This window comes from Gadus chalcogrammus, chromosome 1, assembly GCF_026213295.1.
Source record: "Gadus chalcogrammus isolate NIFS_2021 chromosome 1, NIFS_Gcha_1.0, whole genome shotgun sequence".
Lineage (NCBI taxonomy): Eukaryota > Metazoa > Chordata > Actinopteri > Gadiformes > Gadidae > Gadus > Gadus chalcogrammus.
The window spans coordinates 23,921,829-23,993,084 of record NC_079412.1 but is presented as its reverse complement, the minus strand read 5'-3'; the positions used below and the strand labels follow the sequence as shown (position 1 = coordinate 23,993,084).

The 71,256-nt window shown below is 47.3% G+C and overlaps 4 protein-coding genes across 6 annotated transcripts in view; all 4 read right to left on the bottom strand.

Annotated features, from left to right (window-relative positions):
- celsr3 (cadherin, EGF LAG seven-pass G-type receptor 3) overlaps positions 1-4,200 on the bottom strand; it is a 66,611-nt gene extending 62,411 nt beyond the window's left edge. Inside the window, exon 1 of the mRNA XM_056594050.1 lies at positions 4,163-4,200. Within this exon, the coding sequence (XP_056450025.1) occupies positions 4,163-4,200 (38 nt within the window). The remainder of the gene's footprint in view (positions 1-4,162) is intronic.
- A 24,888-nt stretch (positions 4,201-29,088) lies between these two features.
- Positions 29,089-41,888, bottom strand: dalrd3 (DALR anticodon binding domain containing 3). The gene is made up of 13 exons (XM_056597193.1): positions 40,125-41,888; positions 38,407-38,714; positions 37,607-37,962; positions 35,655-35,713; positions 35,399-35,500; positions 35,229-35,293; positions 34,897-34,955; positions 32,965-33,047; positions 32,716-32,842; positions 32,370-32,428; positions 32,128-32,244; positions 31,838-31,906; positions 29,089-31,424 (listed from the first exon to the last, which is right to left on the bottom strand). Exons 1-13 carry the CDS (start codon positions 40,371-40,373, stop codon positions 31,305-31,307), a joined length of 1,773 nt encoding a protein of 590 aa, XP_056453168.1. The 5' UTR covers positions 40,374-41,888; the 3' UTR covers positions 29,089-31,304.
- Positions 41,889-47,287: 5,399 nt separating this feature from the next.
- Positions 47,288-64,362, bottom strand: impdh2 (IMP (inosine 5'-monophosphate) dehydrogenase 2). 2 transcript variants are annotated; one of them, XM_056597176.1, is made up of 14 exons: positions 63,886-64,362; positions 58,189-58,237; positions 57,376-57,477; positions 56,898-56,972; positions 55,373-55,579; positions 54,639-54,726; positions 53,912-54,111; positions 53,205-53,295; positions 51,953-52,048; positions 51,222-51,365; positions 50,599-50,743; positions 49,230-49,373; positions 48,134-48,217; positions 47,288-47,782 (listed from the first exon to the last, which is right to left on the bottom strand). In XM_056597176.1, exons 1-14 carry the CDS (start codon positions 63,981-63,983, stop codon positions 47,761-47,763), a joined length of 1,545 nt encoding a protein of 514 aa, XP_056453151.1. In that variant the 5' UTR covers positions 63,984-64,362; the 3' UTR covers positions 47,288-47,760. The 2 variants fall into 2 exon arrangements, with proteins under 2 accessions (XP_056453151.1, XP_056453158.1); XM_056597183.1 differs by lacking the exon at positions 63,886-64,362 and adding an exon at positions 62,506-63,209.
- Positions 64,363-65,284: 922 nt separating this feature from the next.
- arih2 (ariadne homolog 2 (Drosophila)) overlaps positions 65,285-71,256 on the bottom strand; it is a 14,567-nt gene continuing 8,595 nt past the window's right edge. Inside the window, exons 7-15 of one of the 2 annotated variants that reach the window (XM_056597171.1) lie at positions 71,212-71,256; positions 70,346-70,463; positions 70,135-70,185; positions 69,756-69,777; positions 68,877-69,028; positions 68,324-68,467; positions 67,779-67,847; positions 67,393-67,521; positions 65,285-66,525 (exon numbers count right to left, since the gene is read on the bottom strand). The exon at positions 71,212-71,256 is cut by the window's right edge and continues 65 nt beyond it. In XM_056597171.1, the coding sequence (XP_056453146.1) occupies positions 66,454-66,525; positions 67,393-67,521; positions 67,779-67,847; positions 68,324-68,467; positions 68,877-69,028; positions 69,756-69,777; positions 70,135-70,185; positions 70,346-70,463; positions 71,212-71,256 (802 nt within the window). In that variant the 3' untranslated portion in view covers positions 65,285-66,453. Of the gene's footprint in view, positions 66,526-67,392; positions 67,522-67,739; positions 67,848-68,323; positions 68,468-68,876; positions 69,029-69,755; positions 69,778-70,134; positions 70,186-70,345; positions 70,464-71,211 lie in introns of both variants that reach the window. The other variant, XM_056597163.1, reaches the window with a different exon arrangement.

Here is a 71,256-nt window from a genome sequence, read left to right as displayed (position 1 = left end):
CCTCCCACCCTCCCCCCCCCCCCCCCCCCCCCACACTCCTCCCCCTCCCTCCCTGCTTCCCTCTCTGGTCTCCAGCGAGCCTAAACCTATTACAAAGTAAAAGATTATTAGGCTCTATCTGCTGGCGAGCAGCCGGCCCGCTCCCAGGAGACCCAGGAGAAGACTATGTAAAACCACCGACCATACAGAAACACCAACGCCGCTCGTCACGTGCTCCCCGTGTGCTTCCCCACTTATTCTCACACCTAGTTACCCGCGACGCCACGCAGAGGTCATGAGAGCGACTAACCATCGCCGTGGTAACACCGGCTGAACTGTAGACACGCAGAAAACCAAGCAGCCATTTCCCACATGGACCCGGAACCATGAATTGCTGAGTTAGAAATGCCATTGTTCCCGCAAGCGACGGTAAAAAGTTGAATGCGCTCCATTTGCCATGGATGCTTTTTGTTAATCTCCCATTCTCTAGAGGGAACATCCCTGTTTTTTCCAGCCTCTTAGCTCGTTTTTTTATTTAATCGTTCAGTCGTTCGCTTTCGCGAAGGCCCATTACATCTGTTGCAGTGATTAAACGCTAGTATTAATAATGTTGAAAATATCAGTTGATTTGTACTACCTCTATGAGGAAGTCACATACTAGTCTGGTGTTTCCTTATGCCGAACAACGTGATGTGCGTTGCGCAAGGGAACTTCAGCAGGGGTAGACAGTTGGTGATCACATTAGATCCACGCTAGCCCCATATCCTCATTCTCTCGTCATCACTCAGCTAATTACATAAAATAGAGAAGAAATAGAGGAAATCTAGTAGCAAATCAGTGGATGTTTATTTCATGTGTAAATAATGACAGGGTTCACAGATGAGTGGACTAATGTTAAAAAAAAAGCCTCAGGGTCCAAACTTAATCCCCTGTCCAAAGACTTCCCATTAATCCAGCGTATCATGGATAATCTGGGTGTTTTAAACCCGATGAAGTCCTTCTAAAACGAGAGTGGGGGCTCTAATAAGAGGATAAATATGTCAGGCAGAGTCCTGCTGTATCCATCCCAGGCTGTCCGCTTCACCGACTGACCTCTGCTGCAGAGTTGGCTCACATTTAAGAAATGTGACCACATTCTGAAATGTTGGGTAAAGGTTTAGTCTTTACGCAGGGAAAATGGACCGTGAAGAGGAACTGGAGCAAGAAGCCCCCCCCCCCCCCTCCCCCCTCCCCCCCTCCCCACCACTGTTGGTTTCCAGCAGAGCTGGGAGGGCAAGAGGTTCAAATACCAAATAACAACAGTCGAAATAATCCAAAACAGTGGGAACGAAAAGGCTGCACAGTTCTTTAAACCTTAACCCAAAAAAGCAAAAGGCAAAAGAAAGAGACGACGGAAGAGACCAACCTACGCATCTCAAGAGACACACAAACCCACGTAACCATTTCCCCAACCCTCTAATTACACCAATCATTTTTTCAATCGTTCACTCGAGTTCGTAATGCATTGCTCAGGACAACGTCTGAGGGAAAGAGGGCAGTGGATTACCGCAAAACACGAAGGAGTCATCCAAGAAAATGTTCCCTCCCGAAGCCGCATCCTGCTTTCGCCTCATTACCCGTCGTACAAACTCAAACCCTGCGGCTATCTATGGACATATATAGAGTAGGGGGAGATGGAGAGCCTATGCACAGTGCTACCGTACGTGTATTCGATTACCTTAAGGCCCGAGGGAGCGGCCTCGGAGAAGTGACCTGTGTATTAATACACATTAGCTCACAACTATGGCCTGGCTATGTCCGATGTGTCCACGCTACAGTAGGCTTGTATGCGGCTCCTGTGTAATGGCCCACATGCGACAAACAGTAGAAGTTCAGTGGTTTCACCGTGCATCTGCAGTACCGCTGCAGTGGGTCGGGTTCCGCAGATGTTCCGCACATTGTATCTTCAACTGGAACATGCGCAACTGAATGTGATTGTTATGTTCAAGACAATGATGCTTTAAGACAGCACATGTAGCTTAAACCTACACCCCATGCTTTGATCTCCAAAATAGCTACACAGAATTATTAACCGTTACATCATTAATTTTCCGAACTGCATTGGCAAACGTACAAATGCACTTGTATTCATGTTTGGTATACATGATCCACATTCGAAGATGCAGGATGGATATAAATATTCATATTTATAAACGTATCCATCATGGGCATTCCAACTACCAACCATGGCTATGACTCCAAAGTACATATTCTCATTACCGCTTGCTATTATTCCAGCCCGGTTATCATTTCCGACCGTGCTTCGGTTGTGTCTTAACAGCTGTGTCCTACTCTGCATGTGTGCTTCAACAAATTATGCAGCCATGATCTACACGTGCACCCACACACACAAATATACCCATCGCGCACATGTACACACACCCATGCAGGCACACACACATACGCACACACGCAATCACACACACACACACACACACACACACACACACACACACACACACACACAAAGACACACACACACACTCTCTCTCTCCAGGGAGCTGACCAGTCCACCCACTCCCGCTATGTTCCGCGTCTCTGCTAGCGGAGAGACGCCAGGCACACACACAGCTTGGGGTTAACCACGAGCTCAAGGGCACCTTGACTGGAACTGATACAGTATGAATGCCACTGCTAACTAGCAGGCTAATCCGCTTTTTTTGTTTTCACATTTTCTTTGTTTCTGTTTGTTTTGCTTTTCGTTTACTGTTAGTATGCGAGAGCGATGCCCGGAGCACGCACGCGCACGCGCACGTGTGTGTGTGTGTGTGTGTGTGTGTGTGTGTGTGTGTGTGTGTGTGGGAGTGTCCTTGTGTGTGTATTCACTTTGATCACAATTTAAACATGAGAATTTCCCTGAAAAACACACGCCTAAACAGGAGGAATAAGTACAGAGAGAGAGAGAGGGAGAGAGAGATAGAGGGAGAGAGGGACAGAGAGAAAAGAGAGACAGAGGGAGTGAGACAGAGAGAGAGAGAGACAGACAGAGATAGACAGAGAGAATGCTGTGAATGATTTAATGAGCTCACAAACTCCCACAAACATATGCCCACAAATATCCCAGTTAGGAATAGCATACAATACCACAATTAAATAATTCAACAAACAGAAGCACATATGGAGAGCACTCTGATAGACATGCGTGCAATCACATGGTATTCTTGCAAAGTCAAGGCACTGGAGAATATTACAACTAAAGAAGTTTCTCTCTCTGTGTGTGTGTGTGTGTGTGTGTGTGTGTGTGTGTGTGTGTGTGTGTGTGTGTGTGTGTGTGTGTGTGTGTGTGTGTGTGTGTGTGTGTGTGTGTGTGTGTGTGTGTGTGTGTGTGTGTGTGTGTACGCAAAATACACTTTGTACTCAAGTCAGAATCAGAGAGTTGAGAGAAAGAGAGAGAGACCCCCGAGACAACACATATAAATAGAAACACCAAAGATAAACAGAATAACAGGAGATGAGAGAACAAGAGAAGGAGAAGAGAGAAGAACAGAACAGAGGAGCAGAGAAGAGACGACGCAGTGAAGATCTCAGACAAGAAAACCACCCTCTCGACGCTAAACACCGCAACTTGAAAGACACGCCATTCATATGTATGGACGTAGGCTCGTAGAGCGTAGCCTAGCTTAGCGTGGCGTCTCGTCTTTGAAGGGTGGGCGGAGACCGGAGTCAAGGGAGGTAAACGCAGGAAAAAAAACACACAAACGCCATGTAGAAGACAGGACCTGAGATGGTATTGTAGTTGGTGTAGGAAAAACCTCCCAAAAACTGGTGGATCAACAGTTTGACATCAGACTGCAGCTCATGTCTGACACACTAACACACCTTTCCAGCCACAGAGGACGGCCGGGAAGCTAAGCTTAAAGATTATCTTGTGGGGGGTGCGTCTGCATCAAAGTGTTCAGAGCACAGCGCTCAACAAGACCGTATAGCGCTAAGGCTAAGCTAAGCCCAACACAAGCCAAGCTGCCTTCTCATCAAGGCTGCACCCCCCTCATTGCACTCACTAGGGGCGGTACGGCGGGGGGGAAATGACAAGACTCACGTTTCATCAAAGGGTCCCTTAAAGCAGTACTACTACTACTCATATTTAGGACGGCACATTCCATTTTTAACATGACTAAACAACAGCTCTCCGGACCGCCATTACTTGAGGTCATCAACCGAATCACCCCCAGCCCCTGACATTTCGCTATGACGTGCCTTTTTTGCTGTCTTCTTGGTATTTCAAATGGCGGTTTTACCATTTAAATGGGCCCCGCAGTGCTGGTTAATAAGCAGACGTTGCGAGGCCCCTTGTAGCAGGATTCTTCTAAAGTTCAAGTTAAGCAAATGGCACGAAACAGAATTACACATGAGGCAGAGTTTTCTCATTAATATCAATTCACTACCTGACGTGCTATATATACGCTCTCTGCCTCTGCGCGCACATACACACACACACACACACACACACACACACACACACACACACACACACACACACACACACACACACACACACACACACACACACACACACACACACACACACACACCTGAAAGGCCACACATTGACTCTCATTAAAACACCCACACAAAAACAAACAAACCCACACACACTCCTGAAATGTCAGACATTGTCTCTAATAAACACACACACACACACACACACACCGCACACTGATACACACTCATCCTCCCATGCCTAGCAATGCCCTATGGGTAGATAGCAGATGTCCACCAAGTGGGTTACAAGGGCTGGTCTCTAACTTTCTTTTACTGATCTCCTTTCCTGCTCATGGACACATGGTCTCTCTTTCGCTTCATCACTCACTCATGGAAACGTATGCTCGCTCTCTCATTCAATCGCTCTCTTTGTCCCACACACACACACACACACACACACACACACACACACACACACACACACACACACACACACACACACACACACACACACACACACACACACACACACACACACACACACACACACACACACAGGCTAACTGTGCTCACAGCATTACTCACAAACTCAATAATTCACAAAGATTGGTTTCTTTGGTATAATTTCAGACACATTAAGTTAAATAGGCCGATCGAAGTCATAACACTTTGAAAAGAAAAAAAAAATGCAGAAGAGCCTGGCTGAATAATCTGTTTACGGCAAAACAGTGGGACACACTCACAAACAACAGCCTTCTACTCTGCTGTCTCGAAATTGCCAGTGTCTGCCTGTCTCGTTGTTTACTTGAAATTCAACAAAACCTAACTGAGTCTCAGGGTTGAATCAGACGCAATGTCACGCCTTCACACACAAAAAGAGAGGAATGTATAAACAGAACGAGGGAAATAATGCAGGGTGGAAAAGTTTGGCAAGTGCAATCTTTGCCCAACAACACATAAAGTCAAACTCATAACACACAGAGACAGAGACAGAGACAGAGACAGAGACAGAGACAGAGACAGAGACAGAGACAGAGACAGAGACACACACACACACACACACACACACACACACACACACACACACACACACACACACACACACACACACACACACACACACACACAGGGACCAACAAACATGGACCAACAAACATGGACCAACAAACATGGACCTCCACACCGTTCACGTTGTTGCGGCGGTCCCCTACCTGTGACTGTGACCAGCATGGGCGCCACCAGCGGCCGGTTGTTGTCCAGCTTCCGGCTCAGGCGGATCTCCCCGCTGGTGTGGTTGAGCAGCAGCAGGTTGAGCTCGTTGCCCCGGTCGATGGTGTAGTACAGGCGGTCCGACACGTCCGGGTCGTGGGCCGGGACCCGCCCGATGACGCCACTGGGGAAGCTGTTGGAGCGGTTGGACACAAAGTTGTTGAAGATGATCTGGAAGTCCTTCATGGTGGGCCGGTTGTCGTTCTGGTCCACCAGGCGGATGCGCACGGTGGCGCGCGAGACCAGCGGCGCCGACGTGGCCTGCACCACGATGACGTACTCGCTGCGGGCCTCGTAGTCCAGGTCGATGAGCGAGGTGAGCTCGCCCGAGAAGATGTCCATCTGGAAGATCTCGGGGATGTTCCCCTCCACGATCTGGTACATGATCTGGGCGTGGGCGCCCTCGTCGGGGTCGGTGGCGGTGATCTGCGCCACCACCGAGCCCACGGCGCTGTTCTCCTTCACCAGCACCTCGAAGTCGTCGGCGGGGAACACGGGCGCGTTGTCGTTGACGTCCAGCACCGTCACCTGGATGTGGACCGGCGTGCGCTGCGGGGGCACGCCGCGGTCCACGGCGAAGGCGGTGAGCTCGTAGAAGGGCACGCTCTCGCGGTCCAGCCGGCGCACCGTGCGCACGATGCCCGAGGTGGGCTCGATGGTGAAGTCGCCGTCGCCGTCCTCGCCGTTCTGGAAGGTGTACTGCACGCGGCCGTTGGCGTGCGCGTCCCGGTCCGTGGCGGAGATCTGCAGCACGCTGGTGAAGGGCGGCGCGTCCTCCGTCACCGAGCCCTGGTAGCGCGGGCTCATGAACTGCGGCGCGTTGTCGTTGACGTCGTTCACGTTCACCTCCACGTACGTGGTGTCCGACTTCTGCGGGATGCCGTTGTCCTTGGCCGTGATGGCCAGCGTGTAGGTCATCTGGTCCTCGTAGTCCAGCTCCGCCTGCAGCGTGATGGCGCCCGTGCCCGGGTCGATGCGGAACTGCGGGATGTTGTCCTCCAGGAGGTAGGTGATGCGGGCGTTCTCGCCCACGTCGTCGTCCGTGGCGCTGATCACCACCACCGTGCTGCCGGGCGGCCGGTCCTCGTTGACGCTGATGGAGTAGTGGGCGCTCTGGAACACGGGCCGGTGCGTGTTGGCGTCCGTGATGTTGACGTGCACCTGGCAGGTGTCGTGGAGCGTGCGGTCGGAGGCGGTGACCGTCAGCACGTAGCGCCGCTCCTGCTTGTAGTCCAGCGGCAGGGCCAGGGACAGAAGCCCCGCCCCGCCCGCCGTGCTGATGGCGAAGCGGTTGCGGGTGTTGCCCCCGGTGATCTGGTAGGTGACGGCGCTGTTGACGTCGCGGTCCACCGCCGTGACGCTCGCCACGCTGGTGCCCACCACCGCGTCCTCGTTCAGACGCGAGAAGTACTCCTTCTGGACGAACTCGGGCCGGTTGTCGTTGACGTCCATCACCGTGATGGTCACGCTCGCCGTGGCGGACAGAGGGGGCATGCCGTAGTCCCGGGCCTCCACGCCGAAGAAGTAGTGCTCCACCGCCTCCCGGTCGAGGGCCGAGCGCACCGTGACCCACCCCGTGGCGCCGTTGATGACGAACGGCGTGTCCGTGCCCGTGCCCGTCAGCCGGTACTCGAGCCGCGCGTTGTCCGCGGAGTCCGTGTCGATGGCCTGGATGTGGAGGATGGAGCTGCCGATCGGGGCGCTCTCCAGGGCCGACGCCTGGAACGGCGTGGACACGAAGATGGGCGGGTTGTCGTTGACGTCGGTCACCTGCACGCTGACGATGCCCGTGTTGTTGGACAGGGGCGGGCGCCCGTTGTCCTGGGCGCGCACCCTCAGGGTGTACTCCCGCTCCGCCTCGTAGTCCAGCGGCGCCACCACCTGGATCTCCCCGGTCACGCTGTCGATGTTGAACTGCCCGCGGCTGTTGCCGCTGATGATGTTGTAGTGCACGGCGGCGTTGCCGTCCTTGTCGTGGTCCGTGGCGCTCACCCGCAGGATCTCCGAGTGCGGCCGCACGTCCTCCCGCACCGCCACCACGTAGCGCTTCTCGCTGAACTGCGGCACGTTGTCGTTCTCGTCCAGCACGGTGATGAAGACGCGCACGGTGGCCGACCGCGGGCCGGGCTCCTTGCCCTGGTCGCTGGCCTCCACCTGCAGCGTGTAGTGCTCGTTGGTCTCGCGGTCCACCGAGCCCCGCGTGGTGATGAGCCCCGAGCGGGGGTCCACCTCGAAGGCGGCCCGCGCCTGCCCCACCGTGTCCCCGATGAAGCGGTAGCGGATGTTGGCGTTGGACGGCGAGTCCAGGTCGGTGGCCCGCAGCTGCAGGATGGGGTAGCCTTCCTCCACGTTCTCCCGGATGGTCTCCCGGTACTCCGTCTGCTCGAAGATGGGCGAGTGGTCGTTGCGGTCGGCCACCGTGATGGCCACCATGGTGGTGCCCGAGAGGCGCGGCGACCCCGAGTCCGTGGCCGTGACCCGGAAGTAGTGCAGGTCCATGTGCTCGCGGTCCAGCACCTGGGTGCTGCTGATGAGCCCCGACTCGGGGCTGATGTGGAAGAAGTCGGAGGAGCGGCTGTTCATCAGCGGGGCCATGGAGTAGACCACCCGGCCCCCGTCCCCGCCGTCGGGGTCCGTGGCGGACATGGCCATGACCGAGGTGCCAGGCGGCTGGTTCTCAGGGATCTGGACCTGGTAGTTGTACAGGGAGAAGTTGGGCTGCCGGTTTGCCGCCCGACGGGGGCGTGGCAAGCCCTCCCCCTTCCCTGGCTCCTCCTCCTCCTCCTCCCTCAGCTCCTCCGGGGCCCCGGCCTCGGCCTCTATAATCAGCCAGTCCAGCTTCCTCTCTCCCCATGAACTCTGACCCTTCTCCTCCCCCTGTCCCTCCCCCTCCGCTCTGCCCATGCTGGGCTCCTCTCCCCCGCTGGCCCTCTCCTGACCTCTCCCTGTCTCCGCCCCTCCTCCCACTTCCTCCACTCCCCAAGCAGGCCCGTTTTCCTGCCTCGTCTTTGTCAGGATCGCGGTGCTCACCCAATCTCCCACCTCCCCGACCGCCGCTGCCTCCCCCTGCCGAGCGACGCGGGTCCCGCCCTCCCCCTCCCCCACCTGTAATTCCCCTCCAGCCCGTCGCTCGGCTTCCGCCTCCCTCTCCCCGGCACTCTCCCCTTCTCCCTCGTCCTCAGTCACCATCTGCCAGCTCTCCAAATGACTGACACCTTCGGGCTCCAACGGCACTCGCTTACCGGATTTTAATTGCGTGCGCGTGCCCTCCCGGTCGGCGGCTAAGCTGTCGGCGCGCAAGATGTGAGGGAACTGTCTCAGGGAGCCGCCCCCCCGCCGCTGCCGGGACGGGGAGATCTGGGGGCGCGGTGCTGCGCTCTGATCATCGTGGGACACCTGTCCGACGGTTGAATCGGATCGGTGTCCCGCCGTTTGAGGAGACGGCCACTGGACGCTCGCAGATTCTTCGTGGTTGTTACCATTGGGGGTTTTGTCAACACTTTTGACGTTATTGTTGTTGTTATTATTGCCATTATTGTTATTAACGTTGTATCCACTCCACACATATACCGTGAACTCCTGCTTGAACTGACGTGTAGGTGAGTCAGTGTCCTCGTTCGGAGCGATACGCGAGGAGTTTGAAAGCCCTTCCCCCGGAGCTGTCCTCGGTGCTGAAGCGAGCTTCACTCCGAGGTGCGCGCCTGAGTCACCGCGGCGAGCGGTCAGGTGGGCTTCCGAGAAATGACGCGTGAGCTGGGCCGGGACGCGAGGAGTCTGCGCAAGAACGCGGGGCTTAAACTGACTGTGTTGTTCGGATGATGCGTGACCCTGGAAGTTGACGGGAAACGTAATGAGCGTGGCGGATCCTGAGTCACTGAAACACGCCAGGGCTGCGGTTTTCTTTCCGTTTGAATGAGCCAGCGGTTTCGGGGTTTTAATACTTCCTCGGAGTTCTTCTGCTCGTTTTTTATCGGGTTTAGCCATACAACTGACAGATAAGCCTTTTCTGTTGGACTGATGAAAAGGGCAGGGCATAATTGAGATTTGTCCGGGTTTAAATTGGATGTCGAGATTACGCCCTGCTACGTCTCTCAGGGGGGCCGTAAACTCGCCTAAACACCCACCCCCCATTCTTACTTCGTCCCTACTGCCTAAATAACTCCCCCGTACCACACTCTCCCCTCCCCGGGTTGGAGAGCTCTGCCTTTGCCTTGCCGGTGATGATTTCCCTCGCCATGTCTCATTATCAGGCCCGTGATCAAACGTCAGAGACGGAAAAGCCAAACCATTATGAGGATAATTAGTTGAATTAGCATGTTCACTGCCTTGCCTCATTCCTACTCCTCCTCCTCCTCCTCCTCTTCTATCGCTTTCCCTCTCCTTCCTGCCCAACCTCCCAACAGTAATCCTGGCTTGCTTACGCACAGACCTGGCGCGTGTCCTCCCACAACATCCTGCGAGTACCACGGTACCGGTGACCAACCCCGGTGACGATGATGAGGATGATGATGATGATGACACAGAACATCTGGACGCTTCTCCTCCCCCTGACACGTGTTGGCAGCAGACGCGAATCTTTTCTCTCGTCCCTCGTTTTTCCTCCGTGGTCCTAACATGGCCGGTGCAGCGACCCCCGTAACCGCCCCCCGCCGCCATGCCTGGGCTGGGATCGATAACATGGTGGCCATCCCGATGGGAGACGTTCCCTGGTGAAGCACCGCCCGCCCCGGCCACCCCGTGCTCGCTGTACGCACGATGAGAGAGGACGTTATCCGCGTCGCATCTCCGGGATGAATGGCCGTTTGAAATGCGATCACCGCCCCGCGTGCTCCCAGAACCTGACGACTGTGCGCCTTTGGGGAAGTTGAAATTAATGTCGAGGGTACAATGGGAATGATAAGACGAAATGTGATACGAAACGTGTCCGAAGTGAGTGCATTCACCAAAGCCTGTTGGTACGGGGCCAGGTGGGAGGTACGGGGCGGACCTTAAACCCCGTTTGGTGAACCTTGACCCGTGAAAACGAGGCAGATTTGGGGCTAAGGGGTCGGGAAAATCTCTCGCTTCCGGCACCTTTTCCCCTTCCATCTGTCCATTTCCGGGTCCCCCGTGAGAGTCTTGCACAAAGACTCTCGTGGCGAGGTGTGGTCTCAACCCAGCGGCTCGCGCCGGGCAGACCCTAGTCCTTTGTACCGGCCGTTTCTTTCCGTTTTGCCCTTGCAGCGAGAAATAAACAGGTAAACCGGGAGGTAAACCAACGCCCTTCCTCACCCACCCCCCACTCTCCGTCCCCCCCTCCACTCTTCCTCCTCCTCCTCCTCCTCCTCCACCGGTGGAGCTCAGCCCGCTGCTCCCACCTGGGGAAGGAAGTGATGGAGAGACCGCTCCCTTCCGCAAACACGCTCCTCTGGAGCACCGCACCGGTCCCTCCCTCGCTCCATCCCATCGAAACCCTCTCCGCGTCCCGTAGAGGCAGCAGCAGTCCCCGGCCGACAGTCCCACGAGCGACCCCGTGCATTCTCCACGCTGTATCCGCTCTGTAATCCACCTGCTCGGGCGCACATCCCAACCGCTCCTGGTCAACTCCCGGTGCTGCTGCTGCTGCTGCTGGCTCTGTTTACCGGCGTGTCGGTCGCAGCGGCCCGGGGTCCACCGGCTGGAATCCCCCCCTGACGGACCCGTCCCCTGGATGACGGTGAACAAAGGGCCGAGGAGGAGCAGGTGAAGAAGCAGAGGCGAGAGCAGCAGGAACGGGGTGAAGCCCGGTAGCGGTGCAGCCATTTAGTCTGTTCCTTTCTCTCTCTCACTCCCCCCTCCTCTCTCTCCTTTTCTCCCTCGTCCACCCTCTTCCTCTTCTCTCGTCTTCTCCTTCTCGCTTTCCTCGAAGCTTTCCTTCCTTCTTTTCGCCGGCTAGGCAGCCAGATCGAGGACCGCCGGCGGCACCGCCCGACACCTTTCCCCGAACTCCCCCGTGTCTCCCCGGTCCTGGGGAGTTGGCATCTACCCGCTGTGGTCTCCGGACCTGGAGGTGTCGGCGTTATGAGTGGCGCGGCAGCATTTTCTTCTTTTCCGGATCATCCCATCCAACATGGCTCAAGCATGCACTCACTCACTGACTGGGCTGGGCTCCCTCACACACACACACACTAACCCTTCCCGTGTCTCGCCCCTCTCTCTCTCCCTCCCTCTCTCTCTTTCTCCCTGCCTCTCTCGAGCAACGACACAGCTCGTTGGTACTATCCATCCACACACTCACACACACGCACCACAGATCTCTCTCTCTCTCTCTCTCTCTCTCTCTCTCTCTCTCTCTCTCTCTCTCTCTCTCTCTCTCCACCCCTCCCCCTAGCTTGCTCGCTTCTCCAGCTCAGCGTCTCCTCCGCCCCTCCATCTCCCCCACCCCTTCCACGCCTCTTCTCTCTCCGTCCCTCCTTCTCTCTTCTCCTCTCCCCCCCCCCCCCCCCCCCCCACACACCGCCCCTCGGTCTCTCTCTCGAAAAGAATGGTTTGCTCCGGTGCGCAGGGATGTTACACATAACCCGCGGCGGCCATATCCACAGCTGGAATAAGAGGGCGAATGGGCCAGACACACACACACACACACACACACACACACACACACACACACACACACACACACACACACACACACACACACACACACACACACACACACACACACACACACACACACACACACAGGGATTCGACCCATAGCAGCAGCAGACGAAAATACGGCCTTAATATCATACGCTCATTTTTTATTTTAAATATGTATTAATATCAAATTATGAATATTTCAAAATATTTATGAATATTTAATCATGATTCTTTATCGATATGCAACATGAAGATAGATTATTTATTTGGTCAATTTATACGATCAAATAAATATTAATTTATTGATAACATGTCGTTAACGTCCCTTATGGACCGTCTACATCAGCAGTATGTACAGTGGACGACGGGGCGCCTTTTATTGTCCGCGCGCCTAGAGGTGAGCCGGAATACAACTGACGTCATTCCTATCTCGACATCCATGAGTAGAGCGCGGAGCCGCTCGAACCTCGTGTGCGCGTGCACGCACGCCCACATGAACGCGTATGGCAATTTAATACCAATTTCTGCATAACTAAATGGGGAGATCCATTTTCTGATACCTGTTGAATAAATCGCATTATGCAAATGTATATTATATATAGAGATATAGTCCATCCTCTATTCCGCCTCAGAACCAATTTCTTATACTATCTGGGTGGCGCACGCGGGACGTTCGAATGACACGGCGAAAATGGAATGGGATTTTTTTCGCGCGTGTGTGCGTGTGCGTGCGCGTGCGTGTGTGTAGGGGGGCTCAGCGGGATGCAGCCATGAGTGTCAGGCGGGGACACTGCTCGTTACGTCTCTCCAGCGCTTCTCAGTTGTGCGCGTCTCTCTACGGGCCTGCCTCGGAGCGTGCATGGGTGGAATGAGGGGGGCGAGCTGGCGCCGTCGTTAACGCGATTTGCATGGATGTGCGTGTCCGGGCGCACGAGGCGGTCTAGACGAGAGAGGAGCTCGGGCAGAGTGTGGAAAATCCCTCTCTATGTAAGGCACATGTACACAATCCGACGCGGGCCACACCCCTTATAGCCATGAGTGTGAATGTGGAACATCACTGGCCTTGACCGACCAACACAGTGAATGACACCCCCTACTGTTAGGCCATTTACAATCCTTTTGGAAGCTTTGTGGTGAAACTGAGTTGATAAAATTGCACGTGCGACTCCTTGTCTTATAGAAGCCTGTTAAGGGGGAATGTACATGTAAACTATAGTAAGACATACAAACAAAGCCGCGGCTGCAAGCTAAAGGAATTTAGTCACAGTGTATTTGACTATATAGTCCTGAAATATTGAAATGCAATGACGGTGTTATTTATTCACACTTGACACATGCACTCGAAATAGGGGGGTTGCAATTTCATGCCACAAATAACCTTTAGGGCAGTGATGCTGTCTAATTGGTTGTTAACTGGTGGCCTTGATGGCACGACCTCTTATGAGTTGTATTGTCATGTCGTGATCGTGGTTTTTAGGGACGCGGGGGGGGGGGATGATGAAGTAGGTTAAAACCGACAGGCTCTTGATGGCGGGACCGCTGAATGACGGGAGACTTGAAAACTCGGAGGGAGGGAGCTATTTATAACGGACCACCAGAGGAAGTGTTCCGTTTAAAAATGCCTAAACGAAGCGGACTGTCAGAAATTAATATCCGCACCCTCTGGGTCTCTCCTCTCATCAGGAGAGAGAGACAGAGAGACAGAGAGACAGAGAGACAGAGAGAGAGAGAGAGAGAGAGAGAGAGAGAGAGAGAGAGAGAGATGGCTGTCCCGTCATCCATCGTAAAGTTATGACCTTCTTTAATCCTGCCATGGGGCATGACAGGATTAGGTAAAGATGGACTAAACAAAAGTCATAACGAGGCTCTACCAGTGCGTCACTCTGCGTTGTGATGTAGGACCGCGACGGACTAATGCACTCTGGAAGCCTGGACCGGAATCGGTCATCTCTCTGCCTCTTTAGAACCATCCACGAAAATCTGTTGCAGAGCTTGACAATGGCTCTAAGGTCTTAATTGGTTCAAAATCCCCACAAAATAAGGATCATGACATTGCTCATATAGCGAAAACAACCGGGATCTAAACTAGCGGGCGAAATGTGGGTCAAATATGAGCGGACGTTGACCTCCCCGCTGCGCATGAGCGGATCAGCACCGAGGACAGAGACTAGCGCTACCGCTCCTGCACAGCTCCGTTTAACGATGCCAAGAACGAAATGCTACTACTACTACTACTAACTACTACTAATAATAATAATAATAATTATATTAATAATAATTATAAAAGAAATACGTTTGAGCTCTTAAAATAGGTTTCCCAAAGCAATGTTTGACAAACTGCTTTAATGAACAACAAGAGTTGTTTAATCCCCGCAAAATCTCAGATATCCAGCTTCACATTGAATGTGCAGGGGCTCTACATTCTTTACACAGCCTATAGACAGGCCGTCGCCAGCCGGAAGGGGCGGGAGGTATGAAGGCATTCAAACCACGCGCCACGAGGCGCACGAGGCGGGCTGGTATGTCACGGACAGACGGTCAGCGCGTGAGTGTGCGAGGAAATGGGGAAGCACCGTCCAACATGTTTCCGTCCAAGAAAAAACATAATGAAGGCTTCGTTGCAGATGGGGACTGGTAGGCTATATAGTCCGGCTGGCTGGTATCCGCACGCTGCGGTATCAATAACCGACCGTCTCCTCGCGGGAAACCTTCCCACTGGTGCCTGGATCCGCCAGGCATGGGCCTTTTTCGTTGGTGTGGGTTTCCATGGGAACAACCGGTAGTCCTGTGTGTGTGTGTGTGTGTGTGTGTGTGTGTGTGTGTGTGTGTGTGTGTGTGTGTGTGTGTGTGTGTGTGTGTGTGTGTGTGTGTGTGTGTGTGTGTTTGCGCGCGCGCGTGTGCGTTCTTGCGTGCATGCGCATGTATACGCAGAGGGAGGGGGGGGGTACAAGAGAACCGGAACCATTAAAACTAAACATGATAAATGTTAAATATGACAAACAGCCCAGCGACATGGAAAGACTCAGAGGCAAAGCGTGTATTATCCGACACCGTCACTTCCCCCCCAGCCCCTCGTTCCCCTCTCTCCCTCTCTCCCCAACTGCATTACATTCCCTCTAATTGCCTGCTGCTCTCGGCCTTTTACCCCTCTGTTGATACGTCCTCCCTTCCCTCGGGGGCCGGGCCACAGGCTGCCTCCAGCCCAGGCTCCCCTCCCCCCTGCCCGGGGAAACCACAACCTACAGGGCCAGCAGGTGGCCGTCAGCCCCGGCGCTGATACAGCAACAGCAGTAATGCATATTCATCAAGGACAGGCGCAGGTGTTTTCTTTAATTTGAATGTCGTAGGCTATGCGGGGGTTGTGTAGGTGACGGTAGGACTATAGGTCTAATTGAGGAGGATTTGTGTTGCAGAGGCTCTTTGCCAATTTATGTCCCATCGCCGCGATTTATGAGGGGAGGAGGGGTGGAAAAAAGGAGACGAAGGGGGTTGGAGGGGTGCACCTTCTGCCACTCAGACCGCCAGTCGATGGTGACGAGTGCCATTTGCCGGAAAGCCCCCTATACGACACTCACGCACACACAAACACACACGCGCGCCCACACGCACGCGCACTATACTTCCACCACGCGTGCGAACACTGCAGTGTAGCAGCGGACGAATGTGGTAGGCCTGTATCACAGGAGGCAGCTGCCGGCGCGTGTCGTGAATGTGCGAATTAGAAAAGCAACGTGGTTTCGCGTATGCATAATGAGCATGGACTCCGCGGGGACGCGCGTCGCAGTGACAGCAGATGAAAGAATAGGAAATGCCCCCTGTAGCGCCGCTTCTTCTGTGGCCTCTCCGTTAATTTAAGGGCTGGTTCTTTGGTTTGTGGACCGGACCCCCCCCCCCCAATATCTACCATTTACCAACCCCCGTCCGTCTCTGCTGAGCTTTGACTCTGTGGTTAAATTTAGATTAATCCTAATCCATTCCATTTCAATTCGAGTGCTTTGCCAAGGATGAAACATGACCAAATTCTCTCTCTCACCCTCTCCTATTTTTTCTCTCTCTCTCTCTCTCTCTCTCTCTCCCTTTCAACCTCTCTTCATATATACTCTTTGCTCTATGCATAGTTTTCATAAATTCCCCTCTCTCTCTCTGTCTCTCCGACTCCCTCCTCCTTACTTCCTCCCTCCTTTTTATTAGCCGGTGGCCACCGATTGGCTACCACTGTGGTAGACCCCCAAAATATCATGTCATTAATTATTAGGAAGGAGATTAAGTGATATGAGAGCGAGAGAGCGAGAGAGAGAGAGAGAGGTGGATGGACAAATCAGAAGAATGATAGAGAGAAGAACATAAGATTCTGGGTGCTTCTCATGGGTTTGAGCTATTTTTTAATTCTTTAATTTGAGGAAAAACATATAAGAATCATCCAGCCAAATATATACATCTGAAGATATACAAGACCAGACCATCATTTTGGATTATAATTTTTTTTTGTATTTGCATATAATATTTATATATTTCCCTTACAAAGTTGGACTTTCTAGCTCATCTGGAAGCATTAACACCACCAAAGGTCAGTGGTTTGGTTCCGTTGGCTTCAGAACACTAAGAAACATCCACCAAACTCATATGTCACCTTAATGCTAAGGTAGGTTTAAAAGTAACCCTTTTTAATTCAAAAGGTACAGATTACCTTTTGAATGCCCTTTTACTAACTTTTCGCTTATATTTTTTGATAAAAATAGCACCATGTTTTTTCTGCTTATTTTTGCCGAGTCATCCCCTCTAGCTCAACTGGTACCATTCCAAGTAAAAATGCTTATTTGGCATCGTATTCTTCGATTAAATGACGGTGAGAATTGAACCTTTTACCATAGCAGTGTTAAGCATGAGCTGGACGTGAAAGAACATCATAAAGGGAAAACACACTTATTCATTATGTTCTTTACTCTTCACACCTTTACACTAAAAAGGGTGGGTTTTAAGCCAACTTTTGTATTAATGTTACAGATTGGTGAATTTGGCGGAGGCTTTTTTAGTGTCATGAAGGGGGAATCAAACCACCGAACATGGCAGCGTTAATGTCAGGTTTTTATTATTAATAAAAAAATCATCCAAAAAAGTCATCCCAGAAAATAATAAAACAAAGTCAATTTAAAATCCCCAAAAGTATAATCTGTAGCTTTCAAACTAAAAAGCCGTTTTACAAGTGTTTGGTTTGAAACCAACTTTGGTATTAATGTAGAACATGCACTGAACCCCTGACCTTGGCAGTGTTCGTGCAATGCACTACAAGTTGAGCTAGAGGGGACCACTTAGTGAATGTAGGGAAAACACAGCCTCCCTATAACTCCCTACTATAATAAAAGAGAGAAAGAGAAAGAGAGAAAACTACAAGACAAGGCAGAGTCTCTCTCTCTCTCTCTCTCTCTCTCTCTCTCTCTCTCTCTCTCTCTCTCTCTCTCTCTCTCTCTCTCTCTCTCTCTCTCTCTCTCTCTCTCTCTCTCTCTCTCTCTCTCTCTCTCTCTCTCTCTCTCTCTCTCTCTCTCTCTCTCTCTCTCTCTCTCTCTCTCTCTCTCTCTCTCTCTCTCTCTCTCTCTCTCTCTCTCTCTCTGTGTGTGTGTGTGTGTGTGTGTGTGTGTGTGTGTGTGGGGTAGGTTTTATAGGCCAGCTGTGTGTAGTCTTTTAGTCAGCCAGTGACCCAAATCACTGAATAGAGAGTGGGACACACACACACACTTGAGCGAGAGCGATGCTGAGTAACCGAGGTAAAGTTCACATCAATGAGTGAGAGAGAGACCAAGAGCGAGAGAGAGAGACCAAGAGCGAGAGGCAGGGCTAGGATTAGAGTTATGATAATGATCGAGACAGATATCAAATCAGATAAAACCCGAGCCGGAGAATGAGACATGGGGAGAGAACGAGTATTGAGGAAATTAATTGAGTGTGAACGAGGGAGAGACATAGAAACAAAGAGAGAGAGAAATACTAATAACAATATGGAACTGAGATATGATGGAGAGAAGGGAGGATTATGAACAGCATGAATATCATCAGGGATGGATGTAACATTGAACTATAGAGAAAGAGAGAGAAGGAAAGTGATAGTGAGAGAGAGAGAGACTGAGAAGGGGGAAGACACTGTAGGGATAGACACAGCCAGAGATTACATTTATATACACTAAATTATGCACCGCAGCTATAAATAACATGTATAAATATCTATGCATCTTTCTCAGGACACTTGGATTCCCACAACAAACACTGTTTCTATCATCTCTCCTCACACACACAACACACAACGCACACTAACAGCATCAATCTGTCACACATCATGTCAACACAACAGCACGCATACTGGCAGAATAACAAATATTACCATTGTGCCAAACTGTAAATAACCAAAAAAAAGAAGAAAAAAAAGAAGAATAAACTAGAATAACTGAAAATAGTAAATAAAATGAATGCAAAAATAAACTGAAAAAATGATTTTATATTTTCAGGTTTATTTTACCGTTATTTACAGTTTTGTTTACTTGTTGGCTCTCTAAAGCTGGCTAGCTAGCTTGCTAGCTAACTCAAGACTGTTTAGCTTCACCCGACACATGGCTCCACATTAAGTATTCATCACGATGCTGTGATTAAAGAGCAAATGATTCGCCTTTAATAATTCACATGCCGGGGACACAGTGGTGTAGTGTAGCGCCTATTAACAGATTTGTACTGAACGGGGAGAGAGACACACAGTGGGAGAGAGAGAGTACTATTTAGCTAGTTATGATGATATTCTAGGGGGAGTAAAGATGACCAGAATGTTAATACAGTTAAGAGCCTGACAGAAGGGGGAGGGGCTAGGGAGAAGGGGGGAGATCACTACCAATAAAAACGTACAAAGGGCAGCCATCGAATGTCCTCAGAATGACTTTCACGCATGCACACGCACACACCCACACTTCCCCATTTGAGGACCAGTGTGCTATTAAAGACATTCTTCCATTCATCTCCACCAAATCATATATTAAAGAGTGGCCCGACACAGCCAACAGCAGTTAAGTAACACAACTATTTCATAAAGATGTGCTTGAATCTTCTCCCTGTTTGCATATCAGAGACATTGTAAAATACAGCACTCCGATTTGGACGTCTATTGAGAAGGATGATACATAGACTGTAATTTAAGATTTATCAATATACAAAAGTGCATTAGTGTATCCAGATGGGCATCTCGCCCGACAATACATATTCCAGTATGACAATGCAGATAGACAGGGCTAGGGGCTGTATTATGGGGGCTGGGGGGGGGGTTTGTGAGAAGTAGGGGTAGTACAAGAATCAGGGAGCAGGAGGAGGAGGAGGAGGAGGAGGAGGAGACAATGCATGTCTTCAGATCCTATGAAGATTTAGCTCAAGCTAACCTTCATCCTCAATGTGGATTAGGAAGGGCTGAGTGGTGGAACGTGATCTGATAAACTCAGTGTGTCCCTCTATACTTGCAATAGAAGTGCGTGTAAATCCCACTGCTACTGGAACCCAGTCAATTTGGCTCTCATGGATAGGATCAGAAGAACCAATTTGGTCTTGGATCAGTGTAGCTCTGCGGGAAGTTTTCTCTAGCTGGCTATAGGCGTTGGATTATCTGCCTGGAACCTCTTGATCTCTGTTGGTTTGCTGGCCGACTGGCTTGCTGGCTGACTGAGTGCCGATTGGCTGACTGGCTGATTGGCCGGCTGGGCTGGCAGGCTGAATATCACACCTAATTGAATCAAATGGATAACTCCTGTTACATGGTGGAGGTGGAAGGGAACAGATTACATGTAATGGGATTACATGCAAGGCAATGGATTACAAACTAATCGTCACTTGAATGTATTGAAGGTAAAGCTAAAGGGCAAATGGGCGAAATGCAAGCTCATCTAATACTTAAGGGCCTTATACCTGAAAAACTAAAGGAAGATGAAGATGACAAATCAAAAATAAAGAAACAAAGACCAGAGAGATACTGGGAAAAAAAAAACTAAAAAGTAGACCCATAAAAGAAAGAAGTAATAAAAAGCGAAAGAAATAAGAGAAAGAAATGTATACAGAAAGGAGTGAAATAAATAAGAGAATCCCGATGAACGAGGAATCTTTCGAGGAGCATTGTAGCTACCGGTGTATACGTGCGAGCTGCCCGCTATTCATTCAGCGTCTCACTCCAGTGGGAGCAGCGGCGGCGAAGGCGGCCGTCCTTGAAGGAAAGCGGCGCTGGGTATTTGCGTCGAGTCAAATTCGATTCTCCGCGCACGAAACGTTTTGTTTCATTTCACTTACCGCTTTCAAGTCACTGCTCATCTTATTTTCCCTCTCCTGTGTTGCCGTGGCAACCTGTCAGTGTTGGGATGAAGTACACATACCAGATCTGATGCTGTACCCAGCCGCCCGGGAGGGGAGGGGGTTCTTGTGTTTAACTCAAGGACATCAATATTGTACCACTTGTTCTCTTACCCACAATTCTTGGCTGCCAGCCTCCAGTCCAGTTGGAGGCTCGTGGAAGCCTGAGAAGGGCTCACTTCGTCGCTTTGTCTGTGAACCAATGTACAAACGTGATTCAAGGTTTTGGATCCATTCTCCATACTGACCCTGCTGTCTTCTGACACCAAGAGGACAAACCAATTACTCCCAACTTCTTCAATGGGTTGTGTGGGATTGGGTTCTGTGTTAAAGGGTGACGAGAGACAGCAGACACACCAAGAAAATAATAGAATAGTATATAATAGAATGAGATTATAGAATCAAACTGAACACTGTATAATAAAATACAAAATAACAGAACATGGAACAGAACAGTATTAAACAGCACAGAACCGCTTCAAATTTGATATGAGATTTTAGAATCAAACAGAATAGCGTATATTAGAACATAATAAACAACAGTATAGAGAAGCTTAAAACGGCATACAATAGTAATATAATATATATAATATAATTCAAAAGAACAGAATAAAATAATAAAGAATAAAAAAACTGAACAAAGTAGAATAGAGTAGACTGAGGGTAGGATACCCTATCTATGAACCCAGAACAAAGGACTCAACTGATTAGCTATTCTCAAGGCGTGTTCGCTCTGCTTCCATTAGACCTACACCTTCACTTATTTGAGGTAAAAACGTTTTTTTTTTAACTCATCATCCTAAGTGTTCTCAGTCAAAGTGGGGGTGAACCTGGACAGATGATTATGTTGATGCAGAATAATTCTGGCAAGATGATTGGCAGAAAAAATCGGTACCATTTAGCCTGTCATTAAACCTTTTACCACATGTCGCTGGATCCAAGTGAAGATCTCTCCCTCCCACCCTCACCCCGTCTCTCTCTCTCTCCCTCTCTCCCGGGATCTGTGTTAGAGAAAGAGAGAGATCGTCTGGGCATGCCGTCTTCTGAGGATCAGTCAATTCACCTCCATTACAGTCAATTCCCGCCAATTGGCCGTCACCTCCATTACATTACCTTAAGCACCGGCGGAGCCGTGAACGAGGGGCTCTCCTTTGTATCGCTGCTGGAGAAGTAGAGCCTCTTTGTCAGTCGTTCACACAGCCATTCGTTGTTCAAGCACTCCGATAAGGGGGGGGGGGGGGGCAATGCTCGGATCGGAAAACAAGATGTACAATGAATCTTTTTTTGTTTTTATCCATGTTGAAAATAGTATTTTCCTTGCCCCTAAAGAGGGCTTAGGAGTGAGGGGTGCTGTACGATATTGGCCATTTCGTAACGGTGCTATCGACAAAAATCGATTTCAATTTGATTAGAAGCAAATAAGTTAACATTCAGTTGCGTAGGTGAAAGCGTGCATGCCCAAAATACTTTGCTGCAAGGATTCATTGCAGCAGAAGCCACGAGTAGCTGTGTCTCATTTCCTCCTCCGGGGTGAACTTAAGGGTAAAGTTACCAGCTCCTACTAGTTGCTGGGCTGTTAGGGTTAGGCTGGTTTGGGTTAAGGGTGTGCACTCCCAGCATTACGGCACTGGGTTCAATTCTCAACGTCTTCATGGGGGATACCTGAAGGAAGCCTCAGGGCAAGGTGTTCTGGCCTCCACCTGCTCCTAAATGACTGTTATGGGCAATATGTATCAAAATCACTGCAATTACTTTGGATAAAATGCTTAACATGAAGCAGGATATAGTCGGGCTCTGCCCACAACCTGGCCAGAGAATTAATTTCAGGTAACTTATTAGACGGAGTGAGATCGAGGGGTTTCAGGGCGAATAGGAAAGCGAAGGGCATATGCCACTTAATGGGGTGTGTGCGTGTGTGAGAGGGTTTAAGAGAGTCCAAGAGAGATAGAGCGATAGACGAAGCGGAATAATGATGTGCCGGGTGTGAGCGAGAGAGAAAGCGTGAAAGATTAGATGCAAAAGTCTGAGTCTATAACAACAATATGTTCCACCTCTAGCACACACACACACACACACACACACACACACACACACACACACACACACACACACACACACACACACACACACACGCACAAAGAGACAGAGGGACACACACACACACACAAGAAGAGACAGAGGGACACACACACACACACACATGCAGACCCCTCCCAAACCACACATACCCAACGCACACCTTGGCCTTTCTCCCTCCCTCTACCACCCCCCCCCCCCCCCCCCCCCCCGAACACACACACACACACACACACACACACACGCACACACACCTGGAGAGGAGTCGTGGCACAGCAGGGGTGCCTTAGCAGCCCGCTCCCCCCTCCGTGCCCCCTGCTGCTCCCCCCGTCAAACCGCGGGATCAGGAATGCACGTCTCGATATGCATGAAAGATTAAGTGTGTGTGCCTGTTGTTGTGTGTGTGTGTGTGTGTGTGTGTGTGTGTGTGTGTGTGTGTGTGTGTGTGTGTGTGTGTGTGTGTGTGTGTGTGTGGTTGTGCCTGTGTGTGGTGGTCTGTGTGTTGGATAGAGCGAGAGAGAGAGCGCGAGATAGACACAGAATGCTTGCATGCACGCAGGTTTGAATACACTGGGACAAGAGAGTAAATGCAGGTAACATTGTATAAAAAAAACATTTCTAAATGGATTTTGCTCGTGTTTCACATATTGACACAGAGGATGTATGTGGGGTACACTGCCTGAGATAATCGTGTGTGGTGGTGAGTAGGGAGGGAGCGGGAAACAGAGGAAAGTCTGCATGTGTGAATAGTTGAATAATAGGTAGGTGTGTGCTTGTTTGTGCGCGCGTGTCTCTGCGTGTGTGTCCGTGACTTTGAGTGTGTCCCTGTCTTTGAGTGTGTCCGTGTCTGCTTGTGTATCTTCCTAAGTGTGTATCCGTGCGTGTGTGTCTGCGGCTGTCTGTGTGTGTGTGTGTCTCTGTCTGCGTGTGTGTCCATGTCTTTGAGTGTGTCCGTGTCTGTCTGCGTGTGTGTCCGTGTCTTTGATTGTGTCCGTGTCTGTCTGCGTGTGTGTGTCCGTGTCTTTGAGTGTGTCTGCGTGTGTGTGCGTCCCTGTCTGCGTGTGCTCACTTTTACACACACATTGACACTCAGATCCTGAGCTTACAGATGGAAAGGAATCAGAGAGAGAGAGAGAGAGAGAGCCAGAGAGAGGGAGCCAGAGAGAGGGAGCCAGAGAGAACCAGAGAGACGGAGAGAGAGCCAGTGAGAGAGAGAAAAGAGAGTCGGTGAGACAGAGAGAGAGAGAGAGAGAGAGACAGAGAGCGAGAGAGAGCCAGAGAGAGGGAGCCAGAGAGAGGGCCAGTGAGAGAGAGAGCTGGTGAGAGCGAGAGAGCGAAAGCTGGAGAGGGCGAGATAGAGAGAGAGACTGATTAAACGGATAAAGAGCAGAAAGGCAAGAAAAGGTCATGTGCAATGGAAAGAGAGAGGGACTGGGAGATAGAGAGGGAGCAGGGACCTTATGGTTGAATGAGAGAGGTGGAGTTAAAGAAAAGAGAGTTGAGGGCAGGAAGAGGGAAATAGATATTTAGACAGAGAGACAGTAGGAAAGGGAGACCGTGGAGGAAGAGGGTATAAGAAGCAGAGAAAGACAGACAGAAAAACAAGATAAAGACGGAAAAGATAGAACAAGAGATACAAAGAAAAGAGAGAGTGAAAGACAGAAGAAGACAAGAGTAAGACAGAAGAGAGGGAACAATAGAAAGACAGAAAAGAGAGAACTGAAAATTGTTGACAAGACAAAGAAAGAGGTCAGGTGGAAGAGCGGGAAGGAGTGAAAGAGCGAGAGACGAAGGTCAGAGGTCAAGGAGAGGGAGCAGATAAGAGTCTGACAGCTGGTGAATCGGCTGTGAAAAGGTGTCCGTCTCCTTCGCTGTGATGGAGGGAGGGTATGTATATGATGCAGACCTCCCAGACTGCCCTCCCCTCCTCCAGCCCACCTTCAGAGAGTGTCAGAGATCTACTACGCTCTTATTGTGAAGTATACCGCAAAGAGTGTTTAAAGCCCTAAAACGTGTACCTAGCTAACCAACTAGCTTATAGCTTAAAATAACCAGGAAATAGCGGCAAAAATTTCTGATTGATAGTGATTAAAATAATGCTATAGATGAAATCCCATCCCATAACATAAATAATGTTGCATTTTGTTTACAAGTGTCTTCCGATCGCCACTCCCCAAACCCCTCCCGCTCAGCCACCCAGCCAGCCGAGCTACGCTAGTTAGTGTCACACAGTTGACCAGCCAATTAGAGTGGACGGAACGCGGCTGTTGTGTTTTAGGAATATTAAAATGTCCGCCTACTACCTGGGAGGAGCTCAATCGTACACATTTGGACTTTAAAGTGAGACCAAAATGAGAGGGTTGGAGCTTTCTCACAGTATTTATGACATGTATCATCATATACTCATAGATCACCACACACACACACACACACACAGTTATCCCTACACCTCGATCCTTAGCCTCAGAAAACGTACCGGGTTCTCGACAATTAGCCTGTGCCGAGAATCGTAATGTATTCCATTTCATTCCCCATGTCTACACTGTCTCACGCACACACACACACACACACACACACGTCAGTTTGAAATGTCTTTCCAGACAGGCAGATGTTGTTAGCTGGGGTGGTGGGAGGAGTGGTTGGGAGGGGTTGGGAGGAGAGGGCCCCCAGCAGGGGGCCCTCTCCGTGCGCCCCGCTGCAGAGATAAATACGGGTCTAAATGTTTCAAGGCCCGCCATATTGACGTATTCGTTTCTCTTTCATCTTTTGGATCTCACTCCCTCATAGAGGTAGACGCACATGGCGACGCACGCACGCACGCACGCACACACACACACACACACACACACACACACACACACACACACACACACACACACACACACACACACACACACACACACACACACACACACACACACACACACACACACACACACACACACACACACACACACACAGTGTGGAACAACATCATTCCCACTGAGCAACAGCGCAACGTGAGTGTGGGTCACCATCGTTCTGTTATTGTACTGCAAGAGTGATAACATACTCGTACGATACAACGGTGCTAACTGGGAACGTACGGCCCTGCAGCGGACCGGCTCGGCCCGGCTCTACACACTGCTGGCAGAAGATAAGATGGAGAGGCAGATACTGCAGGGTGGATCGCTTTATTGGAGGAATGGCAAAGGGTCTATGAACCAACTTTATATGGATGGAGGGAGCCATCAAGATATGGGGAGAGAGAGGTGTAGAGGTGTGTGTGTGTGTGTGTGTGTGTGTGTGTGTGTGTGTTCTCAGTTCGACAACACACTGAAGTGCATTTTCACTGTCCCCATCTCTCTAGAAGTCGAGCACCATTATCTCAAGCAGTACGGACACGTTATCCACCATCCATCCTTCAGTCATCCGTCATCCATCTGTCATCGATCCGTCACCCCTCTTCTTATGGTCTGTGACAACTAACACCTGAAGAAAAAAAATGCCCCTTTCTCTAACCCTTTGGCTTTCTTTCTTCCTTCTCCTGTATTCCCATTAGTCACACATCACTATTTATATCTCTCTTGCCGTTCTCCTGTCTGTGTGGTGAGCTCATGCTGCTCTCTCTTTCTGTTTGCTCCATTTCTCATTTGTTTCCCCCCCCCCCACCCACCCACCCACCCACCCACCCCAACTCTCCCCCAGTCGGCCCTCTCTCTCTCACTCGATCTCGATCTGCCTTGCCCTCTATAGGTCCCTGGCCATCATTTTGTCTCTCCCTCCCCTTCTCTCCCCCCACTCTCTCTCCCTCCCACTACTCAGGGGCTTCCCTGACCCGATTCATTCATCCTCTTCAATGCTCTACATTTGCTCTCAGCGATTACTCTGTACTCCCCCCTTCCCTCCCCTCTCTTTCTTACATCCAACTGTGTGTGTGTGTGTGTGTGTGTGTGTGTGTGTGTGTGTGTGTGTGTGTGTGTGTGTGTGTGTGTGTGTGTGTGTGTGTGTGTGTGTGTGTGTGTGTTTTACCCACTTTCATGTCTGCCTCTGCCTCTCCCTCTCTCGGCCTCTATTGTCTCCCTGCAGCCCGAGCCCGGTGCCTGAAGGGGGGGTTGATTGACATCTGAACATGGATCTGGGAAATGGGACGTTCTGATTGGCTGGGCATGTGAATAGAGAAGACCCAAAGGCACCAGACAGCAAAAAAAAAAAGACTGAATAGAAAAGAGAGAGAAAAAAAACGTTGTCCTTAGAAGACTGATCTGTGTCAAGTGAGATAAAATATATGTTTTAAATTAGTTTGTTTTTTACAAATGCACGATCAGTATGTTTATCATCGTTAAGACAAAGACACACGCATCCACAACATCATTATTATAGGATATTTTATCACGTATAAAAACTACTTGATTGAATTACTTTAAAAACAAAGCATTTAATTCAATATTAAAATGGTTATGATTTATTTACATCAAAATTAATCCCATTGATAGAGAATACTCCAAAAAGTAAATTACCTCCCGTTTGCGTCTTTCAGCGTGAGAAACAGGTTGGGCTGAACCATAATTTGTTGAAAAAGAAATTCACGTCGAAAGACCACCCCCGTGTGGTGAACTTGGTGTACTGCACTCAGACGTCACCACGGCGGGCTGACCTCGTTGGTAGGCCAGACTGTCCATTTGATTAGTGTGGCCCTCGCGAGCAGAGACACTCTGGGATTTCTCAGATCCAAAGGACACACGTGCTGTGACAAATGTACATAGTTACCACAACTGCGCCAGATGTAGGTGCGTGTGTGTTTTTTATACACAGATATAGACACACACACACACACACACACACACACACACACACGCCTAATTTTATAACTGGACACATGCCCAGGCACCCGTGTGTCCTACTTTTAATAAAAAGGTACACAACACATTGGATGTGTGTATGTAATCACACGCAGACGCGGACACACGCACAGGCACACGAACAGTCATATGCACACAGTCACTTTTTTTTTTCCACATATGAAGAATAATTGGCACGATGAATACATTTTCAGCAGTGCAGTTTGATGATCATCACATCAAATAAAAAGCAACATCAATGGAGATTAAACCCACTCACACGCCCAGCTGTGGGCCCTGTCCAACAGCGTGAGCAGCTCCAGATGACTCCTCAAATTAGAGAATCTAGCAGTGACCCCTCGTTCACCTTTCAGATGGACAGAACACACACACACACACACACACACACACACACACACACACACACACACACACACACACACACACACACACACACACACACACACACAATGTCTAAAGGAATTTATTTTAATAGTGTTGGTATATGTATTCCTGCTTATGTTTTGTCAGTATATTTTGTGCCATTGCATGTTGGGTTGGTTCACATTGCCTTAGGGCTTAATTATAATCTTGCATACATACATATGTAACCAAAACATTACATTAAATGTATATGACTGGTTATATTATGATGCACATCAGTGACATCACTGAACATCAATAATGAACTGAATTCATTCTTGAGAGATACTCTATTCAACTCTTAATAAAGTCAACTGTGGCTGTACAAGAAAGATGCAGTGCTTGACGTTACAGCTGTTCACCTGATCTGTAGGCTGCTGCGGAAGCTGAGGCATTCTGGGTAACAGCACACCTGGACGACCCAAGTACCCCCAGCAGACTCCAAAGAGAGAGCAGCATTCCGTTGGTTTGATGGTGACGCTACTGGTACTACAGCGGCTTGTTTAGCATGACAAGTTTTAGGGAGTACATGAAAAGCATTGTGAATATACGGTTGGACTTTTGATTTCCGAACCTTTGAATTGTCCTCACACAAAACATGACGTACTGTATCATAGCCTACCACTAGCTCATTGTACTGGAAGGTAATGCTGCATTAATGCTACATTACCATCCAACCAGAAACCGGGGAGAGAACCCAACGTGTGCGTTCATGGCTTCGGGGGGGGGGGGGGGGGGGGCCGAGTACAAGATAAAATCTATCTATAGCGCATCAGAGGGTCAGAGTTCATGTCTGTCCGACGGTGCAGTCTGTGTGTGGAGATAGGCCTGCTTACCGCTGTGGCAAGGAAGAAGGCATGATCTAGGCGTTACACAGATCTCTGCAGAAGATAAAGAAAAAATACTGAATAGGGACCCAAATATTTAGTTTAAAAGTTATAACTGCTTGGAAACTATGCTGCCTGGATACCGAGTGATCCTCGGCATTTTCAAAGTCATGAAAAGATTCAGAAACTAGAAAGGAGGGGGGGGCTCACAGTTCAATGAAATTGTACTTTTTTCCCTTTTTATCTGAACTGGGAGTGGCTCAATCTCACACATTGTGACTTTAAAGAATGAAACATCCTTCTGGGAACAAGTTGAGAGAGAAGGGATCAATGAAAGGGTTGTCTGTTTTTCTTCTTATTTTGAATTCCTCCAGGTTGAAATCTGAAAACGGGTGACGACGTCATAGATATACACTTTGGATTCAGGATGAAAGCTACCTGGTAGCAAGGTAACCCGTCATGAACAACATTAGGGAACAATGAAAACAAACTCACCAACATAGATGTGGAAATGTGTTTACTGGTCCTTAGTTTACACGTTAGGGAGATGCCATCAAGTGTTGAATGATTTCATTGATTGTTGCAGGTGCCATTATTCAATGTAACGGTGCTGCTCCTATTTGTATAAATACTACAACAATATATAGTCAACTTCATCAACTCAAGGCTCAGATATTCATGAGGGTTATTCTTCTTAAGATAGGCAACAACAATATAATTCTGTACTACAAAATGTTCACATAGCTTTTAAGTTGGCAGACATCCTGGTTATTTGAATGGACACTTTGCCGTTTTGGAAAAACCAGTGAGCTAAACAGCAGTATCCTGAAGAGTCCGTCCGTCTGTCTGTCTCTGTGTCTGTGTCTGTGTCTGTGTCTGTGTCTGTGTGTGTGTGTGTGTGTGTGTGTGTGTGTGTGTGTGTGTGTGAGGAGGACTGTTCTGTGATGCATGCGGGGTGTTCAACCTAACATATATATAAGATGCATGCAGTACAACATGAGCAGCGAATGAGAATGACCATTTCATTCTCTACCCTGTATTCATAATAGCATCCAGCACATGGTAGGGAACAACAGGGTATAGGAGATAACACTAGCAAGCTTTTACCAGAACATTCCTTTCCTCCACTGAAAATACCCTCCAATCTAAAGTCATCTTTTCCCACAGAGAGAGCACCATTTGGTTCATTCAACGTAAGTGACGTCAAGACATTGGCAGACATATACACAAAGAAAGACTTGTGCCACAAAAAGGCATCTTCTCTGAGAAATCATAGAATGTGAATGTTTTTTTAAAAAAAGAAAGGTAAATAGGACACTTCATCAGTTCAAACTGTAATACACTTTTAGAGAACTTAACAAAACCCAAACCAACAGCTGAAAATCACATTTTGGGAGACAAGGCTTAATATAATTCATATTCTCCTCATGCCAAATTCATGCATTTTTCTCTACCAATATGGCACATTTTCCCCAATACTGGTCTTTAATCGTGACTACCTTTCAATCGTGTGTAGAACCCCATTGGATTCATGATACAAACAAGCTTGATAGCAAAAAACATTTGGCAATTGTTTGACCACAGCAAGAGGAGAGTACGTCAATATAATTATCTCAAGGAATAGAGCATTAAGACTTAAATAAGCAAAATTCTGTGCAATTATTTTGAAACCAACAATAAATATTTCTAATATATATGTAGGTCATCCTCAAACACAAGGTCAACTTCTATACGGTGTGGAAAATCGAGGGAAATGGTTCGTGGGTATCAGATAACACTTAAAGAAGCCTCTTATTTATCCTTAAAGGTTATACGTTAATGCTAAATTGGGAGTGGTAAAAGCGGTGAATTTGGAGTTTGACAAAGCTCAAGACAAAACCAGGTTTACGCGAGGCAAGCTAACGATAGCAAGGAGTAGCTAGGGAGCTAAGAGAAGCTAAGCTGTGGGTGGGAAGTATTGACTGCTGACTAGGTCTGCTTTAGCATGCTAGCCTGCTGTGGAAATAGTCAGGTGGAAACAAGAACTTGTGCATAGAGGGTGAAGAGGTTTAATGAATGGGTGAGGGGTAATTAAGGGGTAGCATAATAAAATCGAGACACATATTGGTCTTTAAAAACGGCAAAACCCTAACCTCAATATTTGTTAAAACTCTTTAATATTTGGCAATAAGTGGCAGAAGTAATATCTTAAAGGCAGCCGGGGGGCTAAGAAAGGCCAAATAAACCGCTGCGTACTTTGGGAGCCAACGTTTTACGAGTGCTTTATTAGGCGGCAGTGTGTCATCCAGGTGGGTATAGCTTGAGGGCAAAAGGAAATCATATCGATTCATCTTCTTGGTGAAGCGACTGGTGGGGATGGGGTGTCAAACACTAACCTAAAAGATAAATTGTTCACTTACAGACGAGAAGAGTGTCGTAGTGGAAGTAGTAGTAGTAGTAATAGTAGTCGCCAGATACTGCTCTGCTCAGGGCTGCATGGGGTCGGCTATAGCTGCCTAATGGGGGGGAGGTGCAGGGTCCCCAGTGCACTGTGGTAGAGATCAGTCAGCGCCCGCAACATCCGCAGACGACACAGCATCTGGTTGAAGAGGTGAGGCAGGGGCTCCTGACGGGAGAGGAGAATCACAGAAACAGATATTAAACACTCCGGGTGAGCCACAAGTTGGGTTAACAATTATGAAATGGTGAAAACAGTCAAGTTGCTGTTCGCTTATTTTCTTCGACAACAGTCTGACAAAATGTCTGCCGAAGGACAGCTCGCCCTCCGCAGCGGGACAAAACACTCAACGACACCGAAGGTTTTCAAATGTCCCTTAATCAATCCTTACTCTGTAGTGTACAATTATTATTGCATACGAATGAATTCAAGGAACAGACAAAAATGATGCATCAAGGAGTGAACCTTGAATGCATTTGCATTATATGGAAAAGATAAGGGTTCGAAACAGTTCGGTAACATGAACAGTTAACAATGACGTTATATCTTTCGGAGTGGCTGTATGCAGGGACAGGACTCACCCCAAGTACGTGGACTCTGTTGTAGTACGAGCTGAAGTCTTTACTGAGGGCCACCAGGAACTTGCACACCTAATGGACACAGAGGTCATCAATAGCTCAAATCAATAAACCCTCATCATATCCTCAACTTGCTTGCGCAATCTCTTATCTTTAAACAAATAAATCCTATCATTTTAATCTGACAAGGTTAAAATGAAAAGTGAGCGGAACTTTACATTTTTTCTTCCCCACAACAAAAGATATGGATTAACTTTGGGTGTAATGTGATGTAATGTCCATCTTCCACTGACCTGTTCAGTCTTAATGTTAACTCTGGCCCCTCCCCCCTCACAGTCCAAAGACTGTCCCGATTGGTCCAGGAGCTCAGAGAACGGGATGAGGTAATTGAAGAGGAGAATCCACTCACCCTGTCAATCAAACACAAAGAAAATGGGAAGAGGACAACAGATAAACAAAACAAATAATGGTGACTATTCCGGAGAATACAACACAACCAGAGATTTTTCGGCAAAGAAGCCAAGCGTTGGAGTACCTCTTCTTTAAGAGCAGAGAAATCAAGCTGTGAAGCTTCTGGTATCTCTGGATACAGTCCTGCAGAAAAGAAAAGAAAAGATATCAGAAACCCATCAATTACCTCATGTCCACACCGCCCCCTAGAGGCCACAGAGCAAAGCACAGGAAAGCAGGAGAATAATGTTTACTATCATTTGGCCGACGCTCTCATCCAAAGGGATTCAGTGAGCATTCAGAGACAGCTCATTAAGGAGCACGTAGAGGTTAGGCATTTTGCACAAGGAAGCCTACAAGTAGGGTGTAAATATTGATTGAAATAGGGATTGAACCCAGTAGCTTGTGTCTGCATGTGAAACACTTCTCACCTTTCTCCACCCCCCTCTCGTAGCTGTCAAACAGCGTGTGAAGTCTGGCACAGTTATACATCACAAAGACCCCGCCCCTCGGCCCCTTGGTGGACACGCCCCCTTCCCTCTGCAGATCCAATGTGACCTGTGGAGAAGAGCCGTCAATCATAGCAGAGCTCCCATGCTGTTGGTGGAACAGAGAGGAACGACAGGGATACAGACACACACACGAACACACACACACACACACACACACACTTTACTCACAGGACTGGTGTGCACGGTTGACAGCAGCTCGAATCGGATGGTGGCAGAGGTCATGACCCTGATGATGTCATCCCATGTCCGACCTGTGGTGAGGAATGCCATTTCACATGTCACATGAATTAGTGGCATGTGTAGCTAAATCTTCAGCCAGGAAGCCACTGCTAACAAAATGGCTGCTCACCCATGTACACAAATATACAAATATATATGTATATATATACAAATATACATAACACCATAATCCAAGGGTGCCCAACCAGTCGATCGCAGTCTACCAGTCGATCGCGGGCTGAGTTGGAGTCTTTCAGTGAGTGAGTGGAAGAGCGAGGAGAGCGAGCGGTTTCGCATGTCAGTTTAGTGAATGAACGAGTCCGGTTGTGTCTGTGCAAACGTGTACTGTTAAGTCAGTGGAACTACGAATACAGTACCCAGCCTGTCAATAATCGGTGGCCGCTTCATTCCGACCTATAAGCAGATCCACTGCCGGTCAAAGTGAAGGGTGTTTCCCCCCCGAGAGAACATCGGCCCTGGAGGGAACGTCTCTCCTCTGCTCCTCGACTACGGTCTGGGAGCCGACAGCAGGAAAGATTTCACCAAGGCTGAATTAAAAGTAGGCCACATGTCTTTCTTATTGTTGGTCGTCAACGAGGTTGTAAACTAGTAACTTTGGGCACATTTTTCAAAATAAATGTTTTTTTTACGATCTATATTCATTCATTGCGCCGCGGCCAAACTGACTGGGATATTCTCTGATACGAGTCTTAAAGACAGTGTTTTGCCTATATTTGTACAATACAGGCTATATCAGGCATACTGGGGGGAAAAAATCTCACACGCCCCTTTTTATCTGCGCATGCGGGGTATGGTTGCTAGGTTGTAACTAAGGACTCGAAAGGGCGCGAGAGATGGCAAGTTATGATGGTCAAGTGCCGAGCATCTTGTCAGAATTTGACAGGCGCTTTACTGACTTTGCATCAATTGAACCTGTTGTCAGTCAGTATCTCGTTTTCCATTTGGTGAAAATATAGATGTGGATTGTATAACGTCCAAAGTGGCATCACTCTTCAACCTGGATAGCTGTGCTATTGAGAATGAGATCCTCGCACTGCAAAATGGTATTGAGCTGCAATCCAGAGCAACACCTGATATGAAGGTCCAATTCTGGAATCTACTGCAGAAAGACAAGTACCCCAAACTCAGACAAACTGCACAGAATTTGACTGCACTTTTTGGATCTACATATTTGTGTGAGTCTGCCTTTTCACAAATGTCCAAATACAGATCCACCATGACTGATGACCACCTTGCAGCCAGCTTGGGGCTGGCACTCAGCTCCTACTGTCCGGACTATGAGATACTAGCTTCCTCCTCTCAGTGCCAGGCGTCCCACTAAGGTAGAGACACCACTTTTTCAACTTAAATTAGGCATTGCATTATTTGGGTTGTTTTTCTGCCTGTTGTGTTGTTACAGGCCAGTCCTTCTACTTGCTACTTGCTTCACTAAATGTATTATTGTTAAAACTTGCACAAAAAAGGTGCACAATAAATTGTGGCTACGCTACGCCTTTCTATATGGCTTGGTAGATCTCGATACACTATCAACTTTAAAAGTAGATCTTGGACCAAAGAAGGTTGGGCACCCCTGCCATAATCCTGTAACCAATTCAATTATGACATTGATGCAGGCCATCTTGGTTTTAAACGGTAGCTGGGTGGGGAAAACCTAATGTGTAATCCACATAGTATCCCCACATGTACAAGGTTGGGTTTCCCTGTTGGATGATGGTAGGACTAACACACACACACACACACACACACACACACACACACACACACACACACACACACACACACACACACACACACACACACACACACACACACACACACACACACACACACACACACACACACACACACACACACACACACCTTCCACCTGGTCTCCATACTTCATCTCTGAGGCGTCCTTCATCTGCCCTCTCCTCAGCCTGCAGGAAACAGGAAGCCAGTGGCGTCGCATCAACAAACAAAACTTCCTGTCGCAGCCGTTCTAATAAACAACCTTCTCTTTCTCTGAAACGACCCACGTTCATCACTCTTGGCTCTATTGCCGCCCCCACCCGGTCTTCCTGTGTATAGTAGACTTTAGTAGAGTATAGTAAAGTTGAATAGAGTTTCATATGCTAGAGTACAGTAGACTAAAGTAAAGTTTAGCACCGTTTTGAATGGTACAGTACAGTGAATAAATAGAGAAGTCTTACTGGAGGTACTGTTCAGCGGTAAGGTTTGTGCCAGGTGTCTTCACAGGCCCACACACCACATGTCTCTGAGGAAACACAACAACAACATCAGAAAAGTTGCGAAAGCTGGAAACAGTTTAATTCTGGGTGTGCGCTTTACCTTTTGCGTTACTTGTGTGCGTGCGCGTTACCTGTGTGTGTGTGGCGCCTGAAGCTCTCCACAACATGGCTATCTGCTGTTGACGGAACTCGTCCTGACAGGACATCACATGCAGCACTGTTGCCATGGTTTCCTTTTTAGACAAAAAAAAGCCGAAACATGAAGCGTTCCTGCACTGAGCAATTGTTGCAGTTAGCTGTAAACTTATGCCAAAATCTTGGTCCAAGATTAAGAATCCTTTTCCAAGAAACCAGGCCAAAAACATAATGTGTGAGTGTGCGCGTTACCTTGCAGTCTGCTGCAGCATGCTCCAGCTGTGCCAAGTGGGACACACTGTCTCGTTGTACTGTAAACACACACAAGAGTGGAAACTTAAGAGCCTTTTTCTAATTTAGAAAACGTGCGAGAACACACTCAACGATAGTTCAAGATACATTGAACTGTGTTAGTCATTGTGATTGTTGAAGGAAAAATGTTAGCCAGCAGAGCACACCACAAAATTTTCATTCAGAACAACCAAAATCCTGATTTTCAAAACCTGAATTCTTGCCAATCTGTAACAATCAAAATTGTGCCTTTAATGTTAAAAAAACATGGTGTGCAAGGTCAGGAGAAAAAACACAAGGTCCTCTCTTTTTATAGTCCTCTTTTCTTTTTTTTTTCAACAAAAAAATCTGTAGAACCATCAACAAATCTGGGCTTTGCCGACCAGAATCGGAGGGGGGAAATCGGGCACAAAATCTGGCTAATTATTCTTTAGTGTCTACCATGCATGACCGTACAGCAGAGATGGAAATTAACTTTTTTGCCCACCAGCCACTGTGGCAGGTAGATTTAAAAATCTACCAGCCACTCATCTTTTTTACCAGCCACTTTTTATGCGCTATATATTTTTTTAATATATGCGTACATTTTAAACAAATTGAAATGTTAACAATAAAACAACATGCATGGCTACACCATCATAAGTCAATCTAATTAGTGCCTGAATACAAATGTGTCCACAGACATGGTAACTAACGTATGATAGTAAGCATTATTGGCCCTTAACACTAATATTCAGAAAAAACATTGCCTCAAAAGGCTATTGGCCTATTGGCTAGTAGAGGCATATACTTGAACTTTATACCCTGAACTTTTAAACGTTGGAAACGTGCAAAAACATAATTATATATTTATTTGGCATTCAGTCAAATGCTGGAAATATATCTGTGGCATTCAGTAGGCCAATGCTATGATAAAATATGTAAAGTATGACCAAGTGTTTCTTTCTGTTCAATAGATAGAACGTTATCAATCCCCTGTGGGAGAAATGTGTTAATGTTTGTCCCTATAAAACAATAATGGTAAAAAAATAAATACACGACGGTAACTGCGTAAGTCAAACCGTCCAATCTGAAGGCTCTACTTAACCACGCCCCCTACCAACTTCCACCAATGCAAAGCGAACAGAACTGAGTAGGGGAGGGCGTAGCATAACTAGTTTGCGAACGACCCAAAGAAACGCAACGCAAATACAATGAGAACATGTATGAGGCTTTAATAAAATCCCGGACGATTTTTAAATTCCGCCACACATTTTTTAAAAGTGTCTCAAAAAGAGGGCATGTCCGGGCAAAAGACGACGTCTGGTTACCCTACGTACGGGAAACCCATTTGGTTCCTACCTGTAACACTGTTTAATAGCGGCCCAAATTGGTGAGCGCTATCCTGGTAATTTCTCTGCGTGAGAAATACGAAGTGTGGCGTGTGCATGGGTTGAATTGCGTGTGTCAAACGCCGAATGCGTGAGACGAGAGCCCTGTTACCGGTATATTATCCCGGGTGCCGGACAGTTGCAGTTCAGCAAAAGAGGCGGACCTTACTGGAAAGTATTACCCGACACAGTGGCGGGTGAAGTGACACAATTCACCCGCCACCATACAAATCCACCCGCAAATGGCGGGTGGCGGGTGTTAATTTCCATCCCTGCCGTACAGTCAATGGTGTGGTGGATTTCCATCATTAATAAACAATACTTGAATGAATGAGTAAATTAATAATTGAATCAATGAGTGCATTAACAATTGAATCAATGAGTGCATTAACAATTGAATCAATGATTGAATTAATAATTTGAATGACATGACTGCATAATTGAGTGAATTAATAATTGAATGAATGACTGCATAATCGAGTGACCTCAAGAATGAGCAGCAAACGAACGAACAGGCAGATGAACGACGGCCTCTCTGCTCACCTGTGCAGGTGCCGAGGCTGGGGTCGTAGCCCGCCAGCCCCTCCTCCTGGAACACCCTCTTCAGGTTGACCCTCAGCGCTCCGTCCTTCTCTCTTCCCCCCTGCTGCTGCTCTTCATCCTCCTCCTCCTCCTCCTCCTCCTCCTCCTCCTCCCCCCGGCTCCCCCCACCGCCTCTCCTCTGGCCCGGCTCGTCCTCCTCCCGGTAGGGGGAGCCCGCCAGCGCCTCCTGCACCTTCTCCTCCCGCTGCGCCCCGCTCCAGCTGGCCGGCACCGTCGGCCAGTCCACGCCCAGCGTGTGGAGGAAGGCTGTGACGTCACTCCCCTCGGGGAGCACGGGGCAGTAGGACACGGTGAGCCTGGAGCCCGGGAGGAACCAGAGACCGGAGGCTTGTGACCTCGGATGACCCCTTGTCAACTAGTCCCCTAGTCACCTAGTCACCTAGTCACCTAGTCACCGTGCTGCCTTGTGCCTGAGCTACCCCGTCCCATTAATACCTTGTCCCCTTGACACCTTGTCCCCTTGTCAAATTGCTGTCACCTTTCTCTTTTGTCACCTTGCTGCCCGGTAAACTTGCCATCTTGTCCCCTCGATACCTTGTCATCCTTCTGCCTGGTCCCCTTGATGCCTAGCTACCCTGTCGCCTTGCTGCCTTGGCACCTTAATAACTGGCGGCCCTGGTTCCTTTCTGCCTTTTCACCGTGATAGCGTGTCCCCTTGCTGCCTTATCCCCTTGCTTCTTCCCGTTAGCATCATAATCCTCATCATGAGCGCCAGTTCTACCCCATGGGGATCAGCTCACCCTTGTCTTCTCAGCAGCGCCCCCGTGTGGTCGGCCACCAGCACGGTCCTCAGCTGGCCCAGCGTCAGCGTGGCGGGGGAGGGGCCGCTGGGCCGCGGGTGCAGCGCGGGGCAGTTGATGACCACGCGGCCCTGCCTCTGCACCGAGGGCTTCATGTACTCGCTGGCCCCGCCCGCCAGGACGGCCCCGAAGGACGCCGCACGGTCCACCCTCAGCCGCAGCCCCTCCCCCATGACCTCGGCCCCCGCCAGGGGCAGGACCCCGCCGCCGCGCAGCGAGAGCACCCGGGACATCACCGTGGGGGGTACCTGGGGGAGGAGCGACCGAGAGGGAGCAGACATATTAGGTGCGTGTTTCAATGAGGTCCCCCTCATCCTCTCTGAGTAGGGTGCTATAGGTGGAGGTGGAGGTGGGGGTGGGGTCGGACGAAGGGGGAATGTGTCAGTGTGAGTTACTGGTGCACTGAAACCTACATGCCATGACCTTGTATTACCAACGCCAACCGTTGTTCAAAACAAGAAAGCGGTGGGGGCGCCCGGTGGCTCACTGGGTACAGCGCGTACCATATGGGCTCAGTCCTGAACGCAGCGACCCGGGTTCCCGTCCTGCCCGGGGTCATTTGCTGCATGTCCTCCCCTCTATCTCCCATACCTTCCTCTCTAGCTCACTCTATAATAAAGCATAAAAACGCAAAAATAAATATTCCAAAATAAAATAAATAAAAAGAAAGCGGTGACCATAAGTGGCGACCAAAGAATACATGAATGATGGATGTGTTTTGGTTCTAACATTGTACAGACTGAAAGTATTACAACACATTCATCAGTTGTTCAGCTGGCATAGCCATCCATCAGCCATGATGGTGTGGGGGGAAATACTCTCTTCATTACACTGCAGGTCATGAGCATTGCATAAGGCTGCAAAGTTTGAGCCGCTTTTAACAGTGGATTTGATTGCGGGTCAAAAATAATTACAGGTCATCAGGCCACTTTTCTCATTGGCCAAAATTATCCTTTAGAAATGGGCTTTAAAGTAAACGGTAGTGCATACAAATGTGTTTTAAGAGGTGGGGGCAGACCCAGGCTAAACGCCAGGCACATATAGCTATGTTCGCTTGAGAAAACATTGTGGTTGAATTTAATAGGTCAAACCTACAGATAGGCCTACACAGAATAAGGCAATCAACTTCTACATCTCAACCTCACATCATCTAGGCTATCCGGCAAATGTACATTTCGAGATAGAACTGACGAAATACTAATCAACCACCACTTTACTCTACTTGTCTGCCTTGCAGGGGTGCGTGTTATTCTGACCCATATTGGAGCCGTCATCCAGGGGTCTATAATTGATGCCGCGGGCGGCCGCTGTTCGGCCGGGCGTGATGTTGCAATGTCAACGCTCCTAAAGTCAACCATGGAGACTCAATAACCGTAACGATACTTCATTTTATGCATCATTGGGAACCTGTTAGAGACTTAACTTGAAATCGTCATTTGCATGTCCTGGCCAAGATTGTAAGACGTCAAATGAGAGAGGGGGGAGGGAGATAGTCACGTGTCTAGATGTCAACAGAGGTGTCGTCCAGTGCTGTCAAGACGTTATAAATCGTTGCATTCCAACCTTTACGAACTTTTGCCCCCCTTAGCACTGTAAACATGCATAGAATATAACTTAGATTGAATGCTGAATTCCAGCGGACCAGTCATGACACCAACCTGTCCGTCAGCGTACAGCGTGTTGAGCATCGTGGTCGGCGAGAGGAAATCTCGGTTCCGCAGGTTCTTGGCGCTGCTCTCCTTGAACCACAGCTTGTCCGCCGGTTCACCCCCAGATTTGTCCACATCGCCCGGACCCCGGCCGCTGTGGGCACCGGGAGTATTGGGACGCTTCCCCCTCAGAGCAAAGCTCAGCGCCTGCACGGTTGGGGTGATCCGGAGAGGCGACGACTCCTCGATTTTCTCCATCACGACCACATTAAACACTGAACAAGTCAGCTCGTCGGGATTATGTGCAATCGCGGGCTGCTCGTTATACTATGTATCAGTCGTTATGGATGTAGATGGCTGTTATGGTTCCTAATAAGGGAGTCCACGCGTTCCTGCCCCCTGCAATTGATCACCAATCGACCCCCTTACCAGCTGCAAAAGACTGCATTGGATGCTGTATTTCCAAGCGGAACTACCTACATGTAGATATTGTTTCCCGGGGATCTATTTCCTCGTTGGCGAGATGATGTGAGCTGAACAGCGCCCTCTGTCGCCGGGATAAAACGACACACGCTTAATTAAAGAGACACAACTTTTTGATTTGCAACACATTTTTATTCACAATATAATCAAATAATGTAAAAAGTGATGCAATATTTTAAAAGAAAATACAGAGTATTAATTTATTAACAACTTGATAAGAGACAGCTAAGAAATGAAAGGAACATTCAAAAAACGAGAAAGAAATATATAGACATTAAGCCTGCCCTTTATGCATTTTTTTTTGTGATATTTTCATTAGTATTGTTGTTGAAGTGGATGTTCAAACCTTGTAACAGGCCGCACTGCATTTCAGCACAGCATATTTCTGTTGTGGTTAGTGACGTCATTCTTAGCTGACACGAGATTCCCGGTTGCCGCTCGTGCGTTTCGCAATCCGGGAGAAAACGTGTCATTGAAGAGCAACCTCTGCAAGTAGAAACTCTAATAACTTCATTATTACGGAGAAACGTCGTCCAATGCGTTCTATTAAAGCAGTCGTCAGTTCTTTGTTTTGTGTTTAAAATGTCGTTGGACATAAGTCGTTAGACTTTTGCTTTAAAGCAGCTCAGTCGGTTTTACAAATATGAATAAGAATATCTGAATAATACATTAACAATTCAATGCAATTTACATTTAGCTTTACATTAAATAAACAAAACAACAAAGCTATTGGAGGCTCTTTGCTGTAGCCCTATAAATTAGATGGAATACTATCTCATTTAGGATTAGATCAGGCTTCCCAGGTCACCGTTAAACGACCCAACAATAACACACATAAAATGACAAAAATAAAGTGTGTGTGTCGGACGAAATGTGCTTTATTCATACCTGAGAGGAAATTAAGGCATTACAGCATCTCACGTCAGACACAATGATAAAAAAAAATGTTACTATTATAGAACACAATAGCCATAATAGTTTAAAACAGTAATAAAGTGATAATATGCATTTTTTTATAACATTAAATGAAATTGAATAACATATTTACCAAATGTACATTTAAATACAGTGAGCTGACCTAAAATATAGGAATGTATAAATGGTCGGTCGTTTTTGAGGGGTTCTGTTCTGTGAGGAGGAGACAACGGTCGCTCCGGCAATGGTCGTCCTGGCAACGGCGCCCTCTGTGCAGTGGGAGGGAAACGGACGCCATAACCAGCTGCTGTACACAACCACAGCTGTATTATGGGTTCCGTTACCGCACCACTCACTAAACGCCAGCCTCCAACCTCCAACCTCCAACCTCCAACCTCCAACCTCCAACCTCCATCATCCCCCACCCAGCCCGACAACACCACCTACCCAACAGCCTCCACCTTCATCCTCAAGAGAGGCCAAATCCAGAGAACCGCTTCACAAACTCTGTGCTGAAGGAAGACAGAAAAGGGAAGATGATTGACATTGAGTAGAAAATGTTCGTTAAAAATAAAAAAAACCTGATCTGGCGAAATGTACGACCAGATATCATCAGAAATAGAAGATCAGGAGAATAGGACCTGTTATCAATGCTTTCTTGCTGACTGAATGCAACAATTCTGAAGGACCTGTCCTAGAATTTGAATCAAAGGAGTAGAAGGCCTCTGCTGTGTTAAATCGATTCAGCTCTTTTAAAGGGGACCTAATATGCTTTTTCGACTTTTATGACCTATAAACGTTGTTATAATGATTGATAGTCATGTTTAACCATACACAAAAAACGATGTAGATTTTCGGGAAACTCTTCCTCTCATCTGGGCGCTTTCAGCATTCTGTCAACGCTCGGTTTCGTCCTTCTCCGCCCACTCGCCCCCCTCCTGCCAACCCAACTCCGTTGTCAGTGGTTACCTTCCTTGAAGCGCGCGCGGGCAGATTTGACCAGGCAAATGGGGGCGCGGCAGGAGTGCCTTTAGGTAGATGATTTCCCGGAAATGTAAACAAGTGAATCGCAAACGTTGTCCCGAGTGTTTAGCGCTCTGCACAGCCACCCCAGACTGTCAGCAGGGAATACGTTGAAATGCGTGTACGTCATTATTTGACACTTTAGTATGGTTAAACATGACTATCAATCATTATAACAACGTTTATAGGTCATAAAAGTCGAAAAGCATAATAGGTCCCCTTTCACCTCAATCAGTGGTAGTGTGGCCTTAGGTAGTTCATTATACAGTATATAAAGTCAAGCCACTTCCGCACCTCTGACACCCATATTGTATTCTGGGTGACCTCATAGGATCTAGCGCACACACACACACACCAGATATTTCCTTCCTCGTCGAACAAACACAATGTCTTCAATAAGAGAGAGAATCCACTGAATGAATGATCTCCCCGGTTGATTGCAAAACTCCATTCATTATTTCCGGCCCTCATAGTAGTAGTTCAACCACCACATCTCTCCACAAGGCAAAAAAGGAAAGACTCAAGTGTGTTTGATTTCTACCAACCTGGAACCCGATGTGCAACCACCTCAGCATGGGTACAAAGTCTGAATCAAACCGGCCCGAAACCAGGATCAACAGGTAGTAAAAACAACCCGTACATCTTGTACCATAGGTCGATCTGACTGAGTCATGGGGGTGTCTTCTCATAAAACAATAGTATCAGGCACCTTTTCTTCTCTGATATCATCCAGGTATCACCCTAACCCTTTGCCCTCATATAACATAAATATCCCTCTTTATTAAGGGGCCGATCACATGGTCGTAGTGACCCTGTTGTATTGTAGTGACATCCAGCGATAAGCGATATGGTCCGACGCGTCAGAATGCCTGCCTTCCATCGGTATGTTTATCACAGATCCGGGCACATCGAATCGAAGTCGCTTCGTGTCCAAGAATAGGCGTGTGTGCATTCATTGATCCTGAAAAACCAGTTTGTGATTGATCTATCCCTGCGAGGGCATCATACGCCACACGAGTCAGACGAAGGGGAAACAAATGGGGGAAAGACATGTTTGAATACTTTAAAGCAATAAGTATGATAGAGAGAGGGAGGGGTGGAGCGAGAGAGAGAGAGAGAGAAGAGAAGTAGAAGTTGGATTGTAGAGGAGGCCAACTGCTTTTGAGGAACCAAAACAGTCACCAAGACCTGGATTCAGAAGCTCGTTCACACCAGATCAGAAACCATGTTGTAAACTCTTACATATATATGCATGCATGTACGTTTACAATATCATGGAACCAGGCAAGGAGATGATGGTAAGAGGTAAAGAGACAAAGACAAAGACAAAAAGAGTTGAAGGGCCGATAAAGAAAGAGATTTTTTATTAAATTCAGGCTGTCAATTTGTTGAAATGGAAACTAGAATGTGTCTCTCAAACAACCACACACACACACACACACACACACACGTCACATATTTCAAACTAAACTATTGCAGAGTGAATCGCTGGGAAAGAGGAAGTGTAGGTTGGAGAGAGAGAGAGAGAGAGAGAGAGAGAGAGAGAGAGAGAGAGAGAGAGAGAGAGAGAGAGAGAGAGAGAAGAAAACAGAAACCAAGAGTTAAACCAGGAAAGAAATCACCAACACACACAGCAGACGATAATCTCAAGCAGCAGTACAAAGAACATAAACATAACCATTCATGAATGGTTAAGACACTGAAACAGTATGGTTCTTACCAGGGTTTCGCTGTGTGGTCCCTCTTCTGCTGGTCCCGGTGTCTGTCTCCCTGAGATAAGAGTTCCTCTTAAATACACCATGATTTGATTTCACTTTCACTTCTCCTGATCCGTCGCTCAACTCCTCCTCCCACCCTCCCTCCCACCCTCCCTCCCACCCTCCCTCCTCCCTCTCCCTCCCTCCCTCCCTCCCTCCTCCCTCCTCCTCCTCCTCCTCCCACCCTCCCTCCTCCCCCCTCCTCCTCCTCCCTCCCTCCCTCCCTCCCTCATTCTCTGTCTCTGTACAAGGAAATGCAATGAATATAAACACAAGATAGAGGTACTGTAAGTAGCGCAAGTAATAAAAAGTATGATACAATGACAAAATCTTGGGTCTCTATTTGTGTATCGCACTTCCACTCTTATGTGTAATAAATCAATATATGGCATAATTTCTTTCTCATTTCCTTTTTTCGTGAGGGATTAGGAGAACGTTATATTAGTTCAAATTGGTTTTCACTGCACAATACACATTGACATATTTAGTAGGATAAAATTATAAAGTTAAAGGGTTAAAGGATTAAATTATGAATGAATTTAAATATATTTGCAAATAAATATTTGTGCAAAAGTTAAATAAACACCTGTATACGGTGTAACTCCACGCACACACAAACACACACAAAAAAAAAAAAAGGGTAGTGCGGACAGCTGAGAGGATCAGCGGATGTGAGCTTCCCTCCATCCAGGAAACCTACAAGGCCCGGTGTGTCAGGAAGGCCCTCCGAATCATTGGGGACCCCAGCCACCCCAACCAGAAGCTGTTTGAGCTACTGCCGTCAGGGAGGCGGTACCAAAGCCTAAGGGCCAAAACCCAGAGGATGACAAGCAGTTTTTTCCCCCAAGCAGTCAGACTCCTGGAAAAACACACTACCCCCCAACCATCCACACGCACACCACAACAACAGACTTTTTAGTATTATTGATGCTGCTACTTACTTATTTATTTATTTATTTTTTACTTTGTTCCTTTTCATATGGTTTCTTATTCTTATTCTTATTTATTTTATCTTTTACTGTTGCTGCTATGTGAATGTTGAGGAACCAAGCCTAAGATTTTTACTCTTGAGTACTGTACTATAAGATGTAATAAAAGTGATTCTGATTCTGATTCTGAAACACGCACGCACACACATTATTTTCATTCTTCATTTACTGCCATAGATAAGAAAACAGCGTAAAAGATAAGATAAAATATGGTAAATCAAATAACCACCTTACATTGACCCTCCACCCGTCACACACACACGGGCATACACTCACACAACCACAAACATCTCGAACACGTACACAGAAATACACATGTGCATGCACACACCCACACACACACTTACACACAAACGCACACACATGCATGCACTCACACACACACACACACACACAAACTCAACCACAAACACGGACACACGTTCAAACAAGCACACGCTTGTGCACGCACATACACACACACACAACCACGCAGACATACAGACAAAAACACACAAAAAACACCCACAAAGATAATTGGACCCACCTGTGTTTCCAAGCGGGCGTGACCGGCGGTTACCACTTCCCGGGCCCCTGGAAAGTCCGGTGGATTTCCACCATGGCCGTGGCCCCCCCAGGGGACCCAGAGAGCAGGTGAGAGGAGGGGCTGGGGGCCCCACATCCCATCAGGCCCCTCCCTCCCTCCCTCCCTCCCTAACCCTCCCCACATCATCATTCAAGGTCGTGAAATACTCAGCCCCCCTCAGAGTCGTTAACCACTGCTAAACGCCACCTCACCTAGGTCGCTCGTATGGAAAACTATACATATTATTACAGTATCTACTCCTCTACCATCAGGTCGCTGTCACTAAGGCTACCAGAATGGAAATAACTCCCTCTAGACTCCTTCCTTTTCCCTGCCGTCAGTATCACCCCAGATCAGGACTGATAACATCAGTGCTCACCTCACACATGCGGTACTTCTTCCAGTGTTACACTGGGCTTTGAGTTGTTGAACGGCGTTTGTAATCTTTTCTTAAATGAGCCATATCTGAGGACCATTTTCCATACTGATCGACAAAGATATCTGAATTGAATCTGAATTTCAAAACCGCCTCCGTAATGAGGCGCACAGAAAACAGTGGTCCGTACAGACCGTACCATGTGTTTAGTTCTGTGTCTGTACTCGAGATTTTTAACATTTTAATGGTTTTAATGTCATTCTGTCCGTTTTAATTTTGCTATTTTAAGGACCTTGCTCTGCATGTTGCGATGAAAGGTGCTATATAAATAAAGTTGAGAGGAACATAAATGTAGGGATTTATTCATCAGCCCATCCACTTTAGGCACATTCCACTTCCATATTCAATATAAATTTTCCTCATTGCAGTGCATAACTGCTTTCGGACAATTGTTTAGTTGTTTTCGTGTAACTGTCTATGGTATTTTTGTGATATATTTTTTTTTTATTCTATTTTATATTATATATAGGCCTACTATTTATGTATCTTTTAAATTAATATCTTTTCAACATATAATGCCCCCTACGTATTTTTCGCCTGCCACGTCGAAATACTTTGACGTGGCAGCCCCTTTCTGTACAAATGACAAAACACTTTTACTTTGACATATGCACGATACAATTTCACGCCCAAGAAAGAAAAGATTTGATTTAAGTTATTTGGTTGTCTCTCAACATCTCACCGCCATGAACGTATTGGGAACAAATGCCTTTTGAGTTTGCACTCTTACATTACATTAAAATTCAACTCATACTGAAAAATGTACATTGCTAGTTCATGGAATATGCCTAAAATGACCATGTTAAAAGTTACACTAAGCTTCTCAAAACCAAAGATTTACATGGAATCGCTTAATATTACCTCAATTTTTCTCATCCTCCTTGGATGGCTCTGCCATTTATGGACAACAGATTTGGAAGTCTGTAAATTGGATACAATTATTGAACTAAAATAAAACCCTTAAAATACTCAATAAGGTCAGGAGACACACAGTGAGGGGTGACACAGGTGGTGAAAAAACAGCAGAATATTCAATGGGAAAAATACTTTATTGTTTTCGATTTCTTTAGTTCATGTTAATGTTCGCTCGTTGAAATGAAGAGCTTGCAGTCTTTTTTGAGTTAATTCAATGAGAACATGAAAGGCCTCGCACAGGCAATAATGCCTCAGTCAGATCTTCACACACACATGCACATACACTCACAATGCATAGGGAATACTAGATAGGAAGACTTGAATCATATGCGTGTATGTGCATGAGTGTTTTGGAGCATATTCTCCTTTGAATGCGCCAGCGTAAGGAGGTGTGCGTGTGCGTGTGAATTATTAAGGGTTAGGCACAACTCCTGTTTGAGGTCAAGACTATGTGTGTGTATTCAAGTTTGTGGATGTGTGATGGTGTGTAGAGTTTTCTGTGTGTTTGCATAATGCAGCGTTGGCATGATGGCCGCTCCGGGTCCAATGCACCCGTTGCTCCTTAAAACAGACGCTTCTCGTAACTGTGGGGTGAGAGACAGAGAGAGAGAGAGAGAGAGAGATTGAGTGTATTAGGGACACATCAAATGAACCTGTGTGACCGTGCTGAATAAGAAATAGGAACTTGAGCTCCAACAAGGAATTGGTCTGTGTGTGTGCGTGCGCATGGCCATGTATCCCACACTACCTCAAACCAGTAGTTATTTAATGCATGCTCATCAGATAGTAAAAAGGGAATTATCCTCACCACTTAACCCCAGTGGCCATCTGTCTGTCTCACAGCTGTGTGTGTGTGGGGGTGGGGGTGGGTGGGTGCATGTGTTTAAATATACACCTTCTTGTGCGTGTTAAAATGGCCGTGTGTGTGTCTGTACCTGTGCAGGCCGTGGACGCCCCCCTCATTCTGAGCGGACGTGGTTCTCCTCTCAAACTTTAGATCTCCAGAGTACATCATGATTCTGTGGGACAGGAAACACAGGGTTGAAACCGTTCCTCCCAGAGCGCCACTACTACAAAAACCATCCCGTGGAACTGTATTCAGCCCACCGGGTTCCACACAGACTATTAGTAGCGCTTAGGGCTGAACGTTTGGGGAAATAATCGAATGACGATTATTTCGACAACTATTGCGATTGCGATTTAGTATGCAATTTTTCTTTTAAAATTCCTAATGTTCTGAATTATTCACTAAACAAGCGATAAAATCATTCTATAGTATGACCAACCACCACAACATTGGAACCAGTTAACAAGTAAACTGCTCTTTCCTTTAGGCCAGGCCTGTGTTGAGATTAATTGATGCATGGATTGATATTACTACATCTTTATTTAACAATTGAATTGTAAACAAATCTTACTGATCACCACTCAACAACAGTAACAAATCCCTCCAAAAATATCCTACTATTGCATCCCAATGTCAGTTTGAATATGATTAATTGTCGGGGCCTAGTAGCACTGTGCAAACCCTTTACGCCATGGGACACATGCCGTGTGAGGGAGACGTGGTTCAACGGAGCGGATTGAAAAATGGGGATGGGGAGAAATAAATTGCGAGGGTCCAACAGAAGAAACGAGAGACTAGCCAGAGGAAACGACAGAAAGGAAAAAATAAGAAAAAAATCTGCTCTTTATAAAAAGGAGAAATGTTACTTTATACGATGGTAAAGTACCTGGAATATAAAATAATAGATGGCGGCAGCCCTAGTAACACACACCCCTGGCTTCACTACAACCCATCAAGTCAGACAAAAAAACGGTTCAAACATACGTTTTAAAACGCATCATTATACGATTGTCCCTTTAATCAGGAAAACCACACTTATTATTACCTCCAAAGAAATGCGTTTTTCAATAAATGTTTCTAACCTCTGTAACCTTTATGATTAATGTAGCCATGTTGGGGTTTATACATATATATATATATATATAAACGCGTGCTTGCGTTCGTGCGTGCGTGTGTTTGCTGACCTCAGCTGGGTGAGGCTCTTGGCCCCGATGTCCTGGCACGAGTGCTGGATCCCAGCCAGCAGGTAGGGGACGAACAGGTGGATAGAGCCCTTGTCCTTCACGGCCCCGGACACACCCTGCGCCACCTTGATCTTATCGTTCTCACTGCGGAGGGGGGGGGGGCGGGGGGCGGGGCATCAGAGGGTGGGGGGGGGGGCAGGGCATCAGAGGGAGGGGGGGCGGGGGGGGAGGGAAAGGTAAATGGTATGTACAGGAAGTTTGTGAGGGCATTCCATTGTAGGGAGTCAACACCAAAGCAAACGTCTTGTTTGTGTTCCTGTGTGCTCAGGTGGACCGCAGGCCATTATCATTATATCCTTTATTCAACCAGGTTAGTCTCATTGAGCTTAACAATCTATTTTACCAGAGAGACCTGGCCAAGATGGACAGCAGTACACAGTTACAACATAAAACACAAGACACAATACGAGTTCCATACTAAATGCAATTGTGAAAATACATAATCCGATTATTGACTACATCAGTCAATAGGCCATCAGTGCCTACTATGGGGTGGGTTACGTTGGGCTCCAGGGAGCAGCTCTCTGTCTGCCGGTGACCAGAGAACATCAGAACTGGTTAGCCACGCTGCCTGGGAATGTGGATAAATATGTGTGCGTGTGTGCGCGCGCGCGTGCGTGCGTGCGTGTGTTTGTGAAGCAGTAGTGAGTGTGTGTGTGAAGCAGTAGTGAGTGAGTGAGTGAGTGAGTGTGAAACAGTAGTGAGTGAGTGAGTGAGTGAGTGAGTGAGTGAGTGAGTGAGTGAGTGAGTGTGAAGCAGTAGTTAGTGAGTGAGTGAGAGTGTGTGTGTGTGAAGCAGTAGTTGGTGAGTGAGTGAGAGTGTGTGTGAAGCAGTAGTGGGTGAGTGAGTGAGTGAGTGAGTGAGTGAGTGAGTGAGTGAGTGAGTGAGTGAGTGAGTGAGTGAGTGAGTGAGTGAGTGAGTGAGTGAGTGAGTGAGTGAGTGAGTGAGTGAGTGAAGCAGTAGTTGGTGAGTGAGTGAGAGTGTGTGTGAAGCAGTAGTGGGTGAGTGAGTGAGTGGGTGAGTGAGTGAGTGAGTGAGTGAGTGAGTGAGTGAGTGAGTGAGTGAGTGAGTGAGTGAGTGAGTGAGTGAGTGAGTGAGTGAGTGAGTGAGTGAGTGAGTGAGTGAGTGAGTGAGTGTGTGAGTGAGTGAGTGAGTGAGTGAGTGAGTGAGTGAGTGAGTGAGTGAGTGAAGCAGTAGTTGGTGAGTGAGTGAGAGTGTGTGTGAAGCAGTAGTGGGTGAGTGAGTGAGTGAGTGAGTGAGTGAGTGAGTGAGTGAGTGAGTGAGTGAGTGAGTGAGTGAGTGAGTGTACCTGAAGTAGCGCGTCTGCGAGCCCAGGTTCTTGTCCATGGCGTCCAGCGAGCCCATCCCCCGGTACTTCTTCAGCCGGATGCCGTCAGAGAAGAAGTACTCCCCCGGGGCCTCGTTGGTGGCGGCCAGCAGAGACCCCATCATCACTGGAGAGAGAGACATAGAGAGTCAGTGAGAGAGAGACATAGAGAGAGAGAGAGAGAGAGAGAGAGAGACATAGAGAGAGAGAGAGAGAGACAGAGAGACAGAGAGACAGAGAGACAGAGAGAGAGAGAGAGAGAGAGACAGAGAGTCAGTGAGAGAGACAGAGAGGCAGAGACAGAGACAGAGACAGAGAGAGACAGAGACAGAGAGGCAGTGAGAGAGAGAGGCAGTGAGAGAGAGACGCATAGAAAGAGACAGAGACAGTGAGAGGCAGTGAGAGAGAGAGAGACAGTGACAGACAGACAGACAGACAGACAGACAGACAGACAGACAGACAGACAGACAGACAGACAGACAGACAGACAGACAGAGAGGTATGCGTCACAAAACCAATTTTGACGACAAATGGTCTTCCACAAGGACATGAGCCCACCCATCCCCGACGCCCCCCCCCTCATAACCCTCGACCACCCAACCCACCAGTCGAGGCCCCCAGGGCCACAGCCTTGGCGATGTGTCCCACCGTCTGGATCCCTCCGTCAGCCGTCACCGGCACGCCGAAGCGCCGCGCGTACTCCGACACCTTGTAGACCGCCGTGGCCTGCGGCCGCCCACACGCCAGCACTAGGGGGGGGGGGGGGGGGAGGGAGAGTAGAGGGGAGGGGGGGAGGGGGGGGGGGCGGGGGAGAGGAGAGGAGGGGGGAGAGGAAGAGATGGAGGTGGAAAGAGAAAAGTGGGAGAATGAAATGCGTTTCATAAAGTTGATTGACGCATTCCTAGACTCGAATTAGCTCAAAGCAGTTTTAAAATTACAGTTTTGCTTCATTGTGGAACTATGCTTCTACAAGAATGATAATTTGATTTCCATAAATCTAATTTGAATGCCGCTGTGTGATTATTTTGATAAATCTTACTAGCGACAGTAAACGTATAATAAGCCACTTGAGGCTGTGATGTACAGTGGTGTAAGAACAGCTAGGGGGCACTGTTGGATAAAACTCAACCTGTTGTGGATTTGTGTTTCATTCTCGTTAGCTGAATATGGATGAAACTAGAATCACTATTTTTATTTTTACCATCTCTTAAATATTTGCTATATTGACCAAACGACAAATAAATATCATTCAGTTTGGCCATTTAGGTTGCCGGATTGAACAGGCTTTGGTCTGTGAAATGGGCCTCTGTGATTGGTCACGGGGCCCGTCACTCACCTTCCTGTGTGATGCAGATGGAGCCACTGCCCATGCCGACCCGCAGTCCGTCGACGCCGGCGTCTATCAAGTTCTTAGCCTGCGCTGCTGTAACCACTGGGGGGGAGGGGAGAGAGGGAGAGAATCAGATAACTGGAAAATATTTCAACAAGAAAATACATTTCTTGAAAATGATTTCTTTCAAGACACACACAAAAATGTGTCATTATGTGTGAGGCCCTGTGGCTCAACCCTGTGAGTGAGTGAGAGTGTGTGTGCGTGAGAGAGTGAGAGTGAGAGTGAGAGTGAGAGTGAGAGTGAGTGAGTGAGTGAGTGAGTGAGTGAGTGAGTGAGTGAGTGAGTGAGTGAGTGAGTGAGTGAGTGAGTGAGTGAGTGAGAGTGAGTGAGAGTGAGTGAGAGTGAGAGTGAGAGGCAAGGCAAGGCAACTTTATTTATATAGCACTTTTCATACACAAGGCAGACTCAATGTGCTTCACATATAAACATTGTTATACAATAAAATAAAATAATAGATAAGTAAAAGAAAACATATGCAAAGAAATTAGTAAAATAGAAAGTGCAATGTATTTAAGATCAGATCAGCAGTTTCTCTGGTATCCGCGTCGGGACTCCAACCCAACCTAAAGGAACTTGGTACTTTCTCTGGGACTCCAACCCGGATTCTAGTAACCCTTATCCTTTCTCTCTGGTATCAGATCATGTATCTTTCTGGTAAAAATAGAAAATGTAATTGAAAGTTAAGAGGCTTTTCAGTAAGTAAAATTGAAAGTGCAAAGTATTTAAGAAAGTGAGAAAATTAAATTGAAAGTTAAAAAGGCATTTTAGTAAAATAAAGGTAAAGTATTTAAGATTTAGCAGAAAGCTAAAGCAAACATAAAAGTCTTCAGTCTTGTTTTAAAGGTGCTCAGAGTTGGGGCAAGTCTTAAATCCTCAGGGAGTTTATTCCAGCTATTTGTTGCATAGTAACTAAATCCTGCTTTCCCATGTTTCGTGTTTACTCTGGGGATAATTAACAGATTGGTCTCAGAAGATCTTAGTGTTCTAGAAGGCTGATGTAGTGGAAGCATATCAGTTAAATATTTTGGGCCTAAACCATGTAGGGATTTATAGGTTAGCAACATGATTTTAAAATCAATTCTCTGACCTACCGGAAGCCAATGTAACGATTTAAGAATTGGTGTAATATGTTCAATTTTTTTTGAGAGAATGAGAGAGTGAGAGAGTGAGTGAGAGTGTGAGTGCATTGTCTCACCGTTTCCTCCTATGACCTGCAGGTCGGGGAATTTGTTCTTGATGTATTTGATCATGTTGATCTGGAAGATGGAGTTGCCCTGCGACGAGTCCTGCAGAGACAAGCACGACATCACCGTCAGCATCAGCAAATCACTGGCTAAATCAATAGTAAGAGCAGCCATACAACCAATGACAAACTATTGACTATCCAGCAGTAGCCAAACACACAGTCGGTAAACAAGAAGTAAAACCATTGGAAAAACGGACAGCAGTTAAACCAGCAGTAAGCCAGTGATAAACCAGCAGTAAAACCATCAGTAGTTAATCAAGCAGTAAGCCAGTGATAAACCAGTAGTAAGACCATTGTTAAAACCAACACTAGCTAAACCAGCAGTAAACCCGTCGTTAAAACTAGCATCAGTTAAACCAGCAGTAAGCCAGTGATAAACCAGTAGTAAGACCATTGTTAAAACCAACAGTAGTCAAATGAGCATTAGTTAAACCAGCATTAGTTAAACCAGCATTAGTTAAACCAGCAGTAAGCCAGTGATGAACCAGTAGTAAGACCATTGTTAAAACCAACACTAGCTAAACCAGCAGTAAACCAGTAGCAAACCCGTCGTTAAAACCAGCATTAGTTCAACCAGCAGTGCGCCAGTGATAAACCAGCAGTAAGACCATGGGTAGCGCCCCGCGGTAGTAAACCCAGCAGCCCCAGTGGCGTACCAGTACGATCACGTCCACCCCGCTCTGCACCAGCATGTCCAGCCGGTACTTGTCGTCCTCGTGCGTCCCGATGGCGGCGCCACACAGTAGCTGCTTGCGGGAGTCCTTGGACGCCAGCGGGAAGTCGCGGTTCTTCTTCAGGTCCGTGCGCGCGATGATGGCCACCAGCTCGCCCGCCTCGTTCACGATGGGCAGCTTGCCTGGTGGAGAGGAAGAGGAGGGAGGGGGCCTTCGTCAGTTAACGCCACGAATGGTCTACTCGCCAGGTGTCGTCGACAGTCGGTCAGTCGACGGGGGGAGTCGACTAACAGTCGGTCAACAGTAAATCATCCAACAGTGAGTTGGAACTGACGGTTAGTCAGTCAACTGACAAACAGTCGGACAGCCAATTAGTCAGTCGCCAATGTCTACTATCCAAGGGTCGTCAACAGTCGGTCAGTCAGAGGGGCGATCAACTAACAAGTCACCAAAATGTCTCAACAGCAAAACATCCGACAGTGAGTTAGAGTCAGTCCCCAAACAGAGAGTCAAGTCAGTCAGTGAACAGTCAACAAACAGGGTCTGGTAACCAGAAGGTTGCTGGTTTTAGCAGTGATATGAAGAAGTATCCTAGCATCTAGCCTGCTAGTTCTATTTCTGGCTCGGGAGTGTCAAAGAGTTCCTGAGCAAGGAGCCAAACTCCCGCCCCCCTCCCCTAACCCACGCCCATTGGTTGCTTCCACCTCACCTTTCTTGCTCCGCTGAAGAATCTCATTGGCTTCTTTAAGCGTCACTCCATCAGGAGCGACCACCAGATCCTCCCTCTTGGTCATAACCTGAAAGAGACACGTCGTAAACATAAAAAAGGCGAGATGATTGAGCTAGTAGTTATGTCAATATAAATATTGGTTCACATTGATCGAGAAATAATATCAATATTAGAGGAGAGCAACTCTTATTCCTAAAGTCTATGAACAAATCAGCATAACCATATTGCTCGAGTTTCCATATCTCTCCGTGGCGGATAAGTAGGGATGCACTGATGCAAATACCAGCACTCAGACGCAATACTGCGCTCATGTACTCGTAAAACGTCAACGATACAACCACCTGATGATACCCCATACACAACGAGCCTGCAAACCCGAAACCGCTTTTTTTAACCGTGGTAATTTGTCTTGTATGATGGTCAACACGGAAATCTATCCCATTTTATCAGTGTTACTGAAAAAAATCCCAAGTTGAGAGAAAATTGTAGTAAAATCCGATGTATTTGCCCTTCTCCCCAAACTCTTTTTCTTCCCAGAAAAGAAAAGTGGAATCATTACATCCTTGCTGATAAAAACTCATCAATGCTTGCACAGCTGGCGTCATCAGCCCAAAAGATAGTAAAACAAACGCAACTTTAAAATAGTAAAATAAATTAACACCACCACTTTGAACCAATCAGAAACCCCCCGTATCCCAATGAGCCCCGCCCACCTGGCTGAGTGGCAGGTCGTGCTCCTCCCCCTTGAGGAAGTCGATGTCCCGGGAGGAGATGATGCCGACCAGCTTCCCGCCCATGGCGCCGTTGTCTGTGATGGGGATGCCGCAGAAGCCGTGGCGCGCCTTGGCCGCAAAGACGTCCCGCACGCGCTCAGACGGGCTCATCACCACCGGGTCCGTGATGAAGCCCTGCTCGTAGCGCTGGGGGAGGGAGGGAGGGAGGGAGATTGGGGAGGAGGGGGGGAGGATAAGGTGGTAGGGAAAGAAGGAGAGATTCAACGGTGGGAGGTCGGCGTGGAGGAGAGAAAAACCAAACATGGAGGGGAGGAGACAAAGGGAGGAGGAGGGGGAGGCGATCAAATCAACTCCAGGAAATGACTTGATAAGGAAAGGAGACGAAGGAAGACGAAGGAAGCCTTGACTGGGCAAGTGAGGAGGAAGGTGGAAGGCAGAATGAGGGGAGGGAAGAGTTGGCTGACAATAGACACTGCTAACAGCGGGAGGGGAATAGGAGAGAGAAAGTCAAAGAAAAAAAACGTGGAAAGATGATGCACAAGATGGTCAGACCGCAGGGTAGATTAGAAGTAGTGCTGAACGATTTGGGAAAATAATGAATTTTTTTTTTTTTTTCGACCAATATGGTGATTGTGATTTAGTAAGCGATTCATCTTCTGGATTATTGCCCAACACAAACATTGGATACAGGGAACATATAAACCTATCTCTCCTGTCGCTGTCATAAACATGTAACATGTTAACATGTGCGACTAGACCACATGGACGTGGTCGTAGAGAAAAACTGTTTTTAGCTCCGCTGCAACTCTCCGCCTGCGTGTTTAAAATAGCTCCGGTAAGGCAACCTGGCCCCAACATGTGCGTTGTGGCATGCTGTACCATTGATCCACTGTCTTTACCAGAGCCTTGAACCAGGCCTTGGTCACTCCGTTGAGGGGCATCAAACCTTTCCCTGTGAACTCCTCTATCGCCTTAGTCTTTTGATAATTTCGCGGTTTTGAGTCACGTTCATATGGAGTTATACTCTGGAACATTTCCGGCAGGGATCCCTGCCAGGTGGTACATGGCATCATACAGGACAAACTGGTGATCGGGTCTTTAGCCATGCATGCATCAGACATTCTCTTTTGAATGGGTGAACAGTTTTGTAGTGTTGCCATGTGTTGTAGCAACGGTAGCTGCTACAACACTCTCACGTGAACGGAGGGTAGCGTCGCGTACAAGTGAACCCCTCATGGCCTGGTGTTTCAGATTCCAATCATTTATTTTAGTTGCAGACTTCTATTACCTTGCGATTGCCGGTTTGAATTCGATCAATCGTTCAGCCCTAATTAGAAGTGCTCAAAATAAGAAATAAGAGAGAGAGACAGGGGAGAAATAGGGCAAGGGACAAAGGTGACAGAGAGTGAGCGAGAATGAGAATGAAACAACGGAAAACGGAAAGAGAGAAAGAGACAGAAATGGCGTGACGGAGAAAGAAAGATGGGTGCTCCGAAATAGGTACCTTGACTTTGCGGACTTCGTTAGCCTGGAACTCTGGTGTGCAGTTGTGGTGGATGAATCCGATGCCTCCCGTCAGCTGCAGACAAGGAAGGAACGCCAATGAGCTTGTTGTGCGCGCATCACTTATGGGGGACGCTTTTAACCAAAGCAACTTATAACTTGACAGCTTTCACAAACCATTAATACTCAAACGGCGGTGTCAACCATGCAAGTTGACCGCCACCTCGTCGGGAGCAGTTAGGGTTAGGTGCCTTGCTCAGGGACACGTCGACACTCAAGCTAGGAGGAGCCGGGGTTCGAACGTGCAACCTGCTGGATACAAGTCAACGGCTCTACCTCCCGAGTGACTGCCGCCCCAAAATTGTGCATGTTCTCAGAATTGCTTGCGCAAGATTAAAACGAGAGGGTTCTGTGAAAAAAAGTCGGCTTCAGGGTCATTATTTGAACCGTGTCACCCAAGGGTCTCTCTGTGTACTTACTGCCATGGCGATGGCCATGCTGGCCTCTGTGACGGTGTCCATGGGACTGGACACCAGGGGGGTCTTCATGGTGATCTTCTTGGTCAGGGCTGAGGTCAGGTCCTGGAAGGGGGCGGGGATAGTTGCAACGTGTTTTAACCCACCCAATAAAATGGGAATAGACTAAGGTCTCGGTCGAGCCACCGGACAGGGATTTCTAGCCGTTACTCTATGAGAGCGCATGACATCATCAGTGCACAAGATACACGGACTAAAACAATGAAATAATCAATAAAACATGATGTCGGAATCGACCCGATCAAATGGCAGATAAGGCTGGTGAGGTCAGAACGGATACAGTTTCACGTGATGGCCGTTTAAGCAGCAGGCGGCCACAAATGGCTTCCATTTGGAGGGTGCTATTATCCAAAGTAGGGTGCAAACATAAGTGTGGGATGTGTGGGCCTCAGTTGGAATTGAACCCCCAACCCCGGCGATGCTTATTCAATTTGAGCTAGACAGGACAGTGTTTTATTTTGTGCTGGTATTAAGACGTTGGCCCAATACCAGGCTAAAATAAGCAAGCAATTGGGGTCATAGAACTGGGCCACCCTGTACGACAATCGAAGCGTTAAGACCAACGGTCTGTGTTTCCTGCTCGTTGTAAAGAGTGTCATAGCAGTCAAGATAAAACCGTCCATAAACCAGCAGAACTTGTATTCGACTGTGTATCGCGTGGGCTGTCCTGCTAACAAGTGCCATGAGGAAGGAGCACTCGACGGCAGACGAGTTGGAACAGAGAGGGTGTATGTCTGGAGCAGTCGTACCACTCACCACGTGGTCCGCGGCGAAGTCGATGTACCCTGGGAGAATCAGGACGTCACTGTGGAGACAGAGAGATACAGCTCTAGGTTAGGGCCAAAAGCGTGGGATTATTCTCAATGACATCCGTACAGTACACAAAGAATCAAATACTCTTTTTTTGATACAAAGATGTAAATTGTGTCATTTTTTTAATAATGAACTGATGGTGGGCAAAACATGACACTACCTTGATGGACATTGATTAGACCGACAAGAAAAAAATCTATTGATTCAAATCAGCGCTGAATACTACATTTCCTAACACCTGATAATGTTTGTGTGTTTGGTTAGTTGGGGGGATTTTCTGTTCATCTCGACGCGGGTTTAGGGAATAAGCTTCAAAGCTTGATGCCTGTTTTCTCCAGAAGCCTCTTTGGATGTCAACGAGCTTCATCCAACAACAACAACGCATCCCTTGCACCCTTTCCTACGACCTTTGACCTGGACGGAACGGGACAGATGCTACAAGTAAAAATATCCCCGCTGGATGTTTTCCCCAGGACCAGGAATAGAACCCTCGTGGACTGACCAGGAACCGCCCAGAGAGGGATAAGCTCTCGAGCGATTTTTGCAGGGTGGGGAGGGGGGGGGGGGGAAAGAGTGTCCCGTTACCATGCTGTGTACGCCACGCCTGTCTGCTGAACTGCTGGACGCCATGGGTACTGTACCAGTTATGTCAGTACCCATGGTGCCTGCCCAAAAACGCCTCTCCACGAAGCGTGCCATCGGTCCAATGATTCATTCGCCAATGACCAAAAGGGGGGAAATGGAAGTGCATGACCCCGCATCGCCCTCACTTTGCAAAGGCTGACAGGGGTGGTCTGTGTGTACTGGTTCAGTGTCAATGGAGCAAGTGGAAGTGGACATTAAAGGGGACCTATTATGCTTTTGCGACTTTTATGACCTATAAACATTGTTATAATGATTGATAGTCATGTTTAACTATACTAAAGTGTCAAATAATGACGTACTTGCATTTCAACGTATTCCCTGCTGACAGTCTGGGGTGGCTGTGCAGAGCGCTAAACACTCGGGACAACGTTTGCGATTCACTTGTTCACATTTCCCGGGAAATCATCTACGTAGAGGCACTCCTGCCACGCCCCCATATGCCTGGTCAAATCTGCCCGCGCGCTGGAGCTCGACTGCCCTTCGCAGGTCTTCCGGAAGGTATTAAACCAATCACAACTGAGTGGGGTTGGCAGGAGGGGGGCGAGGGGGCGAAGAAGGACGAAACCGAGCGTTGACAGAGAATGCTGAAAGCGCCCAGATGAGAGGAAGAGTTTCCCGAAAATCTACATCGTTTTTTGTGCTGTGATTCGTGTCAGGTTGCGCTATAGGAGTCATTGATAAGAAATTAAGACCAGAAAAGTAGTATAATAGGGTCTCTTTAATGTCAAACTACCTTTGCTGGCTGTGTTCCAATACAGGCCTACAATGAACCCATTTAAACACATTCAACCTAGCTACTTCACCTGCCTACTTTTCCTTCCCATGCATGGTCCCCGGCACTGTTCCCCAGGGTGTCTGAACACCTGAAATCTCTAACCTGGTTGTGTTGGATACATAAGAAATGAATCACACCAGGTTGGTCTCTATTATGCATAAGCAGCGAGCTGCAGGGCATCTAAAAAACGACACAACCTCTGCAAGCACATGCAAGATTCTCCCGTTTGAAAGGTGGGAGCCGATTTGCTGAGGGTTGCGGTTCATTTTGCATGAACGTGAAGAGTGTAATTCATAATCGTGCAGGATTTAAGGATCACAGAATTAATTTTATATATACATATACTTAAAATGAATAATACATACTAAAGAGGTGTCACATTGGTAAAGTCACTTGAACTTTGGCTAAAGATTTATTCATAGAGATTAATTTGTTGGCGAGGTCGGTAATTAATTATTGAGACCAAGTGTATGAACAAAAGTAGAACAAAGAACAATGTGGTTGATGGCTAGTTATGGAGTCGTACTGTTTTTTTTATGGTTGTTTTGCATGCCCACTGCGGCTTGTAGTCAACGGCGGTTCTACACAGGGGCCTACGGGGGCCAGTGCCCCTGTAGACATGTCCCTGGATCCCTGTGTGGCCCCCCTGTGATGACCAAATAAAATAATTATGATTTTACTGATCTTACAGAACTAATGCGACGCAACGTTCTACACGGGTAACTTAGAGCGGTGCACCCAAGCACCGTGGTGCTGCTGCTCGGTGAATGAGAGCGCAGCGACTCGGGAGAAAGGAGCCACGATTTCTCCTGTTGCAAGAGTCGAAGCTAAGCGAAACGATTTAATTTCGTAAGTGACTTGTTGTTCTTGCATATAACCGTGTTACTGTAGTCCCTCACACTGATGAGGAAATTCAGTTTGTAAATTTCTCAATATATTTAGAAACGTAATCATATATAAGCAACGAATCGAAGCAGAAGCGAGTATTCAAATGTCAGTATCCATGCTAGGTCCACACAATGTTGTGAGGTTGACCACGTATTTTCATCCTTTTTTGGCTGTTGCATTGGGATAACAAATAGATTTGAGTAAAGAGTAGTAGGCTACCTGACCTAGTTAAGTAGGGAGGGATGGTTATGCATTTATGCAATGAAATGTAATGCAAGCCCCTACGTTGTTTTTCTTCTAATAGCAGCTATCATGAAATGAGGAAAGAACAGTAGAACAGGGACGTTTTCTTTGAGCTTTTTAGACAAGCTCAGCCTCTTGGGAACAAAGTTTCTACACACTGAAACTGATCAAATAAATAGATGAATTCTTTTTTTTCATATTGAATCACTGAATATTGTACCCTGAGCTGTATTTTTTTTCGTTTTTTATGGCCCTACCTCTCTTTCAAGTTCCCTCTGCACGCAATAGGATAGCGCTACAACCAATCAGAGCAACGAAGAAGGTGACGTAGTCAGAGCGACGGAAATTTCCATGGGGAAGTGTTGCGAATGGTGGATTGAGAGAATGGAGACCAACGACCGTTGCCGTTTTAGGCCTTGAGTCCAAGTTTTTCCGCCTCCTTTAACTGGTCCTCCATAAGCGCTATCAGTGGTGAGACAACAATCACAAGCGGGCTGTGGCAGTGTCCCATACGTTACCCCACCAGCGGAGCTAGTTGGAAAATCTAACTTTTACCGTATCCGGTCGGCAAAACTCTGAATACATCTTTCTTTTCCAGGAAAGACTTCAGTGCAGTTCTTTGTTCATTTCTCAAAGAAAATGATAACTTCAAGTCTTGAAGAGTCGCGGCCAAAGTAGGGTCGAAAGACAGCTGTTCGCCAGCAGCAGCAGTCATTATTGTTTACCTTTAACACGGAACCGTAGCAGCTCTGTCGTCATTCGGCTCCATTCCGCCCCTCACGATCTGATTGGCCTTTCACATTTTCTGTTTCCAGCAGCGAAAAACGACGACAGAAGGCTAGACCTCCCTGGCTGCAAATTCAATTTGCTGCCTGCCGCTAGGGGCATCTAGATTTCTAGGCTAGATTTAGGGCATAAGCTCCATCAATTTAAGATAGTTTGACAGAAAAATACAGACTGGTGAAGTTATAAACTCTTGTACAATGTAAATGTTTGAGGATTTTAAAGTAAAATATAGTTGATAATCTTTAAATCTCTTTTTTTGTGCCTCTGGTTAATCACTGGCACCATAGTAAATTTGTTCTAGAACCGCCACTGCTAGCATCTGACACAGAGTCCAGAGTCCAGAGTGGATGCATGTTTATACGGACTCGAGGAACGTATGGGTCGAGTCTTTTGTGCAACACATTGTGCAAGTTCGGATCTAAATGTGGGAACTCTTGGTATACATTGGTATATTTAGAGTAAAGCCACATGGAGCAGCGGTGCATAAATTACACCTAATGATGAATGGATTTGGATTTGTTCTACAAAACCATGCTCCGTTTAGTCAAACAAGTAAGGGGGAGGTTTGACAAAGAAAAACAATGTAACGCCGTTAGCCAGTATTGGGGTCGTTGAAAATATGGATTATTGTAGTAGTACTGGTAGCTCCAGAAAATACGTGCATCTGAGAACACAGACCGCCTAAATACCCCCCCCCCCCCCCCACCCCCGTATAAACAGGAGTGATTAGGGATGCATTAACAATCCAATGGAGACAATCCTGCGGAAACTTCTTGATCTGCCCTCAGCAATGAGAAATATGTCTAATTTTGCCTTTAGCAGGGGGACTGGTCCCCCGTTTCGTTGACATTAAGGCTACCGTCGGCTCGGGCTGGACCCTGGCAGGTTAGCAGCAGAAGCCATAAAAGTAGGGTGCCATTTACTTGTAGTTGAGCCCGTCCTCCCCTTTGAACAGTTGCTGGCCCGTCAATCCATCGTCCGGGATGTAACCAGTCTGTCCACAGATCAGGAATTCCGCCATGGCGTCCGAAACGTTACCGATTCAATGTTCAGTTATTTTTTAAATAAAAGCAAAAGTCTGAATGCCCGAGACACAGCGATAACTTTCCCAGTCGCCTGCGTGTTGTCGCATACAATGTCAGGACGCTGTACCCTGAACTGTATTTTCGTTTTCATTTTTTATGGCCCTACCTATCCTGCACGCTTGTATTAAATAAATGATTACTTGATTTTGATGATGGGCATAAGCTCCATCAATTTAAGATAGTTTGACAGAAAAATACAGACTGGTGAAGTTATAAACTCTTGTACTAATTAAATGTTTGAGGATTTTAAACTAAAATATAGTTTATAATCTCTAAATATTATTATTTTTGCCTTTTTTTTTTGTGCCCCTCTGCTTAATCACTGGCCCCTCCTAGTAAACTTGTTCTAGAACCGCCACTGTATCTGACACAGAGTCCAGAGTGGATGCATGTTTATACGGACTCGAGGAACGTACGGGTCGAGTCTTGTGCAACACATTGTGCAAGTTCGGATCTAAATGTGGGAACTGTTGGTATACAGTGGTATATTTAGAGTAAAGCCACATGGAGCAGCGGTCCATAAATTACACCCAAGGATGAATGGATTTGCTGTTCTACAAAACCATGCTCCGTTTTGTTGAACAAGGGGGAGGTTTGACAAAGAAAAAACAATGCAACGCCGTTAGCCAGTATTGGGGTCGTTGAAAATATGGATTATTGTAAGAATAGTACTGGTGCGGGTAGCTCCAGAAAATAAGTGCATCTGAGTACACAGACCGCCTAAATCCCCCCACCCCCCTATCAGTGGCGGATCTTCCATTAGGCAAACCTAGGCAAGTGCCTAGGGCCCCAACCAAAAAAAAAAAAAAAAAAACCTGAAAAAAAAAATATATATATCTGAAACTGATTTTACTGTGGAGAGTTGAGTGGCAGTGCACTATGGGTTTATTGCGATTCTAAGAGTATTGGGATGGTTATTTGTTTTGTGTACGTGTTTAAAAAATTAGGGCCCCATGTCTATATTTTGCCTAGGGCCCCAAAATGGCTAGATCCGCCCCTGCCCCCTATAAACAGGAGTGATTAGGGGTGCATTAACAATCCAATGGAGACAATCCTGCGGAAACGTCTTGATCTGCCCTCAGCAATGAGAAATATGTCTAATTTTGCCTTCTAGCAGGGGGACTGGTCCCCCGATCCGTTGACATTAAGGCTACCGTCGGCTCGGGCTGGACCCTGGCAGGTTAGCAGCAGAAGCCATAAAAGTAGGGTGCCATTTACTTGTACGTGAGCCCGTCTCCCCCGTTGAACAGTTGCTGGCCCGTCAATCCGTCCTCCGGGATGTAACCAGTCTGTCCGCTGATCAGGAATTCCGCCATGGCGTCCGAAACGTTACCGATTCAAAGTTCAGTTATTTTTTAAATAAAAGTCCGAATGCCCGAGAGACACAGCGATAACTTTCCCAGTCGCTTGGCGCCTGCGTGTTGTCGCATACAGTGTCAGGACGCTCCGGGTCGGACGTCTTCCTCACTTCCACAATAGGCTATCCCCGACCACCGCCTAAGGCTGGATCCCCAGGATGTGTGGTTAGTTAGATATTGAACGGGAACGCCCGATAATTGATGAAGTCCCCAGTCTTGTTTTCTTGCAAGTTGTTTGTTGGCCTCATAGCCTGTATCAAGGAGTAAACTAGCACGTGTATCGTGTACCTCCAGTCAAACCGGTGTTCCTCCCCGAATTCTCTCAAGACGTCAGATCCGGCTCGCCCCGCCCACTCCAGATCACACGACTCGTTGGCGATCAGTACTGATGGATCTACGGTAGATGGCGCCATTTCCATAACATTCATCGTGGCACCTGGGTCCATAACGCCAGTGCACGATTTTGTCAACATAATACTTGGTCGTCGATGTCTATGTTGTTTACAACACAAGGCAAGGACTTACACACCGTGTGGGTTAATGCATCTACTTTGAAGATTGCCTTTAGGATTATGAAGGATCCTCCGCACTCAAACAAGCTCTTATGCACATATTAAGTATATAGTGTAAATATAGTGACTATGCATACGTATGTTTATTTAATATTCTTTTTACAGATCCCTTATTGGATTATACCTCTCATGCAAATAGTGTTCTTCTGATTACAGTATATTGTTGCTTTTCCTTTTATTTTTTATGCATAATCCTGTTGCATTGCCAATTTCCTTTCCCTGTGTGACAAATAAAGTTTCTTGAACTTGAAATATATGTAGATTTTGTTCAGTTACTATATCAATTCAATGGATTGATCAATCACAAACAATGTTTGCATTGACATAATCCTGAAACGTATACTTTAGTTACCATTGAATTGGCTACATATTAAGACAATCCTAATTGCCATAATGATTTGCAGTTTAAATCTTCTGAACTATGAGAAGCCTCCCACCCACCCCATACAGTGTATACATTTGTATTAATAATCACAGGAGACGGGTGCCGGTTTTAAAAACTCTCAGTAACTAGTTCTGTATTAATGTACAACCGTTGAAAATTACATCATTTTTTTGGGGTCTTTCGTTCCGTTTTTCTTCTTCAAACGCCATATTCCAGAAGGAAACAAAACAAATAGGAAACAAAAAATTGAAGGGGAAAAAATAAACACTACCATACAAATAAAATAAATGGACAAAAGGGTATAAGGAGGCAAATTAATAGCTTGTTTATTTTTTTTTCTCATTCCGGAGTGTTTGAGCATGGATGTGTGCGTGCGCTTGTGTGTGTGAAATGACGTGAGTGTTGTGGTGTGCACGTGCATGCGCTTGATTTACAATGAGCAGAGTATTAAATGGACGTATGGGTTATGCTCTTGGGTTCAGCTGGGCTTTCACAGTCCGATCACTGGGTGGGGGTCAGGGAGGAGGGGACATCGGGAGAAGATCTACATTTTTACCAACATCAGATACAAAGATTTTTTTTACATCCACCTTTATCGAGTTCATCTTTCATTGTTAGAAATCACAAAAAATATATATAAACACGGCAAATAACATCTAGCCACACTGTCATGGCACCATCATAGACCAAACGCAATCACAATTTCTGACCGGCTCTAATTGATACCAAGTGAGTTCAGGTGCTTTATACTTGGCAGAAGGACACTCCTCTCCCCCCCCCCAGCACAGATTCGGAACCAATCAGAAAGTCACAAATGCCTGCCTCACCAGCCCTCCCCTGCAGTTCAAATTTAACATTTGGTGGCTCTTTCATAGAGTTTAACGTTATCCATTTCATCAAATAAATTGTGCAGTCCTACTGAACGAAATCTAAAGAGGTCAAACGGCAAGCGTTCGATGAGCTGTACACCCGGGGGAACGTCTTCATTTGGGTACGAACACGAGACACGGCGTCGTCATGGTGACCGCACTGCGAAAGCCGAGAAGTCTTGGAACCGCCAAGAGTGACACGCGACAGCTGCTGCAAACCAGATCTTCTGGAAACTGAAGGATGTTGAGAAGCAAAGTGCGGGGAGGGAGGGGGCGAATACCCATGAAGAGGAGGATACAATCGTGCCATTCTGCCCACCCCTGCCAGACCACAGCCAGAGAGGGAGAGAGGGAGACGGGTGAGACAGGGATCGATGGGTGTGAGTGAGAGATGGATGAGAGAGACACACACACACACACACGCACACAAACACACGCGGGTGAGGTAATAGGAGTTAGGATAGCAGAGAGGAGGAGGAGGTGTGAAGTGAAGGATGTATGGACCGTGAGACGGTCAAGGATGTGAGGAAGGGAGGATGGCGGGGCGGGGCGGGGGGGGGGGGGGGGGGGCATGCTGGTGTTTGGCGGGCGCGTTTGGGGCTTCAGGTGTCGTGGAAGTCCTTCAGCAGTGTGCGTCTCCTCTGCTCGGCGATGTGCATTTGATTCTCCAGATCCTGCAAGACGACGACAGGTAGCACTTTTTATGTTGACTGCTTCCAATGTTGTGCTGATCATATAAAGAATTATTTATTAAATTTTGAGTGAATAATACACAACATAAGGAACTTAATGAATTATAAAAATCACACATTCAATCGCAATATTGGTCAAAATAATCGCAATTAGATTATTTCCCCAAATTGTTCAGCCCTAGATGCAGCCTAAGTGCCAAATAAAATGACACAAAAAAAAAAAAAACAATACACGATACATCATAGTCAATGAATTGTATAATGAATACTGGATTGAAAACTGAAGCATGCGAAACCACCCGGTTTCACATCCTTTCTCCCCCGCAGTCTCCAATACCCTCACCCCTTTTCATTGTCCCTCTCCTATGAACTCAACCCAACCGACAAGACTAAAAAATTTGGACGTGGCATCAGTGACGTCACGCATTGCTTTGCACATAACTGTTATGGAGCCATTGACTTCATTGACTGAAGTTATGGACGAGGCAATTGCTTGAGAATTGCAACCATCTGCAGACACTCCCCATGGTTGGCAGATTGAGGAGCGGGACTTTAATGGCGGCCTCGCAGTAGTCTCTGGCCAAAGCTCATCAATATTCAAACCTTAATTCATTTTTTATGAAATAAAACTGTCAAACAGGGCCTCTAAAAAATGCATAACACTGAGATGGACTAGCCACTGAGATCCTAACCGAATGAAGAACCAATGCATTCGCTTTGTGTCGCAATAATTAAATCAAAATCTTCCCCATTGACTTAAAATGGTGGGACAACACCTACAGAGGAGCTGAATGCCAGTCGCTTTCGCCAGGGTGTGGCCCTGCCCCACAACCCCATTCCCTCACTCACCCCTCTGTCGTTGGCACTGAGCTCGCCCTCGCCCCCAACCACCACGCCTCTCTCGTAGCTGTCTGCGCGCTCCACCTTCCAGGACAGGTTCTCGATCTCTGCCTCCAGCTGGGCCTGCTGGTACTCGAACTGCAGGGGGGGAGATTAACCACAATCACATCATGCGTTTATTCACCTGGTATTATTACAGCTACACACAGTTCCCCGTGTCACAAACACATACACACGTCAGAGAATACATGTGCAGTACTTGAATGTATATTTTCCTTGCCAAATGAGGCACTTTGGAATTTAAAATTGAATTGCGGGAAATGACAGAAGACAAGGGGAAAGGAGAAGGTACCTACCACTAGGGATGGAGAGGGATTTGTTGTTATGTTGCTCACCAGTTTCTTGCGAGGCCCAGACTCCATGTAGTAGGCGTAGGGGTAGGTGTACTGAAGCGTATAGCGACACTGGACCCACACACAAACACATAGTTCACAATATCACTCATAAAATCAGTAACTGGATTAAAAAAGGGAACCACTACTGACCAAGGTCAACCCATAGTAGGGTATAGCCAGCCCTGAGCTTTACCTACAAGTCATTGTCTTTTGTGGAGATTGTACAACGATTCTGCTTTCCCCCCCCCCCCCCCCCCCCCCCCCCAACATCTGCTGTGGTCGTTGAACCTCTAAATGCTTTAACTGAGCACATCCACCTAAAAACTCTCATCCCTAACCTCATCCCTGAACTTCATGTCCATACAGTTAGTTTGTTCCAGTAGCTCATGATTTAATTTCATGTTGCTGTGGCCAGAGGCATTGCTGGAGAGTGAACGGCAAGCCGGGAGCGCCACATTAAACACACAGAGTATTAGCCGGTATAGGGAATTGTTCACTCCCCAATATCAGTATCGGCCCCTAAACTCCAGCGTCCGTCAGTGTACCTTGGCCAGCAGTTTGGCTGCGTTCTGGAGGTACTGCCAGTCGATCCAGGTGCCCAGGTTGTTCATCACCCGCTCCTGGATCTTCTCCTGGATGCGCTGGTACGTCTGGGCCTCCAGCTGGAGGGACTTGTTGTGGTTCTCCCACTGCAGGAGGAACAGCACCACAACGGTAAGTTAGTCACTACAATGGACTGCAGTCGCTCACGATCCAGTCTGCATTACAGACGATATACCCCTCGTAGTACACCGATTAAAAGGCTATCCGACACATGACTCCCGCTAGATATTGGTGCAATTATAAATATTACAATCAACTCCATTCTGTATTATTTCTCAATTACTTAAGCTCTTGGTATTCATTATTTTGAACTGGCGATATGGTCGAATGCTGATATCCATGACCAGTTTAAACTAGAATAACAACAACACAAACAAGACGATTTAAAAGTCATCGTCACAGGCTTCAGTGTCCATACGACCAGCCTGCTTGGGGCCGTTTCCGGATAACGTTTGACCCAGTTGCATGCGGTTGCCTGCGCTACAGACCACGCACCCTCTCAAAGTAGAAGAGGTACTTCTTCAGGGCCTCGCGGGCCTGGGCCTGCTGGCTCTGGTTCACGATGTCGGGGTTCTCCTTGTAGCGGCTGCACTCATAGTACTCGCTGCCGTGGGTCTTCCAGTCGCCCAGACACATCCAGCAGAAGTCTGGAGACACACACACACACACACACACACACACACACACACAGTTAGCTTAGAGGGCCTAGCGCCGAGACAATGATACTACACAGGGAAATATAACCCCAGACATGCAGTGCACAGTCACCATGGACGGGGACCCAGTCACCATGGAAGGGGACCCAGTCCCCATAGATGGTAGGGCTGGGTAAAAATATCGATTCATCAATGCACTGCAATTTATTTGTTCTCGATTCAATTTCAAATCAGATTTTCTTTTAAACCGATTATTTCCGTTAAAAAAAGAAAGAAAAGCATACTCAGTCATTGTAATCTAGAAGCGAGTATGCCTAAATGTACATGCCCTTTTACATTTGTCCATGTTATGATTATTAGTATTATGCTGCAAGTTTAGCTCAGGAACAATACTATTACTACTACTACTAATGGTGCATTCCCTTTTTGCTAGTTCAAGCACAATGAAATGGTTAATTCGTTTTGAAATGGTTCATTCTAAATAATATTTAGGTATTTTTATCCTCTGCATGTATTATTGAATCGATATCGAAGCAATTGGATCAATATCGAATCGAAATCGATATCGAATCAAGACCTAAAGAATCCAATTTAATTGTGAGCTACCTGGCAATACCCAGCCCTAATAGACTGGGACCCAGTCTACATACAAGAGGACCCGGTCTGGGTAGACGGGGAGCAGAGGCTTTACCGCGGGAGGATAGAGTGTGTTACTCACCGTGTTTGCACTTGGAGCATTGCTGAAACGACAAGACAAAGGAGAATGTTAAATAATGTCCCTTGAAAAATATATTTTAAATCTCAATGGGAAAATGTCCTGGTAAAATAAACTAAAAAAACAAACAATAAAAATGTACCTTCATTTCTCAAAATCATTTTATACACTTTGAAAGATAAAAAGTCGAGGTCAACCAGTGTTTCCCCTCAATGCAGCTTTTTCACTTAAATAGAAAGTAGCCTACATACGTGTGTGGAACTGAGGCAACAGTATTATGAACCAAGACTATGTGCTGGCTTCAAATTCAACCAACATGAATGCCAAACTCTTTGCCATCAACGTACAGATCTATAGACCTTCATAGTGAGAGAACACTGACCATGTGGTTGCAACCGCCGTTCTTCTCAATGCAGATATTGCACTTGGGACACTGTGGAGCAGAGAGGGAGAGACGCACAGCGTCAAAACAAATCATTACAACAGCGAAACACGATATCCCAGCCAGGGGAAGGGAGACACGGGGATGATGAGTGCGAGAGTGTTCTGCAGAAGAGGAGTGAGTGTGCCGTCGGTAAGTGTGCGCGGCTTACATCTTTAGTGTGTGCGCTGATGTAGTTTGCCGTCTCCGAGTCGTCTGCGCATTTGGTCAGCCATTTCCGGATGGTGGGGCAGTCCGTGGGGGCGTGGTACATCTGGCGGCATTTAAAACTAGGGCAGCCGCAGATCAACAGAGAGGGCCCCGGTCACTCATAGCACCCTGACGGCGGGATACACAGCAAATTTCCACACACACACACACACACACACTAGGGCTGGGCGATTAATCGAATTCTGATCGCGATTTCAGCGTCGAACTATCACAAAATTAACACAATATCTTTTTTTTACATTTAATGTAATCATGTTATTATTCTAGATTGCAACATTTTCTTTTTGACCATTTTGTGTATTTTATTTAAGGCGAAATTTCAAAGTTCTCAGTTACAAAGTTTTCTTTGGGAGAGACGTGCTGAATAAGTACAACACGTTTTCAAACTCTAAATAATCGGTTGAATCATCGTGATTGCAATACTGACCAGAATAATTGTGATTATGATTTTTCCCATAATCGAGCAGCCCCAACACACACACACACACACACACACACCACACACACACACACACACACACACACACACACACACACCACACACACACACACCCACACACACACACACACACACACACACACACACACACACACCTGGAATAGACCCAATAACAGAAATAGACCCATTGCAAGGCCTTGTGTGGCTTCAGTGTTGATTCGAACATTTGGTTCTAGTGAAAGCGTTGGTAAATAATGCCCGTGTGCAGGTCGTTACTAACACCCAGAGACGCCCGTGGCGGTGCGTGCGGCGGTGCGTGCGGCGGTGCGTGCGGCGGTGCGTGCGGCGGTGCGTGCGGCGGGCCGTACCAGAAGACCTCCATGCAGCGGCTGCACTGCACCCTGCGGGCCCGC

Bases quoted from the DNA above. Each gene is read 5' to 3' on its own strand.
- dalrd3 (XM_056597193.1), bottom strand. From the start codon at position 40,373: ATGGAGAAAATCGAGGAGTCGTCGCCTCTCCGGATCACCCCAACCGTG. The intron at 37,963-38,406 runs GTGAGCTGATCC...CCCGGGCTCCAG, and splicing joins GCGCTGCTGAGAAGACAAGG to GCTCACCGTGTCCTACTGCC. The intron at 32,429-32,715 runs GTGAGAAGTGTT...TCTTTTCTGCAG, and splicing joins CGAGAGGGGGGTGGAGAAAG to GACTGTATCCAGAGATACCA.
- impdh2 (XM_056597176.1), bottom strand. From the start codon at position 63,983: ATGGCGGAATTCCTGATCAGCGGACAGACTGGTTACATCCCGGAGGAC. The intron at 57,478-58,188 runs GTGAGTGGTACG...GCCCCCTTCCAG, and splicing joins ACTTCGCCGCGGACCACGTG to GACCTGACCTCAGCCCTGAC. The intron at 54,727-55,372 runs GTGGGCGGGGCT...TGTCTCTTTCAG, and splicing joins ACGACCTGCCACTCAGCCAG to GTTATGACCAAGAGGGAGGA.